The sequence below is a fragment of the Crotalus tigris genome, unplaced genomic scaffold (genome assembly GCF_016545835.1).
Source record: "Crotalus tigris isolate CLP2741 ecotype Arizona unplaced genomic scaffold, ASM1654583v1 scf7180000018172.2679963, whole genome shotgun sequence".
In the NCBI taxonomy this organism is placed as follows: domain Eukaryota; kingdom Metazoa; phylum Chordata; class Lepidosauria; order Squamata; family Viperidae; genus Crotalus; species Crotalus tigris.
In genome coordinates, this window is record NW_024096864.1 from 2,552,284 (window position 1) to 2,624,178 (window position 71,895).

At 41.4% G+C, this 71,895-nt stretch overlaps 3 protein-coding genes and 1 long non-coding RNA gene across 4 annotated transcripts in view; 2 read left to right on the forward strand and 2 right to left on the reverse strand.

Moving 5' to 3' along the window:
* Positions 1 to 5,845, forward strand: part of LOC120310394 (putative P2Y purinoceptor 10) — a 10,578-nt gene extending 4,733 nt beyond the window's left edge. The window contains exon 2 of the mRNA XM_039348763.1: positions 1,518 to 5,845. Within this exon, the coding sequence (XP_039204697.1) occupies positions 1,568 to 2,662 (1,095 nt within the window). The 5' untranslated portion in view covers positions 1,518 to 1,567 and the 3' untranslated portion in view covers positions 2,663 to 5,845. The remainder of the gene's footprint in view (positions 1 to 1,517) is intronic.
* Positions 5,846 to 7,680: 1,835 nt separating this feature from the next.
* On the reverse strand, positions 7,681 to 30,158 carry LOC120310397. Its single transcript, XR_005557341.1, has 3 exons — positions 28,565 to 30,158; positions 28,342 to 28,468; positions 7,681 to 8,897 (listed from the first exon to the last, which is right to left on the reverse strand). It is a non-coding gene; the product is annotated as an uncharacterized LOC120310397 (long non-coding RNA).
* On the forward strand, positions 12,849 to 23,898 carry GPR174 (G protein-coupled receptor 174). The gene is made up of 2 exons (XM_039348765.1): positions 12,849 to 12,992; positions 21,383 to 23,898. The coding sequence occupies exon 2, from the start codon at positions 21,992 to 21,994 to the stop codon at positions 22,976 to 22,978; it is 987 nt and encodes a 328-aa protein (XP_039204699.1). The 5' UTR covers positions 12,849 to 12,992; positions 21,383 to 21,991; the 3' UTR covers positions 22,979 to 23,898.
* Positions 30,159 to 32,001: 1,843 nt separating the features above from the next.
* Positions 32,002 to 45,182, reverse strand: ITM2A (integral membrane protein 2A). Its single transcript, XM_039348766.1, has 6 exons — positions 44,973 to 45,182; positions 38,555 to 38,686; positions 37,471 to 37,659; positions 35,725 to 35,835; positions 35,190 to 35,340; positions 32,002 to 33,076 (listed from the first exon to the last, which is right to left on the reverse strand). Exons 1-6 carry the CDS (start codon positions 45,054 to 45,056, stop codon positions 32,988 to 32,990), a joined length of 756 nt encoding a protein of 251 aa, XP_039204700.1. The 5' UTR covers positions 45,057 to 45,182; the 3' UTR covers positions 32,002 to 32,987.
* Positions 45,183 to 71,895: the final 26,713 nt, after the last annotated feature.

The following is a 71,895-nucleotide window of genomic DNA, read 5'->3' on the forward strand; positions in this document are numbered from 1 at the left end:
CTCAGTGGCAAATGAGGGTTTGAGAGGTTTTTGCTGGCTTGTGACTTCTGCTACATTACTCACAGCAGAGTATCCTCAGGAGGAACAATCATTAAGCAGCTTAGAATCAGCAGACAGGAAGGAAAGAGAACTCATTTAAAGCTGGCTCATCTTGAAATGAATGGCCTTGCCTTCCATTCATGTCCATCCACCCCTTGACGTAGAGCAGGATTTTAACTCCCTGGTTAAAAATAATTATAACTTAGGTTCCTTTTCCTACGTTGGTCATTCTTTTCCTTCCTCCGTGTGATTTAATCCATGGAGCTTGCAGAAGCAAAGAAGCCAGAAAACCGTGCCTTCAGAACTAAATTGGGTAAGAATAGCAGCTTTCTCGATTTCCAGATATCTTGGAGTTCAAATTGCAGCATAATGTGGAGTTTCCAGCTAGTTTGGGAAATTGTGGTAAGGTACATCTAGCTGATGGTATAAGGATAATGTCGGCGGCCACCTTAGGCTTCCTTGTGCTTCGCTGCTATGTAGTGACAGACTGCCATGAACAGTGGGGAGGGGGAATGAAGGGGGGAAGGCTTGGGGAAAACAAAAGTAAGTGCTGTATCTCCTTGAGAAGCTACCTCAAGGTCACCTCGTTGGAAGCCCCATACCAAACCACACCTGGACTGACTGGTATGAAAACATCTCGCCTGAACCTGATTGGTTACAATGGGGTGGACAATGAGAGATAGTTAAGGGAGGGAAAAATTGAACATAGGGATTTTGGCGCACGATTCTCAGTTCTGGTTTTGCAACACTGCAATGCACTTGACCTCTAATAAACTATACCAGTGATAGCGAACCTTTTAGAGTGCCCAAAAACTGCCCCTGCCCCACCCCTGCTCCACCCCCTGCCCCACCCTCACTCCACCCCACCCTGCCTGCCTGCAGGGCCACTCACTGCCTCCAGGGCCCACCGCAGATCACCCAGGCAGCCCAGCAGCACCATGGTGGCCACTCCCTCTGCCCACGCCCCGCAGCATCAACTGTGCCCGTTGGGGCGTGAGGGCAGAGTCTTGTCTACGCTAGCTGGCTGCCATGTCCTTGGCTGTACTGCTCCGCATGGGTCACACTCAGGGGCGACTCTCCTCCAGGGAGGCTGCTGGTGAGGAGGGGGTTGCGGGTGGAGGCAAAGCTGGAGCAACAGCACGTGTGCCCACAGAGAGGGCTCCGAATGCCACCTCTGGCACCCGTGCCATAGGTTTGCCACCCCTGAACTATACCTTTCTCAACAAATGGAGCCAAGGATCATTTCTATCTAGAGATTTAAGTTGTGGCAGATCTGATAGATTCTTTGTTTGGCAGAGGTTTTGACTAGAAGACCTTCAAAATCCCTTCCAGCCTAGGATTTTATGGTTCTTCTGAAGTGACCATATGATTTGACCAACGAACGTGGCCTGTGTGTTCCAGGTTGCAGCCTTCCTTTCTCACCTGTCTCTCTGTAGAAGGAAATAAGTGTCTGCTCCTGCTTTTTCTGTCCTTCACAGGGATTTGCTCAGCCACCACTGTGCTCAGGAACTTCACTGACCAGACCGAGATGCCGGCTGACAATTCTTCTGAAAATTGTTCTGATCCTTCCATGGGTTTCCAGGCCTCCTTATATGCAGCGACGTACGTGATTATTTTCATCCCTGGTCTGGTGGGCAACAGCCTTGCTCTGTGGGTTTTGTGTTGCTTCATCAAGAAGGAAAGCAAAGCAGCCATTTTCATGATGAATTTGGCCGCAGCTGATCTGGCTCATGTCCTCTCCTTGCCTTTGAGGATGTACTACTATATCAACCACAGCTGGCCCTTTGGGAGCTTCCTCTGTCAATTCTGCTTCTACCTGAAATACCTCAACATGTACGCCAGCATCTGCTTCCTCACTTGCATCAGCATCCAAAGGTATCTCTTTCTACTTCATCCCTTCCGAACCAAAAGTTGGAATTACAAACATGATGTTGCCGTAAGTGCTATTGTCTGGATCGTGGTGGGGGCTGCTTGCTTGCCCCTCCCAATCCTGAGAAGTCCTAGCTTAACCAACAATGCCAATAGCTGCTTTGCTGATCTTGGAGTCAAACAGTTAACAAGGGGAGCCTCCGTAACACTGATGGTGGTAGCTGAGCTCTCTGGATTTCTGCTCCCTCTTGTAATAATCCTTTACTGCACGTGGAAGATGAGGCAGTCCCTGCAGGATCCTGAAGCTCCATTGCAACAGGCTGATGAGAGGCGGAAAGCTTGGCGTCTGATCTTGGGCTGTGCGGCCGTCTTCTTCATCTGCTTCACCCCCTACCATGTGAACCTCCCGATCTTTATGATGGTCAAACAAGGTGTCTTTGGAAGCTGCTTGGTCCGTCACCAAGTTCTGAATTTCCACTCCATTTCTTTGTGCCTTGCAAGCCTGAATTGCTGCTTGGATCCAATTCTCTACTATTTCATGACATCAGAATTTCAGCAAAGGCTATTCCGACACAGCGGGGCTGCCTTCCTGCACCGGTTCATCCGTTTAGACAACATCAGGACTGCCGTTTCCACTGCCAAAGAGCAGGAGGAGGTTGGGAAGAGAAGCGAAAATGTTTTAATGGCCTATTTCCGATCCTTTCGGCCTCAAAGACTTGAAAATGACTCCTCTATCTTCTTAGCTAATCAATGATACGTAGAGGTCCATATCGGAAGATCTCCCATTGTTTGATTCCTCAAGTCTTGATGATTCTCGGCTGGATTTATGGACTTGGATCTGCTGAAAATGATTGTGTTGGGTTGGTGATGGGTGAGATGTAAGTTCTACTCAGGATGATTCACAACAGATGTTCCATACGGCCACTGCTTGATGGAACAACTAATGAATTAAGTTCTGGAACCAACCTGTTTCTTGAAGTAGGAACCAAACCGTTTATGATGCGTGTCCTACCGCCACAGATAATATGAGACCCCAGAGCTTTTGTTTTGCAACAAATCTTAAAAATGAATCAGGTGAGGGCCAGAGAAGCTATGAGGTCCTCAAGGGGAAAGCCATGAGCACATTGGAGCCACAGACATCTGAAGAGCAATGTTAATTTCTTTGAACCTCAAGAAAACATTATCAGATTAGATATGTGGTTTATTTGTTTTTTTACTGGGCAAAATGCTTTAGGGACGGAAAAGAACATCATCCTATATAACAGACAGAGTTTAAGAAATAGGCTCTGTCAAATTGCTTACATGAATTTAATGGTTTCAGATCTATCAGACAGATAAGAGAGATCAAAGTAGAAAGGAGATTATTTCCATTGCTTTTTGAAATTTGTGGTGCAGTTTGTAACTTGAAAAAAAAAAATAATCTGGGGAAAGGCATACAGATATAAAAGGCATATAGAAAAAAGCTTATGAAGGAGAAAAACATATCACCACCCCCAGAGCCACTATATGCTTTCAGGGAAATAGGCACAGAACGCATAAAACTGGGCAAACATTTTCTGAACATCTGTAAATGGTCACCACGATGAGGAATTTAGGGGAAATGAAATGGGCCATTTCTGGTTTTTTTTTTGTCACCATTGTTAGCAAATAAAAAAAATCTCATTATAATGTCCTGAGGGATCAGTGGTAAGAAATTAATCAGTGGAACAGCCTGCCTCCAGAAGCAGTAAATGCTCCAACACTGGAAGTTTTTAAGAAGAGACTGGACAGCCATTTGTCCGAAATGGTGTAGGGTTTCCTGCCTGAGCAGGGGTTGGACTCGATGACCTCCAAGGTCCCTTCCAACTTTACTACTACTACTACTATTATTATTATTATTAAATACAGAACCCAAACTAAGTATCTGTGGAGATCCTCAGTCATCCAGATCATAGTTGTCTTTTTTTCTTCAAAAGGCAACTGGACTGGTTTTTTTTCCCCTTGAGGAAGAAGAGAAAGTCCACATTTTGGATAGAGAGGATCGTTGGTTTGAAAGAGGGGTAACAGAATCCATCGGTGTTAGAATTGAATGCCACCCATCTCCAGTCTACAATGCAGAACTTACAGTAGTTCCAAGAAGATTTCACAACTAATTTCATCTAGTTCAGGTGACCCTGAGGGCACAGATAAACCCCCCAAGTGTCCTCAAAAGCTCTCAGGGAGAGTATTAACAACCAGATGACTGCGAAGAAATATAATTCTTCCATCCCTCACCATCCTATCAGAACCTATTCTTATATCCCCCCACCATCCAATCTTAACTCTCAGTACCTATCCTTCCACCCTCTCTCTCTCACACACACACACACACACACACACACACACACACACACCTCCATCAGAACTGATGAAGCTTCTTGGATGAGAAGCAAAATATTTTCTCTTCTTCCTCAAGGAAAAAAAAACAATTCAATTGCCTTTTGAAGGAAAAAGCACCTTTGAGACCACCCAAACTAAACCGTTTGTTTCATTCATTAATCAGGAATTCACCATCCCTTTAAAGGGTGATCCTATATGAAACGGGACTATTTTAATACACTGTATTTTGCCCCTTTGCCAGGAGGTTGAAAAGGTTAACGTGTAAAAACTGGAAATGCTGGGTGGAGAGGAAGGTAAATTGTCTTGGGAGAAACAGAACCCTTATCAAAATTCTGCTCTCCTCTTGATTAAGATGTTTTCTTTTCTTTTCGTATGTACAAAGGCAAGTGGAAAGCTATAGTGGGTTTGGATTGCGTTCTTGGAAAAAGAAATCAGAAAATCAGAAAGGAGTTTACAGGCAAACCAGATGCCAGAAAAAGAAGGAGAGACTAAGTCAAACTTGCCAGTGGATAAATTCAGTCATTCCAGTCTGCTACACCACAAATCTATGAGGACAGGGGTCCCTAACCTCTGGGCCCTGGACAGCCCACAATCTGCCAGGAACCCCAGTGTGCAATAAAGTGAACCTCATCCATGCATGTGGAGGATGCAGGCAGCACACAAACACACACACACACACAGTCTGTGGAAAAACCACCCTCCGTGGAACCAGTCCCTGGCACCCAAAAGGTTGAAGACTGCTGTGTTAGGACTACATTTTCTCCCAATTTGGAGAAAGGTGGCCACTAAGTCTGGATTGACATCAAAATAGGTGGTACTGGTGAGATTATTTAACATAACTTATTGTTACAACTGAACGTGAGCCAGTTTGGTGTAATGGTTAAGGCACCAGGCTAGAAAACCAGGAGACCATGAGTTCTAGTCCTGCCTTGGGCACAAAGCCAGCTGGGGTGACTCTGGGCCAGCCACTTTCTTTCAACCCTAGGAAGGAGGCAATGGAAAGCCACTTCTGAAAAACCTTGCTAAGAAAACTGCAGGGACTTGTCCAAATATTTTTAAAGTTGTAAGCCGCCCAGTTACCCTGAAGTAAGATAGGTGACCAATACATTTTACAAACAAACACAAAAATAAATAGTCTCAGAGAATTGGGCGTGGTTGAATGGAAAGGGAAAAAAAAGAGTAGATTCAAGCTTCTCAAAGCAACATAGCCTCCAATGCCCACACACCTCACAATTTGGCAATGCAGTTTATACCTAAACATGTACATTAGGAAAAAGATAAGAGAGATGGTCAAAACATATTTACAGACATGCATGTGTTAAGCAAACTCGCACTCATACAGTTGCAAAAATGTATATGAATGTACAGGGGGTCTTTTAGGGGAAAAAAATTACAGTGGAAACATTTGCCCCGGGAACCTAAATTTAGACGAGTGGTTCTTCTTGAATCATTTCAAAACTGCTTTTATGGTTTACTGCTAAACGGAAGAAGGAGTGAAAAGGGGAATCTGAATTCTTAAAAGACAGGAAATGTATCTTTAATGACCATTTTACAAAACATGTAATAAAACAGAAATTCAGGGCTGAAGGAAACGGTGGTCTTTGGCCTTCATTTTTCCATCTTGTGCAATAGGTTGGCAACTTCAATAAGTCAACTACTGGGGAGGCAAGTCTGGTCTTAAAGGATGTGGTGAGAAAATGAACATTTCCACAGGATGGCAGTGGTGTGTACATGTGGAGTTAAGTGAATTTGATGATCTTCTGTCCTAACAATGCAGTTCATCACCACCAAAAGAAATAGAAAGGACTGCAGACAATCAAGCATTTTCAACAGGAGCACCTTAAACATTAACATGCTAATCAATGTACTGTACTGTCATATACATTCTGCCAGATTATGATGTTTGCACATCTCTACTGAAATTCTTTTAGTAAATGAAAAAATATATATCACTGATTGACAGGGCTTTTTCAGGTTAAGGTAAGGGAGGCGAAAGAGAAGATTTGGGGTGTAGAAATGAAAGAGGTCCCAAGACCACTGTATAATCATGGTGTTTATATCTGTATGCATTATAACTGGAACAGCTTGTGGAGACAGAGATGGAGAGATAAAGTTGGAGATAATGACATCTAGATAGATAGATAGATAGATAGATAGATAGATAGATAGATAGATAGATAGATAGATAGATAGATAGATAGATAGATAGATATAAATGATAGAGGATTGAGAGAGATGTAGAGATGTCCTAATTTCCTAACAATTAACCAGTGGAACGGCTTGCCTTCAGAAGCTGTGGGTGCTCCATCACTGGAGGTTTTTAAGAAGGGACTGGACAACCCCTTGTCTGAAACGGTATAGGGTCTCCTGCTTAACAGGGGGTTGGACTAGAAGACCTCCAAGGTCCCCCCCAACTCTGTTATTCTGTTAATCCATGGTTTATGGCTGAGCATGAGGACCAGTTAGCGATATGCAACTTAACAAGTAAATGAACTCACAGCTTAGTTTGTTGTGTGCATTCCACCTTGTCCTCTTGTTTGTGTGGGATGGTGTAAAGTATGCAGCTCTGGAACCAAGGTAGCATTTCCAGTAATGTACAGGCAAACCTCAACTTACAATCATTTATTTAGGAACTGAAAAAAGTGACTTAGGACCCGGTCCTCACCCTTACAACCGTTGCAGTATTCCCAGGGTCAGCTAATCAAAATCTGGGCGCTTGGCAATCAACATGTGTTTACAAGAGTTGCGGCATCCTGGGATCAGGGGGTCACCATTTGTCACTTTCCCAGCTGACTTCCAACACACAAAGTCAATGGGGGAAGCCAGATAATCTGGCCTAACAATTGCAATGATTCACTTAACAGTGGCAGAAAAAAAGCTTGTAAAATCAGATGTGGCTCCCTTAACAACCACCTTGCTTACAGGAATCCTGATCTCAGTTGTGCTCATAACTCAAGGACTGCAGTACCTGTAATAAACTTATATCTTCAGGACAGCCACTCACTTCATCTACCCAAGGAACTCTTGAGGAGTTGGCTGTAAATCCCCAACTATGTCTGAATTCAGATAGGTCCCTTTGCCATCACAACAGCTCTGAAGTTAAGCTGATGAAATGAAGAAATTGTGGGGAGAACTCCAGAGTGAATTTTTCACGAAGGGAAGGAATTGGATCATATCCATCTCCTGTTTCACACGTCACATCAGTGAGAACATCTGTAGGGTTGAAATGTGGGGTCCTTGGTGCTCTCTGAGCTTGGTAGTTTTCTTGCAGATGTTTCATGACCCAACTAGGTAACATCATCATTGCTAGAAGAGAGGGGGATTTGCAGAGTGGAGAAAAAGGAAAGGAGAAAGAGGAGGAGGAGGAGGTGCTGGTGGTGGTGGTGGAGGAGGAGGACTGTAGGATCCTTGGTGCTCTCTGAGCTTGATGATTTTCTTGCTGATGTTTCATGACCCAACTAAGTAACATCATCAGTGCTAGTAAGGAGTGGAGTTTGTTCTCAGTTTATATTCGAGTGGCTTGCCCTGCTAATGTTGGTGGGAGTGATCTTGGCTGTTCATTAGTTGGGCTGTTTACTTGCTCAAGAGTCAAGATGGATTGATCAAGAGTCAAGATAGTGACAACCACAAATGAAGCCTTGCACCTTCCCTTGTTCTGCAGGTATATGGAATCTATCTACCAGTCAGCTACGTATCGATTTTTCATTGATGATAGTTAAAGGCAAGCAGAAGTATTTATAAATTTCTTCAGACCAAAATCTGTTAAATTTATCATTTCATATAGGATACGTCTACACACTGCATAAAACTCTTCCAACATATCAATAAGCTTAATTCAAGATTCACCCCTAAGTCTCAAATTCATACCATTCCAGGTAATTTTTCTTATAACAACTTCTTTTTGCTAGTTTTTAACCCTCTATGCCTGACGGGATGTTAGGGAGAGAAGAATATGTTTGGATTAGTCCCACCAATCAACCAAATACAATTGTTTTGGGAGGTTCCGTGAAGGTCTCCATCTAAGAGAAACCACGTAAAGCAAAACAGAATGACAAAGGCATTTGTCCTTTTTTAAAACCATATACTGCCATCGACCATTTCCACAGTAAAATCCATTAAAAACATTATCATTATTCTTTGATCAGAACTGGGCCATCTTTGCAAATTCTTTCATGAATGAGAGCAAAAAAGCTCAAGATTCCAATCTGTGGGAGAGAGTGAAACTAGCAGATTCATCAGCCAATGACAGGACTCCTTGGGTATTCAGCCATGTTTCTGGTGCTAAAGCAGGACATGCCTAATTCTTTTTTTTATGCCTAATTCTTTTTTTTTTCCTAAGAGACTCCTCTCTGTGCATTGCATCATTAACAGGTGGGCATATTCTGCCACCCTAATACCAAGATTTAAGCCACACCCACATATACTGCATAGAGTGAACGAGATTTTTTTTTTTTTAATTCACCTGAATTTTGTAGATTTGGTGCCTTTTAGAGATGTTGGAACTACAACCCACAAAATTATCACTTACTTGAGAAACAGAAGGACACCAGGTTGAAGGAGAGGAAGTTGGACTGGGATTACAGGATTCTTGTACATTAGGCCTTCACAGCAATTGCCAGATTGCAAGGGGTCTGTTTGAGAGAAAGAGAGAGAGATGCCTTACTGAAACTGCCTAGAGCTGCCACATCACACAATGCCTGCACACATGCACATGCATACATTTATTGGAGCAAAAATATAACACTTTGAAGGCGGCTTAGAGTAGAGAATCCATAATCTCAATGATTAAACAAGAGTTGAGCGAGGCTAATTCTTCTCGGGTGTGGCTTTGCAAGGACTGTGTAACGTGGTGACATCATTTTCCACTCTTTTAGATGTTTAATGTTTGCAAGACTTCAGAGACGGCTCTTTTATTGCTTAAGTTGCTAGTAAGAATCCTTGGTGCTCTCTGAGCTTGGTTGTTTCCTTGTAGATGTTTCATCATCTCAGTCAAGCAGCAAACAATATTCTAATCAGGGAATTACCAAGAAGATAAACAATCGAGCAGACAAACAATCAGCAACCAGGAAATTATATCATGATTAAGGAATCACCAAGAATACTCCTACCAACACTGACAGGGCTAGCACTGATGTTGTTACCTAGATGGGTCATGGAATATCTGCAAGACAACAAATATGTTCGAAGAGTTGCAAGGATCCCATAAAATGTTTTATAGATGGCAGTGGCCACCAGCAAGACTAGCAAAAATGTTCAAAAATATGTCAGATAGATGCTGGAAATGTAAACATAATGTAGGCACGTACTACCACATCTGGTGGCCATGTGGCAAAGCTAAGGCTTATTGGAGAAAGATACATACGTGGCTAGAAAAAATATTAGGTGAACATGTTGATTTTAAACCTGAACTTTTTTTTACTAGGTATAATGCCTGAAAAGATTAATAAGCAAAGTTTATATTTAATTCTACACATCACTACAGTGGCGAGAATAACCTTCGCACAATACTGGAAGAATGAAGAATTGCCATCAGAAGAAGAAATAATCAGAAAAATATTGGAATGTGCAGAGATGGACAGATTAACTATGAGACTGAAAGACAAAGACTACTACCAAATTTGGGATTTATTTTATCGCTGGTTAGAAGAAAGAATGAAGGATTAGGAATTGAATATGTATTAGCATAGCTCAGTGGTGGCGAACCTATGGCACGGGTGCCAGAGGTGGCACTAAGAGCCCTCTCTGTGGGCATGTGCGCCATCTCCCCAGTCCTAGGCCTTCAGCTGGGTTTTATAAAACCTCTTCGCTTTAGGCCTCCACCACCATGTACAAAAAAAAAAAGTTCAATCAATCAGTCAATTTCAACTTCTCGTGGGGAAAAAAAAAGATCTCGCAGAGTTGGAATTGATTGATTGAACATTTCAGTCCCACCCAGTCTGCCGTTACCACCGCAGCCACACCCACCCAATGGGCCACACCCACCCAATGGGCCACACCCACCCAGCACCCGACAATGTGTAAGTGGGTTTTGGGTTGCAATTTGGGCACTCGGTCTCTAAAAGGTTCGCCATCACTGGAATAGCTAATTCCAGACAACTTGTTGATTGGAAAAATTAACATACGGATACAAAAAAAACCCCAATAAAATCTATCTATCTATCCATCCATCCATCCATCCATCTATCTATCTATCTATCTATCTATCTATCTATCTATCTATCTATCTATCTATCTATCTATCTATCTATAAGAGTAGCAAGGATCCCATAGTCATCGTCCTCCCCGTTTTACAACAACAACAACAAAAACCAAGCTCAGAGATCACCAAGGTTCAACCCTGCATTACAAATATGTTCTTCTTCTGTAAATTGTTAGCGTGGTTGGTTTTGCCCCTGGATTTTTGCAGAGTTAAATCCAAGGTCCCCGTTGGCCTACGGCTGGGGAATTGCCCCTCCTCTGAGGTGAGCCAGTTTAGAGAGAAGGAACAAAACCAGCCTTTGAGTATTTTATTGCTGCAAGATATCAGCATTTCCAAGCTGATTGGAAGAAAGGTCCGCATGCCAACAAGTTAAAAGCCCAAGCTGCTTTCTGTCTCAGGATTCTCATTAAGGAGCATTAAGGGGTCACCAGGCGCCAACTGGCAAGAAGGAAAGAAAAGCTTTTACAGGCTCAGTTAACACTCAGGCCCTCCCGTTTCACCTCAAAGCATTATAAAGTCTTGACCTTGCCCTGGAATTGATTTTTAAAAATAGATTTAGAAAGTGTTAAGTTGCAATGAAAGAATTGCAGCACAGGGGGGGGTCCTCGACTTACGGCCACAACGGAGCCCCCAAATTCCACTGCTAAGCAAGGCGGTTAAGTGAGTTTTGCTCCATTTTACGACCTGACCTGCCACGGTTGTTAAGAGAATCACTGCAATGACTCAGTTGTTAACTGGGTTCCCTGATGACTTTGCTTATCAGAAGCTTGTTAAAAGGGGGTCACATGATCCCCGGGGATGCTGCAACCGTCATAGAGACGAGTCAGTTGTCAAACACCTGGATTTTGATCACGTGGCCCTGGGGATGCTGCAACGGTCGTAAGTGTGAAAAATGGTCATAAATCACTTTTTTCAGCATCGTAACTTCGGACAGTTAGTAAACAACCAGGTGTAAGTCGAGGATTAACTGTAAGCAGTGCCCAAACAAGTGATGGCGAACCTTTTAGAGACCGAGTGCCCAAACTGCAACCCAAAACCCACTTATGCATCACCAAGTGCCGGGTGGGTGTGGCCTATTGGGTGGGTGTGGCCTATTGGCTGGGTATGGCCAATTGGGGGTATGCACCATTGGGTGGGCGTGGCTGTGGTGGTAACGGCAGACTGGGTGGGACTAAAAAGTTCAATCAATCAATTCCAACTTTGCAAGATCTTTTTTTTCCCGCGAGAAGTTGAAATTGACTGATTGGTTGAACCTTTTTTTTTTTTTTTGGTACACGGCGGCGGAGGCCTAAAGCGAAAAGGTTTTATAAAACCCAGCTGAAGGTGTAGGACTGGGGCGATGGCGCGCGTGCCCACAGAGAGGGCTCTGAGTGCCCCCACTGGCACCCATGCCATAGGTTCGCCACCACTGGCCCAAACAATAAGCCATATTGTACTGTAGCTGAGCCAGAGATAATGTAATCCTGTTATAACATTGCCTGCCATTCTATGCAAATCTAGGCATTAAGGAAGACTTTTCAATCACTCAGCTGTGTCCCGGTACGGCAGAGGTTTCCTGGTTCCTATTTTTTCCCCTCAAACCCATTAAAATGAGATGAATATGTTTCCTATACTGTTTATTCTAGTGCAGGTGAGAAAAAGTCAGCTTTTGGTTAAAAGGTTACATCGAACAACTTCCTTAAATGGTCTCTGGAGGTGATTCTAAAAAGGTACCCAATACCTTGATTTATAACAGTTCATTTAGTGACCGTTCGACACTGGAAAAAGTGACTTATGACCTTTTTTCACAGTTACGGCCTTTGCAGCATCCCCACGGTCATGTGATCAAGATTCTGATGCTTGGCCAATGACTCATCTTTATGACAGTCGCAGTGTCCTGGGGTCATGCGATCCCCTTTTGCTACTTTCTGACAAGCAAAGCTAATGGAGAAGCCGGAGTCACTTAACAACCCTGTTACTGACTTAACAACCGCAGTGATTCACTTAACAACTGTGGCAAGAGAGCTCGTAAAACTCACTTAACAAATGTCTTGCTTGGCAAATGGAAATTGTGGACTCAGCTGTGGCCATAAGGCGAGGACTACCTGTAAGATTGACACGAGTCTGCCCTTCTCCGTGGCCTACGTGCCACGTCACTCCAGGACCCACTGCCCTCTTCCTATTGTGAGATCGCTCGCAAAGAGGGGAATGGTGGTCTATATATAGACCCCCACCACTATAGCAGAACTGTAACCCTGGGGTGCGTTCTGCTGGATGCTACTTTCTGAAATTGCTCATCACTCAGTATTCATCACAAGGCGCACGCTGGAAAAAATATATCTGCTGCAGAGGTTTATGAGTGCCTCGCTCTGACACTTTGAACATCCGCGCTTCTTCATCTCCTCGTTCGGCCGGGCGTGAAAGGAGGAGTTGCAGTTTTGCTTTCTATAATAAGCAGAGGAGGAAAAACCCACCGAAGCATCAACTTTTGTTCTTACATTGAGACTGTGAAGGGTGTGATTGAAGGCACCGGCGAGAAATGGCGAAGGTAGGACTTTCATTTTATGCAGTGGGTTATCTAGCAGGCAGGTGTTTCTTGTAAGCAGTTGGGAAGCCTATTTGCTTAAACTCCGTTGGGTTTCCCTCAAAGCGTTTACCTTGGCGAGCGGAATTCAAATAAAATAAAAGAGAGGAACAGTTCATCAGGGAAGTTTTGGGGGGACTCACGGCGGGAAAGTCTAAGATTTCACAACTGCAAAAAATCCACAAGACTATGATACATTTAAACACCTCAGATAGTTACAAGTGCACCTCCACTTGTGGAAAAAAAGGAAGTTAAATCTACTTGTAAGTACAGGTATACAAGCATCTGTCTTATACAGTGTTCTCTTTCTGAAATTGCAGACAAAGGAATTGGATTCTTTCTTTCTTTCTTTCTGGAGAGATCAAAAACTGAATTTATGACGGAGGGCAAGAAATGATTGAAGTAATATTGTTGAATAGTTGCTATTTGCTTCCTGGCTTTCTGTATATGTATATACACGTGCATATATTACTTTAAAAATATTGGTAAGGAGCTACCTGCCAACTGAGCCCTGCTTAGAGTAAATCTGAAAGTCAGTTTAATGTAGCAATTAAGGCACAAGACTACAATTCAGAAGAATGTTGAGCTTTCAGTCGTGTCTTAGGCACAAAGACAGCTAGGAGACCTTGAGCCAGTCACTCTCTCTCAGCCCTAAGAAGGAGACAATGGCAAACTACTTCTGAAAAACTTTGCCAAGAAAATTGCAAGGATTCAGGCAGGCAGTTTGTCAGAAGCAGGCATGATTGAACAGAAGAAGAAGAAAAAAGAAGAGATCTATTTAAGTCCAAATGACAATTGAGATCTTCTGAAATTAATGAATTCTGCTCTAAGCCGCGATTAACTCTGGCTTAAACGCAGGGCTTTCCCTACTTGATAAAGGAACTTAACTTTTGGACAAGAAATCATGTACTTGGAAAAAGATTGACACACAGAGAGATTCTTTTTGTTAAACTTGTCTGCAATTTTGCCATAGAATTATAGCAGAAAAAAAACCCCATCTCTCCATTCTGAAGAACTGGTTGCACAGCTAACTTTTTTAAAATATTATAGTAGCACAATCCCAGTTTGGTTGGGAGCCACACATTGGAAAAAAATGGGACAGCTTTAAGTTTAAGCAAGAATTTCAGATGCATTTAATCAGTCTAGTTGTCGAAAGCGAAAAAAGATGCATCCATAATGTTTAAAATGGCTTCTTGTACAGTAGTCCACGTCTTAACCCTATGTTCTTAACTGCATTTATAATCTGTTTTCCACTAAAGAAACAACATATATAACTTTCTAGAACTTCAGGCCACCTTTTATCCCCATAACAATTTAGTGATGTAAGTTAGCTTGAGAAGCAGGATCTGACCTTTGATGTTCCAGTAACCAAAGGTGCTTTTCTCACCAGAGTTTCTCTACATAAGTTTGCAAAATAATGTACTGGCATAACTGGGGGTTATTTCCACTGTCTACTGCCAGAATCACCAGGCAGGTGTTTCTTTAACTGTAGGTAGTGCTCAACTAAAGACGACAACTGAGTCCAAAATTTCAGCTGCTAAGTGAGATAGCTGTTAAGTGAATTTTGCCCCACCTTTTTTGCCACAGTTCCTAAGCCCATCACTGCAGTTATTAACATGGTTGCTAAGCGAGTCTGCCATCCCCGTTGACTTTCCTTGTAAGTGAGTTGCAAAAGGGGCTATATGACCCTGGGACACTGCCACGGTCGTAAATATGAGCCAGTTGCCAAGCGTCTGAATTTTGATCATGTGACCCAGGGGATGGTGCGGCGGTCCTAGGTGTGAAAAAAAAGTCGTACGTTATTATTTTAAGTGCCATTGTAACTTCAAATGGTGAGTAAACGAACGATTGTAACCCCAGGACTATCTGCATGGTGGATTGGGTAAAGGCAGTGTTTATCAATCTTGGTCACCTTAAGATGGGAGGACTTAATGGAAACTAACCAAAGAGAGAAGCAACCTACAACTAAAGAGAAACTTCCTGACTGTGAGAACAATTAACCAGTGGAACTACTTGCCTCCAGAAGCTGTGAATGCTCCAATACTGGAAGTTTTTAAGACGAGATTGGACAGCCATTTGTCTGAAATGGTGTAGGGGGTTGGACTAGATGACCCCCTGAGCAGGGGGTTGGACTAGATGACCTCCAAGGTCCCTTCCATCATCATCATCATGACTTAAAACTCATACATGCTTCCAGAAATTCCCAACCAGCCATAAAGTGCTAGTTTAAACCTGTAAAGACCTTCATAAATTGGGTCACAGTTATCTCCATGGGTCTCCTTCAGGTACGGTTGATGCATACAGCTGTTCCTTCATCCCAGAAAAGAGAACTTAAGGTCCTCTCCATTCAAGACATGGGGGAGAGATAGAGAAATCTTTCTCTACAGCAGTGGTTCTCAACCTGTGGGTCGGGACCCCATTTGGGGTCGAACGACCATTTCACGGGGGTCGCCAAACAACGCAGTCCGCCATTTTTTCCCCCTTTTCCTTAGCTGTGCTACTCCCTTTTATTCTATTGGCTTTTGAAAGCCAATAGAATAGACTCTCTTGAATAGAGTCTAATTCTATTGGCTTTCAAAAGCCAATAGGAATTGTCCAGGCTGTCTCTGCCCTGCTGAGCCTGCCAAAAGTCCCATTCTGCAAACGGTGCTGCACCAGTTGAGTAGTCCTCGACTTACGACCGGTTGAGTAGTCCTCGACCTATGACCGGTGGGGGTCGTGGCATTAAAAAGGTTGAGAACCACTGCTCTACAGTAACCTTTTGCTTCTGGAATCGTCTCTCCCAAGAGATTTAACTTGTTTCTGTCCTCTTGTCTTTAAGAAAAAAGATCAAAATAATTCTGCCTCATAGAGTCTTTGGAACAAGATGAGGTGATAGAATGGTTACCCGTGGGAAGTGTGTCATTGTCTGGTTTTTCAGTTGTATTTGTGGAAACCTGTGGGAGTTCTGCTGCTGGGATGAGACACCATGAAGTGAATAAATACACTTCTGCTGCTTAGAAAGACATTTTATAAACGAATCAATCCCAGCCAACGCAACCTGCAGCCTGTTTACAATATTCACAGTATGTCTATCAGCCCCAAAAGACAAACTAGGGTCAGATTATTGAGTCTTTTATCTAACATTTGCCAACGTTCTTGGCCCAGTCAAGCGAAGACACTTTTCTTTAATTTGGAACTGTTGTGTATCTATGAAAGGCAACATGAGTTTGCCCACAATATCCTTGGATTAAACTTGATCTCTCTTAAAACTGTAACAAGGTCATGATGAAACTACCATTGTATAATTATAGATGAACGTTCTGAGGGCTCCTTGGTGCTCTCTGAGCTTGCTTGTTTTCTTGCAGACATTTCATTACCAAAGTAGGTAACATCATCAGTACGGAATGCAGTTTGCAATCAGTTTATATTCTAGTGGCTTGCCTATCAGTGTTGGTGTGGGTGGTCTTAGAGATTCTTTGGTTGGGCTATTTGCTGTTGGCTTCATTGGCAGTTTCTTGATTGGGGCATTGTTGGTCTGATGTTAACCTTTGAGTTAGTCTATGCCAGGGATAGGCAATCTTGGCTCTTTTATGACTCGTGGACTTCAACTTCCAGAATTCCTGAACCAGCATGGCTCAACTTGGAAACCTCTCCCTTTCTCTTCAGTGTAGCTGGCTCAGGAATTCTGGGAGCTGAAGTCCACGAGTCATAAAAGAGCCCAGGTTGCCTATCCCTGGCCTATGCTGATCTGGGTGCTGATTACTGGTGGGGAGGTGCTGCGGTCTTTTTGTTCCTTTATGGGCAGCACCCAGATCAGCCTAGATTAACTCCAAGGTTAACATCAGACCAGCAATCAATTAAACAATACCCCAATCAAGAAATTGCCAAAAAATCAACAGCAGAAGCCTAGACAAAGAATCTCAAAAACCACCCCCACCAGCACAGACAGGCAAGCCACTTGAATATCAAATGACAGCAAGCCCTCCTCCTCCTCCTCCTCCTCCTCCTTGCCACAATTCCCACTCCCATCTAGCACTGATGATGTTACCTAGTTGGGTCATGAAACATCTGCAAGAAAACAGCCAAGCTCATAGAGCACCAAATACCCCACAGTTCTCCTCCTCCACCTCCTCCTCCCTCCTCTTCTCCATAAACACCACCCTCTTCTAGCACTGATGATATTACCTAGTTGGGTCATGAAACATCTGCAAGAAAACAACCAAGCTTAGAGAGCACCAAATACCCTACAGTCTTCCTCCACCTCCTCCTCCTCCTCTCCATAAACACCACCCGCTTCTAGCACTGATGATGTTACCTAGTTTGGGTAATGAAACGTCTGCAAGAAAACCACCAAGCTCAGAGAGCACCAAGGAGCCCTCATGTCAACCCTGAGTTACAAATATTCCCCTTTATTAGCTGAAGGTTCTTTTGGTTTTTTTCCCCCTCCCTTTCTTTTCTCTCTTTTCTTGCCAAACTCTTCCAGTCTCTCCGTTTTTATTCTAATGAGCAAAATATCAATATCTATTTGGCAACAAGGCTTAGACAACATGTGGCAGAATATTAAGAGCTTCTACAGTAAAAGGTCTGTAATGCCCAATGGCAAGCAAGTGAAAGATTAATTGGTACCCTTTAAATAGGAGGAAAATGGAAGAGGGATTGGAAGAGTAATAAGATAGGCATTGGAGGAAAGCTGTGTAACATGCGTAATATAAAATAAATAAAAATGATGTTTTTTGTAATTGCTCCTGGATTTTCCATTCTTTTGGATCTAAAATAAGCACATCTTTCTTTTTAACTTGAGGCAATACTGGTAGGTTAACTACACCAGTTTGTTTGCATTTAGTTACTTCTGAGGGTCAGGAGGTCATCAGCTAGAAGCTTAAATTATCCAATACAAGATCATCTTTATAGCTCAGGGTTGAACTATGGAGTCTTTGATGCTCATTGAGTTGGGTTGTGGGCCTGCAGATGTTTCACTACATGACTAGATGATCAGATGTTCCACAAGATTACATTCTTTCTATCCAACAACTCTTGCCAGTGTTCTAGAGAGAAGGGGGATTAAAATAAAGAGGTGGTGGCCATCCCTAATCTATTGTTAAGGATATCAAAAGAATCAAAGGAGCTGGGCTCACACAAACACCAAATCACGAAAAAGTAACCAAGTTCAGACCCACCCCACTGAACATGCTGTGGAAATGCAGCTGATGTCTTTGAAATTTCCCTGTCACATTCAAATCTATAATGAAATCATGAAGCTTACTTGATGTTAGCCTTCAAGGTAGATCATGTCAGGAAACCACCACCACAAGGGTTACAAGAGAGTTACCTTATTGTTGTAGGGTAGAAGAACATAACCTTGGAAGCCTGCCGAATTTTCTATGCCAAACAGAATAGAGTCTAGATGACTGTGATTTTCTTGCTCATGCTCCTTTTAAACTAAGTTGTCATTTTCCCCTTATCAGCTCATCCATTTGCATTTTTTTTTTTACACTTGGTTATATTGGTCCAGTCACTAGCAGGCTTGTTATGAGGATATAATGATGAAATGAGTGCCCAATAATTGTGATCTATATGCTGCTAAAACTCTCATTGACATCACCTTCAACTGGGAAAACAGTGCATCATAAGGTAACAATTTTTGAACCAAGGTACCTCAAATGAGCTAATTTACAGAATATGTCCAAAGTCCAGGACCCATGACTCTCTAAGGAATAATATTTGGCTGTTTCAGTGCTACTGGCTACTGCTACGTTGCTGCTACAGTCATGTAATCTCTAGTTCAACATTCTATGACAGTTTCCCAGCCAATCTTGCAATCCCTTGCTCCATCCCCTGCCCAGCACCAGTTGCTTATGATTATTGTTTGGCTTTATGTATGGCATAAAAGCAGTAACTATATTTTCTTAACCTATGTTTAGTGCTTTGCAAATGATGTGAATATAGCTGATTTGTACAACATTGTGTGCCTGGGGGTGGTGATGTGACAAATTAGCAGAAAGATTATACCCCATTTCTTTACACTTAAAATTATAGACTTGTATAATGCAATGGGGTGTAACCTTTCTGCTGCTTTATATCGTTCCTACCAATTGAGATCGAGGAGACACTCCTTATGCCAGTTTTCTTCATGTTGAGTCTCTCCAACGGTGTGAAACTATGTTTTCAGACCTGTCAACTAGCGGTTAACAGCATGTTTGAAAGGCACGCTATTAGGGGAAATGATTTAGTAGGATACTATGAGATATAGCATCTTGCATTTTAATTCATCACTGAACAATCTTCAGAGGGGGAATCAAATCTTAACTATTTATATTAGAGGATTATACTATGGCTCAGCTAACTGTGACAGAAGGCTTGGAAAGGCCATCGACTTAATGTTTTTCCTCAAACCACTGAACATTAAGTAATGGTCTTCATCTATCACAATCAAAGCCACCTGAAAAGTAGACATTTAAAAGCTTTTGTTAATAATGACACTAGAATACGCTATGAAACACTTGACAGAGTATGTATTCTGACTCCCACGATAAAGCAGAGTAAGAAATACAGCAAGATTATGTTCACCTTGTACACGATCGATTGATGAGATAGATGGAGACGCTTCCCTGCAGTTCTATCACAATCTCAGAAGTTATGTTTCTGTAATGGAAGTCATACTTTCATTCAACTTTCAGAGGAAACAGACTGCTCCTAATCAAATATAATGATGTCTAATAACATCATTGGGGAGGGAAGGAATTCTAAAATAACGCAGTGAAATGATTCTACTTCTCAACAAATCTACTATGTATTAAAGTAGATTCCAACGAATAGAGGAATAGGCAGCACAAAACAATTAAGAAATAGTGATTTTTACTATTAATCCTACTGTAAGATACCTAATGAAAATAAGAGGAGTGCATCTGTTACAAATTTGCTAAATCAATTTTTTTCATGTACCATCAGGGACTTAAAGAAATAGACTCAAGAAATTACCGGCTTTTAGAACAGACAACTCTCAAAATATAGCTGGACTGGCTTAGCAGTCTTGAAAAAGTGAAATAAGACCTATTTGTCTATAAAACATTTTTGTTTATGAAGTATTTTTTTATACTACTAGATGTTGTTGTTGTTGTTGATGATAATGCATTTTGACCAAGAGGAATAGAAACTGCAAAATAGTTTTGAGAATGGGACATATTTATTTCTGGGGGGGGGCCAAGAACCTCATGTGTCATCATTCAAATGGCAAGTATTATATGATCTGTGCCAGCCATGATGCACTTGCTATTGTATTGGATGCTTTTAGAACAGTGGTTCTCAACCTTTTTAATGCCGCGACCCCCAACCGGTCGCAAGTCGAGGACTACTCAACTGGTGCAGCACCGTTTGCAGAATAGGACTTTTGGCGGGCTCAGCAGGGCAGAGACAGCCTGGACAATTCCTATTGGCTTTTGAAAACCAATAGAATTAGATTCTATTCGAGAGAGTCTATTCTATTGGCTTTCAAAAGCCAATAGAATAAAAGGAAGTAGCACAGCTAAGGAAAGGGGGGGAAAAATGGTGGACTGTGTTGTTTGGCGACCCCCGTGAAACAGTCATTCGACCCCAAATGGGGTCCCAACCCACAGGTTGAGAACCACTGTTTTAGAATCATAGGACTGGAAGGGACCATGGAGGTCTTCTCCGTCCAACTCCCTACCCAAGGCAGGAGTCCTTATACCATCTCGGACAAATGGTTGTCCAATCTTTTCTTTAAAACCTCCAGCGATGGAATACCCAGAACTCTGGAAGGCAAGCTCTTCCATTGATTAATCAAGAAATTCCTTCTCTTTCCAAGTGGGTTCTCTCTTTAACAAGCTTCCACCCATCGCTTCCTGTCCTGCCTTCAGGTGCTTTGGAGAGCAGATCTTTTTTGTGTCGTGGTGACCAGAACTGTAGGCAGTGTTCCAAATGTGGTTTCACTAGTGTAGTATAGAGTGGCACTATCATTTCTTGTAATCTTCATGCTACCCTTGTTAATGCAGCCTAAGAGTGTGTTGGCCACTGCTGGCTCATACTTAAGTGGTTGTCCATTAAGACATCTAGATTCCTCTCTACAATGACTTCCAAAGCAATCCCAACCTCAATAGAAGCAGCTTTATTTTCTCATCTTTCTTTCTGAACCAGGCAGGTAGAATATCTGCTGATGAAGGCAAGGCTAGAATGGGAGATCAAGTAGCCATTGGTGTAAGCTCTGCCAATGGGAAGGACCTTGAGGTTCCAACTCTTTCTCTAATGTATCCAACAGAGGAGAGATGAGTTGGTTGATGGAACCTATAATCAAATCAACTTTGAGACATTCTTGCCTTGCATAAGACCACACAAAATCTTATTTGTATTTCCTTTAGTTGCAGGTGATCAGCTCTGCTGTATTGCAGAATAACAGCTATAAAAGTCCTTCTTTTTGGTATGGAAGTTGAAAAGGAACAGAAGCTCCTCGCACAGGTGGTGGCTGTGATGTCTCGGATGACACTTGATTCTCCTTGCCTCTTATCGACATCGTACCTTTGGGATTTATTTTTCTTTCCTTTACTCAAGACTTGAGAAAGAGGACTCAAGAGAGTGTGATAAAGTTGCTTCAAAAATCAAACGCATGCCATAATCAAAAACAAGCTTATTTTAGGCAAAACTCAACAACACAATGAAGAAAGCTGAAGGAGGATCCGAAGATAAGCATAGAAGAATTAGAGAAGCAAAAAGATCCTAAAGATTCTGGGTTTTTCTTTTTTAAAAAAATTGATCCTCCTACAAAGAAACTGCAGCAACAACATCTGTTTTTGCAAGTTTGAGAAAGAAAAAATGATGCAACAAAACCAAAATATTCAGATTTTACATACGTAGTGCCTCAGCTCATGTTATAGCCTTTTCACGTCCTTCCCTGAGAATTCAAGATAGCAACAATTTCTGTTAATTCCTTTACATAACTCCAAGCCACTCCATATTCCACAAGGAAAACCATGGCAACCAATGACTCAAACTACAATGAAGATGAGTTTTTGAAACATTTCTATGCCATCATGTACACAATCATCCTGGTTCCTGGGTTGATTGGGAATGTTTTGGCTCTCTGGGTCTTTTATGGATACATGAAAGAAACTAAACGGGCCGTGATTTTCATGATTAATCTTGCAATTGCAGATTTGGCTCAAGTGTTATCGTTGCCACTAAGGATTTTTTATTACCTGTCTAAAAGTTGGCACCTGGGGAAGGAACTTTGCATGTTCTGCTTCTACCTCAAGTACGTCAACATGTATGCAAGTATTTACTTTTTGGTTTGCATCAGTGTGCGGAGATTTCAGTTCCTCATGCACCCTTTGAAGTTCAGTGACTGCAAACGCATCTACGACATGTACATCTGCATCGTTGGATGGGTTGTGGTTTGTGTGGGCTGCTTACCTTTTCCCCTTCTACGACTCACCTCCAACGAGACTTGTGCCGACGATAAATGTTTTGTGGACCTGCCCTTGAAGACTGCAGATGAACCTATCTCAATAGCAATGATGTCCCTAGGTGAGCTGGTTGGCTTTGTAACCCCACTGTTGATCATCTTGTATTGTTCCTGGAAGACCATCTTATCTCTCCAAGAAAAGAATTCTGTTTCCCAAGACCTTGGGGAGAAGCAGAAAGCCTTAAAGATGATCCTGACTTGTGCCATTGTCTTTTTAATTTGCTTTGGTCCTTATCACATCAGCTTCCCTTTGAATTACTTGGTCAAGTCCCAAACGATAGAAGATTCCTATGCCCGAAAGGTTATTTTGGTCTTCCACGCAATTGCCTTGTGCCTTGCCAGTTTAAATTCATGTCTCGACCCTATAATTTATTACTTTACTACAGATGAGTTTCGAAGGAGGCTTTCAAGGCAAGATTTACAGGACAGTATTCAATTTCATAACATGCACTGTGGACGTGCAAAGGAGCCATCCGAAATAAGTATAGTTGGGTGATTGATAGGAAACTCATATTATGGGGTTGTTGTTTTTTTGATGCCATGATCACTTTGGAAAAGATTTACTGTAGCTTGTCTTCAATATAGATATTGACCATTACTATGTCAAGTAGTCTAGAGAAACTGTGAAAGGAAGAATGGAAGAAGTGAACCACTGAGAAGGAAATTCACAATCCATGCATAGAAGATATTTTGGGGATAAAACTCAAAATAATGCTGTCTTATTTAGTTTAACATGGAATAGAGAGACACTTTGGATAGACTTTCAACATTCTGTTATGATACCCTATAACAATAAACTAGGATTCTAGGAATCCTTGCTAGATCTATTCCTCAATCTAGATTAGTTATCTCAAAGGGTTCTCATCAATCTTGAAAGACTGTCCAAGTTTCTCTCTGTCCCATTTGTTACTAAAGAAAGTCAAGAGTTTACTTTGAATTTGTTTCTCATTCTTTTTTCTATTTCTGGCTTGTGTAATCTCTAGTCCAAAACTCTTGGTAACAGCTCACTCCTGCCTTCCTCCTTTGACAGCATTCTCATAGTTTATACCTCATTGACATTAAATCACTCACATTATTATAAGGCTAAATCTTCTTGAGGGATAGTTGCATGTGAGATAGAAAAGAGACAGAGATGAAAAGAGAGAAAATATATGTTTCTTGATCTCTCTCTTCATCAGAGGTATGAAGTAACGCACACTGTTTTTCTAGAGCTTTAATTTTATTTTATTAATGCCCATAGTACTGTGAGCTGTTAATTTAAATGTCTCCGAAATAATTTATAAAATCCATTTTTGTACTTTAATAAATTTGATGTATATGATAACGTGTGTGTATGTAAAGTATTAAAGAATTAAATTGGGAGACTAAGATGGCCATTTCGAGCTCATTCTGCTCTCTTCAGTTAGCCACACCCTTTATGAGATTCAAACCTGGGCAGTTTACATGGTAGGCAGTGATTTAATCAATTAGTAATCAATTAGACATCTGTCTGAAAAACTTCCTGCATACACACACACACACACACACACACACACACACACACGTTCTGAGCACGGTTTCCTTTCCTTTCACAGGCACAGTTTAGCAATATTTAAATGTCAGATGGGCAACTTAAAATACTACTCAAACCTGGATGCTCCCTAGATGCTCTCTTCATTCTCCCAGAATTCTCAGCAACAACAAAACCGACTGGGAAATTCATGCAACTTTCTACAAAGCACTTAACTTGTGGAAAGCAGGATAAAATAGTTGTACTCTTTAAAATGTTGAAAGTAACTCAAGGTTTTTTTTTAGGGTGCTCTAATCCCTTTCAGCAAGCAAAAGTCAACTTACAACTAGATTTTACTTCCATGTCGAGGAGAGTAAGGGTCTGTCTTGCAACCCCTTTGCTGATTCCACACTTGTCATTTTTTTTTTTTATTGGACACAGTTGTTTTACTAAGGGCTGCAGTTGTTTTATTAAAGGCTGCATTTGAAAGAAATAATATTGTTGAATCGTTATAAAATTAATTCAGAACCAACAAAGCTCTATTCACCTTTACTCCACACCCACTTTCAATTTTATTTCCAGATGGAACAAACTTTTAAAAAAACACCCAAAAACCCACCTCCCACCAGTTCTAGATGTGACCGATAATTCTCATCTCGTTCTGCTGACAACTAACCTGTCTTTCTCACCATCGTGTCAGGTGCATGGAAACCACAACTCAAAGGAACAGTGACAAGAAATAACTGCAATAGGAAACAGAGAGATCAAATGTGCCAAGGCTGATGCTGTGAAGGCAGGAAACCAAACTGAGACGGCACATGTTGCTACCAGGCACTCGTGTGAGATATGCTGTGTCTGAAAAAGAGGCCATTTCTTCTACGAGACACCTATGAAGGTGTCCTTACTTGTGGTTTCTGTGTTCCTTGGTCATTTGGCAAGAGGAAGAGAGAATATCAAAGATCTCAATGTTATTCATCTTTGTGAGAATCTCGTTTTATTTGCCCAAGCAACATGGCAAGCCACTTATTAATTGTTCTGTCAGGAAATTCCTCCTTAGCTCCAGGTTGCTTCTCTCTTTGGTTAGTTTCCATCTGTTGCTTCTTGTCCTGCCTTCAGGTGCTTTGGAGAATAGCTTGACCCCCTCTTCTTTGGGGCAGCCCCTCAAATATTGAAAGCCATCTAAGTTCTTGCTTGTAACAATCTTTTCATTCTAATTGGTTGAGTTTGTCTAGCATCTTCAATTATATTGGATCAGGTAGCATGGGATATCCTTGTGTTGGGGAACGTGGCCACTGGTTTAATATTGTGTGTGAAGTAAGGCATCATTAATTTTAAGCTGTTACTGACACATCCCCGACCTGTGTAACCAGTTTGTTCCAGAAAGCTTTGCATAATTTGAGATTTGTCTCAGAAAGTTATTCATTTGTATGTCATAGTCGTTTGCACAGCATGCACAGCACAGCATTTAACGTGTGATGGAAATTTTAAATGTGGCTTAGGTAATTGTATTCTGTTAACTGGGTATGCAAATTAATGTGAATTCAGCTATGATTCTCTCCTCTAGAAGTATCTCATTGTGAGCCACTTTGTTGTTGTCAATGACTCTATTTAATAGTTGTTTTCCAGTGTAATTTAAATGCCCACCCACAACCATGTTAAAATTGTACCACTTGTGAGGAGCGTGCAACCATTTTGAATGTACTTCGGTGGTGCCAGACACACGGCACGTGTAATACCACTTCTGCATGCGTTGCATTGGTTACTGGTGTGCTTCCGGGTGCAATTCAAGGTATTGGTGGTTACATTTAACCATGGATTATGGTTAATAATACACGGCTTGTGACCGGAGTACCTGAGGGATCATCACTCCCTAAAGATCTCCCATCCAGGTAGCCCTCTACTTACCACTATTCATTTAGACACCATTTCAAGTTACAACAGCACTGAAATAAAAGTGGCTTACAAGCAACCCTCACATTTAGAACCACTGCAATAACCCAGGATCATATGATGAAAATTCTGGCACTTGGCCACCATCACGTATACAACAGTTGCAAGTGTCCCCCAACGTCAAGTAATTGTCATTTTCAACTTTCCCAGCGGGCTTTCCAACAAGCCAATGCGGGAAATTGGATTTGCTTAATGGCCACAAGATTCACTTAACCAGTGTTAAGTGCATGTTAAGCTTAACTGCAGTGTTAAGCTTAACAACGGATCACTTAACAACAGGGCAAAAAAGATCATAAAATCGGGGTTGGCTCGCTGTCTTGTGTACATGTAACCAAGGTTAAGCTTGCTTAGCTTCCCAGATCTATCAATGCTGACTAGATCAGAGGTCCCCAACCTTTTGGGCACCAGGGACCGCTTCCGTGGAAAAAGGTTTTTCCACAGACCGGAGAGTGTGCGGTCTGCATCCCACGGATGGTGCTTTGCTTGTTTGTGCGGACCAGTTGCTGGCATGCAGCGGCCCATTACCGGTCCACGGACTAAACGCTCTTTCCTCAGGTTTAACCGGAAACCTGTGCTTTTTTTCAGTCCATTATCCGCCATTATCCAATTTCAGGCAGGGACGTGTGTTTAATTCATTTTCAGTCCAGCGGCTCAATTGAGAACACGGGACGTTTCCCACTGTCTTGGCATGGGAAGCTGACCCCGATTCAGCTCTGTTGAGAAGGCTCAGCCACCATCTGTACCACTACACACACTAAAATGACTTCTCTTTGTTGGGTTGGCAGGGGCTAGTGATCACTGTTTGTGGATTAGGGTTTGCAACTTCAACTGGATCTCAGATGGGATAATTCATTGGGGAGGGGGGTTGTTTCCCCTTGGTCTGAAGGTTAAAAGGGAGGGAATTGCAGTGTTTTGTCTACGAGGATTTACACGTCTGTTCCTGTCCTTAAAAAGACGCCCCCCCCCCCAAGTCAAGCAAAAGTACAGATGATCCTCAGCTTATGATTGCAATTCAGCCTGGAATCACGGCCGTGAAGTTGTTGCAGTTGTTAAGCAGGACATGTCATTTTATTACTATTTGGGTGTCAATTGTTAAGCAAATCCATTTTATCCAAGGGGTGTTTTTGTTTTTTGCCAGAAAGCAAAAGTAAAGGCAGAAAAATACAAAAAAAAAATGTTGAAAATTATGATCATCTGATTGTGGGAAACATAAATGGTCCGGAGAGCAGCCCTGGTGAAGCAGTGGTTGGAATGCAGCATTGCAGGCTGACTCTGCCCACAGCCAGCAGTTCGATTCTAACCGGCTCAAGGTTGACTCAGCTTTTCATCCTTCCGAGGTCGCTAAAGTGAAGACCCAGATTGTTGAGGGCAAGAGGCTGATTTTGTAACCCGCTTACAGAGGGCTGTAAAGCTCTGTGAAGCAGCGTAGAAGTCTAAGTGGTACTGCTACTAACAAGATTTATTAACCGGACGCTAGTTTGTTTTTGCTTCTTACAACTTCCCTCTTTGCCTCTGCGGTGCCATTGCTAAGGTGAACTGCTTGCCAAGTGCCCAGAATATGATTATATGCTCATGGGTTGTGTGTGAGACCAGCATAAGGTCGAGAATGGACTGTAAGTACCTTGAGAGGGCAGGAGGGCGTCTCTGTCATACCTTTGAATGAATTTTGGTGATTAAGCAAGGACTGCCCATAATGTGGCTAAAAAGTGGCCACTCGGCTGAAGAAATCCAGTACTTCAAGCTGGGCGTACAGGCAGTCCTCAACTTACAACAGTTCATTTTGTGACCGTTCAAAGTTACAACGGCACTGGAAAAAAAGTTGACCTATGACTATTTTTCACGCTTATAACCATTGCAGCATCCCCCTGGTCATGTGATCAAAATTCCAGACGCTTGGCAACCGATTCATATTTATGACGGTTGCAGTGCCCTGGGATCACGTGATCCCCTTTGGCGACCTTCAATGGGGAAGCAAACTCAATGGGGAAGCCAGATTCACTTAACAGCTGTGTCTCTAACTGAACAACTGCACTGATTCACTTAACAAGTGTGGCAGGAAAGGTCGTCAACCGGGACAAAATTCACTTAACAAATGTCTCACGTAGCAACGGAAATAAGTGATTTTAAGCTGTCGTGCCAGCCAATTGGTTGGCAGTATAACAGAAACCACCTGGACTGTGCAACCCATTTCTCCCTGCAATGCCCATGAACTCAGTCATTGACCTGCTGAGGGATGCAGTTAACAAGAGATCGTCAAGGCAACGTCTCCCCTCAAAATATCTCCTAACACCCCCAACGTGTCAAAAAGGTATCTTTGAGTGGGTAACGAAGATGTGAATGTTCAATCTGCACTTCTCGGAGGAAGTAGAACAGAAGCGTATTCTTGTTGAAACTAAATACGCAAAATCAAAATGACTTACCGTAAAGTGTCAGATGATCCTGGGCTGTTTTGACAGGATGTTTAATCCTCACTCGTCTCCAAATTTTTTTGCAAAGCTGTAGAAATTTCATTCACAGACACCAGGCGTTCATGTGCAAAAATTTTGGCTGTACCAGAAGATACAAGTTATTTTCATTTCAGCTTTTTAAGTGAGCCTGGAGCCATTTTGGGGGGTGTAAACCACTGAGCAGGCTATTGCTTACCATTCAGATATACTTGACTGCCACTGCAGAATCTTTTGTGCACCTTTGGAAGGTTTAGTACAGATTTCCCCTTTTTTGTTCTTGCAAACATCTCAATCAGAAAAAGAAAAACAAGGCTTGTTTGTGTAGCTTTCGTGGTGAAAAAGCAGCTGCACGAGAACAGAAAGCAACTTTGTACCTTATTTTGTAAAGAAACCGGTCAATTCAGCTAGGTAAAATGCAGAGGACCATTGATGATCAACGTTGTTTATTTTGAATTATTATTCAGCCCAGTAATAGTGTTGTTTGACCTTTGTTTACTGTTACAATAGTCAAGGCGCTAGTTACTGCATAAATTTAGGGTTTTTAAAAGTACTTGGGGCAGGGTTCCTCAAACTCTTCAACTCAAACCCCTTTATGAATTTATCAGATTGCTCATTGACCCTCAAAACAATTGCATAAAAATGATTTCATACTTGAACTAATGGTACTACTACTAATATCAACCCCATGGCATCCATATTAAGGAAACTAGATAGGGGAATATCTAACAATGACAACGTATCAATGGGGCAACGTATTTCAAGATTTAATTAACCCCCGGATTTGACACTTCTTAAATCAAGGATGTGCTTTTTCCTAGAAAGAAACCTGTTAAGACAGCTTGCCTTTTGAAAGATATTGGGATGGTCCATGAGCGGTGCCCTCTAGCTATGCAGAACTACGTCTCCTGTTCTTGCCAACTGGCTGATCTAAAATGGGTGCAAAAATGAGAAAGCAGACCAGAAGGGAATCACTTTATTTTTACATGACTGACATGCATCAATAACCAACATGCAAGTCAGGATTGCTAACTGCAGGTTTGAGCTTTGGCTCTGAGGGATTCTCTTTTAACCTATTAAAGAAGCCACAGAGTTTTGGAGCTGGTGAACCAACTATTTTTTTTGCACTGGGCGAATGGCTGAAGGGTCAGGGAAGAAAGGACTCCTCTTTCGTTCTAGCAACAGCTGCTTTGGGACTCTGATGAAGAAGCTACAGAGATCTGTTTCTCTTAGTCCAGGGGTAGGCAACCTTGGCTCTTTTATGACTCGTGGACTTCAATTCCCAGAATTCCTGAACCAGCATGGCTCACCTTGGAAACCTCTCCCTTTCCCCTCAGCACGGCTGGCTCAGGAATTCTGGGAGTTGACGTCCACGAGTCATAAAAGAGCCAAGGTTGCCTACCCCCGTCTTAGTCCCTCACTTCTTTTTAGATCAAACCAAGTGTGGTTATTTGAACTGATCCTCTGATGGAGCTGCAATTCTGCTTCCCACACTTTCAACGGCCTTCCGTTGAATTACATCACCAAAAGGTCTAGCCAGATTTTTGGACCATTTGAGAAGTTTGTTTTTTTAAAAAATCCTTTTTCATAAATAACTCAGGGCAATGAACATATCTAATACAACTTCCGCCTCCTATTTTCTTCACAGCTGGGCTGTGCAGAGGGAGGAACTGACTCACAGTCACCCAGCCAGCCGTCATGCCAAAAACAGGACTAGGATCGTTTTACTGGTCTCTGGCCCGATGCCTTAACCACTAGACCAGGGGTAGGCAACCTTGGCTCTTTTATGACTCAGCCACCATAGCTGACTCAGGAATTCTGGAAGTTGAAGTCCACGAGTCATAAAAGAGCCAAGGTTGCCTACCCCTGGACTAGACCAAACCAGCTCTTTTATCTCAGCGCACTAGCTCTATTAAAGAGTTGAATTTATTTTTTGTTATGTTATCGTCTCAAGGATAGGCAGTGGTGGTGGGGTGGGCCCACCAGGTCCAACTTACGACCAGTTGAGTTCAAAATTTTTGTTGCTAAGCAAGATAGTCATTTTGCCCCATTTGTTACATGAGTTTTGCCAGCTTTCTTGCCAGAGTTGTTAACTGAATCCTTTGCAATTCTCAAATTAGTAACACGATTGTAAAGTGAATCTGCCTTCCCCATCGACTTTGTCAGAAGGCGGCAAAAGGTGATCACATGACCCCAGGACACTGCAACAGTCATAAATGCATGCCAGTTGCCAGGCATCTGAATTTTAGGCATGTGACAAGGAAGGTTGCTATAGTTTTAAGTGTGAAAAGCAGTTATGTCACTTTTTTTTAATGCTGTTATAGCTTCAGTCACTAAGTGAAAGGTTGTTGAGGACCACCTGTATTATGTGGAGATGGACATCTGCTACTCCTGCCTTCTCAAGATTGCTTGCCTTTATGCAAACTGTTTTTTTGCATTTACACCCTGCCACACTTACTGGACCCCCCCCCCCCCAGTGAACACAACTCAACTATGTTCATTGAACACAGAACTGATTTCCTTTTGATTTGCCAACACTGCCACCTAGTGGGAAGACGGGATTTTTTTCCCTACTTGAATGTTGGGCCAGGAGGAAAATTATACTTAAATGATAAAAGCATGTGAATGACATGCTGAGCAGGCAAATTCCAGCAAGAGCACTGCCCAGATTACTCCTCTGCAGTTGTAAGTCCTAGAAAAAAAAATGACAATGTAATTGATTCAGAAACCATTTACCTGCAGCAGCACAAGGTCACCGTGGTCTCCCATCCATGGACTGAAAAAATCCCCTGGAATGGTGGAGGCAAACCCCAAATTTAATTCCACCCCACCTGAATTATTGCTTGCAGAAAAAGTTACAGGCAGCAGTTCATAACCCACAATTACTTCTTGGGAGGCCCTGGCTGCTCCCCTTCAAAAGTGGCCTCAAATTATGATTACTACAACAAAAAGCTGTGCACTTGCATGGGGGAAAGTACATGAACTATTAAGCAAATTAATACTAAATCAAACTGAACTGCTTTATCCTCTTTCCTGGAACCAGATCAGAAAAGGTCCCAACTGGTGAACAGTTGTTTATCGGTTCTACACAACAAAACAGGCACTATGGAACAAAAATACGACATTTAACTCCCTCACTACCAAGAAGTGCCATCTGGAGTTGCATTAACATCTTTTTAAAGGGCCAAATGAAAGCTTAAAGCTTAGCGAACTCGCACGCTCCGTTGTGACTAAGCTGGCCTGGAGGATTTTGCATTGGTATTCAAGAAAGGAGATGATGACGCAAATCCACTGGAGAGGGTTTACGGCTAACCAAATCATAGCAACAGAAAACTGAATTCTGCAACATATATTGTACAAATCACAAAGGCACGCTTTTCTTCTTGAACTATACACTGGTAGCTTAATTTTTTTAACCAACCGAAAAGGCAAGGAAATCTAATACTTAATGACGAGAGGTTTTACTCCTCTGCACCAGCTCATCCATTCGGGGGCTTCTGGACTCCCACCGAAGTTGAAATGGACATGAAAAAAATCTGAGACCTGCGGCAAGGCTATGCAGTTCATAAACCTCGTTAAGTCTGCCCTTTCCCCAATTTCTTTCGCAGTCAGAACAAAATGGAAGCCACCACCATCATCTTAAGAGAAACATTTATTAGAGGATTGCCACAATCTGTGTGAAATATAAAGTCCCTTATAAAATACTCGGTTTGCAGCTCTCTAGAAATCCCTTTACCAACTCAGACCACAATCCCAAACAAGGATAAGCTCTCTGCAGTAATAGTGGTAACTTGCTCGTTAAGGCCTGCTCTAGAAATTTCACAAGATAGGAATTTTATAGCTATGGAAACACTGAAAACTGGACCTAATACAAATATTAATCACATATATTTGGATCTAGGATGTTAAGAAGTAGGTCCAGTAACCCAAAATACCAATGTAAAAGCTTTTAAGAATAAATGTGCTTAGCTATACAACTAAATATCACAACGAACAGAAGGGAGGAATTAAAAGTAGTAAAGTCAGTTCAAGATAGGCTCCAAATATACATACATATTTAATACAGTAATTGCACAAAATGAAAAAAAAAGCAATGTTAGCTGCTTATGATTATCAAGGTTAAAGTTACATGCTTCACAAATGAAGTTTAAATAAAACCCTTAAAATGTTGATGTGTCTTTTTTTTTTTGTTTCCTTAGTGGAAAACCAAGTGCAGAACATTTTTATGAAGCTAGAAACTAATGTGCAAACTAGAGATTAATGTATTAAGTTTTTGTGAGAGAGTCAAGTAATGATTCGATTACATGTTTATGGAGGAACTGGTATTTGGATTTCAACTTGTTTCTTCAGTCTAAAACAGACATATAGATGTCTTTAAGAGAATAATCCATTTTGAAATGTTACTATTCAAAATTGAAGGAGCTGGAAAAATTAGCAGCACCACAAGTTTCAAAAAGCCTATTGTGGATTTAAAGGGTTTTTTTTTTCTTTTCATCTAAGCAATTCACAGAAAAGGAAACATAAGGCTTTTGATTATCACTGCACATTTAATTCTGAAACTGAAGGTGTAAAGCTTGGAGTTTTAATGGAGATGCGTGATTGTCATTTTCCACCCAACCTATTCATTGCTGACAGAACTTGGTTTCAACAATAAACACGTTTTCAAAGTGTCGGATTATGTGGCACTTTTCAGCAGAGCGCTTTTGAAGGCCTAGAAAGACAGGAGGGAAAAAAAAACACACAATGCCAATTATCCAGGGAACAGGAGCAGGTCAGATAGAACAGATTTTTCTTTCCACAGACTACAGATGTTCCAAGTTCAGTCATCCAGCATGAAAGACTTCCCAAAGCATGCGGGCTGTGGAATTCTGGGAGTTGAAGTCATTTTAAAAGTTAAGTTTGAAAAACCGTGTTATAATGACTGGCTGTAACTGCTTAGGTACACCTACTGGAGCTTTAGGTAAATGAAAGGGGGGGGGGAAAACCCAGGAAAACCATGTTCAGTTGTTATTAAAAGGGTCATCACCATGAATCTCATTCTTTGGACATTGGGGGGGGGGCTAAGACTGCAATATGGAATTCAAAGTGTGCTCTTCAAGCTGGCATTGCCTTTTTATTGTTTCCACCTTAATGGAATGCTAGAAACCACATGAAGGGGCTAAAGATGCCATCTGTAGGATAACTCTCCAAAAACAGAACAGAATGGGAGCAAATTTGAGGTAAAGGAAGAAGCCCAGCAAAAGAAAAGCTGAGTTTAAAAAGAGGACTGTTCTGATCAGGAATTGCAAAGAAAAACATCCCTCCCATGCAACTCTACGGAAGTTAGGCAGTTGACTCAGAATTTGGTGATTCACAAAATAAGGTCACCATTATGTGTTTGAGAGCAAATCCTATGCAGCTTGCCCCTTGTTTCCCAGTGCACAAAGACAAACGCAATGTAGAAGGGAAAGCAGAAACACCACAGAGAACACATTAATTTACCGTGCATAAGGAAAAAGAATTAAGCATCCCCTTCACTGCTGGTAAAAGGGCTAGAAAGAATTCTAGATGTTTTGCAGATTTTCTGTACTTTGTTTTACTACACCACTGGTGGTCACAAGCAAAATCTTGCAAGAAATGCTCATCTATTTATGAGATCCTTAAATGGCACCTGAAAATGTCCTGGACAACATGTGCCAAAATATCATTCATTGCTATCCTTGTAATAAGAGAATGAACATGAACTTGTAAATATGGCCATGGTTTTTATATATTATTTCCTATGCTGCAAGTATGGTGCTATTAGTCAGTACTCACGATAACTTGGACTGTGACCTGCTAATTCTATCTGACAGGAGTGACTCTACAGCGAGCCCAAGTCCACTCTCAAATATTAGCTTTCAAGAGGCAAGTGCCAATTTTCAAAAGGGGATGGATTAAAATACTCAGCAAAGATGCTGAAAGGACTTAGGGAAGCCATCTGGGGCATGAATACAAGTGCTAACACTGGTAAAGTGGGCTGTAAGCCACCTCAGCTGTTTGGAATGCACGTGATCACATAAAAATTCTTAAAATAGGAGCAGTAGGAGTACAGAGGTAATAAAAAAACCCTCCTACTTCCATGTATATAAAGCACAACCAAACACTTTGCTCTTAGTTTAAAAGTTTTTTTTATAAGCTGAGGGTGTATAAAATGGTATAAAAGTAATACTCTCCGGTGTCCTTCACTACTCAGGGTTACTGAATATCAGCCGTATACTCAGCAAAAGACACGAGCGACGGTATAAAATTGGGTGCTCCAATATTATGTAACAGGCCCTACCTTTCACTTTGTTAGCTAATACTAAGGAAACCAACTCAAGTTACACATTCCTTCTCACCACACCCTATCCCATACACAAAAAAAGGATCAGCTAGGAAATGACTGCTAATCTATCTGGCACCACTACTTAAATCTTAGAGCAGCCTCACATCCTGGAGAACATTGGCTCTCTTCTGTCTAAGTGAAGATAATAGAAATGGTTCCTGATTCGCTAAGGCTTGACTGCAGCTAAAGAACAGAATCTGGGGTTAGCTGGAATTGAATTCAAAGTTTAGGGCTCTCGATATACCCATCAGGAATAACAGCTGGATCCTAGTAAGGTAATTCCTGGTGGAAAATCCCTCCATTTAACAAACTCACTTGTTTACTGAACTTTTATTATTCCCATGGCAGCTTTCCCCCTTAAGATTAGAAAAAGCACACAAACGCCCACTCTAAAACGCTCAGCAATTTTCCCTTTCTCGTCCCTTGGTTTCTTTTTCATATCCTGAAATGCAGTAACAATTCAAAACAGAATACTCACCAATGATCTTCTCTCTGCGCTGAAGTCTGAAGGTTTCCTTCCCTACACAGAGCTGGTAAATGAAGACACCCAGATCTGATACGTTATCAATCTCTTCAGTCACAACCATTTCCTCACGAACAAGGTAAGTCTGAGGCAAGTAGGAACCCGTCTACGTGTGGGAAAAATAACATTCTTAATACAGACATTTGGGATTATTCAACCAAGACCAAAGTTACACCTGAAGGCAATTAAGCATGTTACAGAGGGTGGGGGATAGATGATACTCTAAAGCAGTGTTTCTCAACCTTGACAATTTTAAGGCATGTGGACTTCAACTCCCAGAATTCCACAGCCAGCATTGTTTTTGTGATTTAAAAATGCAACTCATCAGTTTGCACAGGATCTTAAAGGTCACAAGTTCACCAACTAATTCATTGCAGCAATTCTAGAAATGACACAAGACGGTTGTTCTAATCTAAACTTTCTCTGTGCAGATGTGCACTGCAGCAAGAATACACAAATATCTTCCATGCTCCATTTAATTGTTACCTACCGCTAATTTTGCAAAAAGATCGATCAGGTTCCTTGGTGGCATAACGATAGAGGTGTTCAGAGGAATCACGTAGCAGTTACCAAGCTGGAGATCAAGGTAGGCTGTCAGGAGCTACAAGAATATAAGGGAAAAAACATCTAGTGATGGATTTTCAATTCTGCCACTTGTTTCAAATCAGCCCTTTGCAAGAATGATGTTTTACTGCAACACAATTGATTTGAAAACAAAAGTAACAAACGTTGATTATGCTACATCCCCAAATTGTTATTTTTCAATGCAACAACGTTATCAATAGGAAGCTGTTCTCACAGCAGCAATCTGTAAACACATTTCATTTTTGCAACCCAACACATGGTAAAACTCCCAAGATAAATGTTGAAGACTTGCTTTCTATCAATCACATTAACTTGTGACTTAAAATTCATGTTTAAGAGGGAGAAAATTAAGATGCCATATCAGTAGCACTTTTATGTAAAACAGTCAGATGGGTACTACAGATACAACATATCAAAGTGCCAGGAGGGAAAAGCTGCATTAAGTATGGGATTATCACCAAGAGCCAATTGTTGCACGACAGCCTGCACAGTACGAAAATCTGAGTGGATCGAGTGATCAAGAAAAAAAATCAGGTTAAAAATAAGAGGGTAAAATGGAGGACAATACTGAATTTCCGCTTGTAATATTCTCAGATAATGAAAAACACTGAAACTAACCCACTTTCCTATGTTCCCAAACTGGTAATGTGGCGTTGCAGTTATCTTAACACTGACTGGAAATGACTATAAATATTTCACAGGATTAGACATAATAAGGGAGCAGCCCTATATAAGGCCTGCTGGTTAATTGGCCGTGCTAAGCATGTCTAAGCCTGTGCAGTCCCAATGTATTTTTGTGAACTGCAACTATGCTTTCAGAAATATTCCCAGCCAACTGTATGTAGAAGAAACAAGATTCCACAAGACTAAAATTACGTTTTATTGAGACAGGCCAAAATAAGTCTTGAAAATCTCCACATCTTGCCTTCTCTCCCTTATACTCCAGGGAGGTCTCTTTGTAAGACTCTCCACCCCCTCCTCTGGCCTTACTGCATGCCTTTTCTGCACCTGGTGTTTTCCTAGCAGCATCTAGGTCAGGGGTGTCAAACTGCGGCTGCATCATACAGAGGCTGCACCCACCCCAGCTCTGGCAATACAAAAAAAAGTTGCAATATGTCGCGATGTGTCATGTGACGAGTTTGACACCCAAGCTCTAGGTTCTTTCTCACGGTCATTTCCCTGCCTTGGTACCAGTGGGTCATGCTATAGCACAGGCAGCTATCCCAACTTGGCGCGTTCTCAACTCTACACCCACCACTTTCAGCCATGATTAGGCATGATGGGAGTTACAGGCCAAACTCGTGGAGGGACATCAGTTTAACGAATGCCTCCCTTAAGATATAGGAAATCTCTACTCTGAAGAATGAATCGTTCCTCCTACGTTTGGCAATACAATTTTTCCTGGAATTTGTGTAATTAGGGTTCCTATTTTGAAATTTTCTCCCAGAAAGCACTAATAAATATTATTTTACATTTAGTATACGTGTTGCTGGCACTTGAAAACTGAGGAGTGGGGGAGGGGGAAAAATATTGAAAAGGGGGGAAAGCATCCCCTTATTAAAGAGATTTCATCCATCAAAATTATTTACCGAAAGAAAGAATAAAAAGAACCCACACTAAGTTTCCCCCCCGCCCCCCCCCAAAGACTCACTCTGTCAAAATCATGCACAATAGCAGCCGGATCACTGTCAGAGAATTTTGGAACAGGTACATCAATGATGGCAATGTTATCTGCTTCTCTGATATCAGCTTCTTCAGCAATGGGCAGGAAATATGGCTCGGCGGCCTGGATCCGATCGTCTTCTCCCACGTAACACATTTGACCACGGAACATTTTGTTCTTTAAAAAAAAAAAGGAATTGCCAGCTATCATATTCATTTAAAGGCATAGTAATTCATTTTATAGTTCAACTATCTCAGAATTGCTTAAGTAGTTTCCCCTGAATGGGCCAAGAAAATGGCGTTGATTCCATTTTTCCCAAACCTCTGCAAATATTACTGGATCCTGGAAGACCACAAGGAGAGATCAGCCGTGATATGCGCTGACCGCTGTTTGGAAAAGGACTGGAGTATGTTAACCTGCCTTTTGAAGCAAAGGAAGGAAGACAAAGAGAACTTCCTCTTCTCAAGTCATTTGTTTATGCAGAGAACACAAAATGGGGGAAGTGACTACAGTCACACAAAACCTTTGTCACTTCTCGATTCAATTACTGTTAATTTGCTTTATAGGGAGCTATCCTTAAAGATGAAATCCAGAAATTTCAAATAGCGTGGAATACAGCTGACCACTGGATAACACTGCACGCAGCGAGACACTTGTTATAGTATAGCAGATTCTTTGATTGCTGCCATTTAAGCTACCTATAAAGCCTTGTAAGACTGAGAACTGGCCACTTTTGGAATTACCTACCTGAGTAGAATCTGCTACCCAATATACAGTATAGGAACACTAAGGATCTCTTTTTATCAAGGCATGATCATCCCAAAGGAGGCATTTTTATGGGTGTCCCGCTCCTAAGAAATAGTTTATTCTCTGTGATCATAGTGGCTCCTTCCTTCATTTCCTTCAAGGAGATTGTTAAAAACTGGATTGTTTTGGAAGACCTTCAAAGACTAGCTGGCCATCATTACTGTGCCTATTACTGAATGTATGCTGCCTAGAGTTAGATTGAAGCAATTAAAAATCGGGGAGATAAACTCAGAAATAAGTGGGATAATAATCAACTCTCCAATACCTTTGGCATGAAATATTTGTAGATGCAGGCTCCCCCAACCACTACTCCAGCTAAAATGAACGCAAGTCCCAAAAGAGTCAGCAGACATCTTCCAGAGGAACCTTCGCGGTTGTGTGTTGCGACTTCTGGGTCCTTGAAAACAGAGAAAAAGCTGTTTTAAATTTTCTATTGTCTTAGAGATGAAATTATCTTTAATTACTATTGTCCTTGAATCAATAGGGTGGCATTACCCTCGCAAGTGAAAGATAATGTTGAGACACAACAGGGTTTTGGCCCAAGGTTACAGTGTTTGCCCTAAATATAAAGATAAGATTCAACTGGCATTCCACCAAAAGGTCATCTTGGCAGGGGACAAGATAAAGCAAAACGAAAGAAAAAAAACGTATTTCTCATGGCTTCACAAATCCAGCCGCCAAGTCACATAACGTAAATGTTCCTCCTCTAATTTTGCCATCAGATTATAGATTTTTCACCATGGCACTGAGAATTAGGATTACTCAGGCATTAAAAAAATGTAAGTGTCATTAGAATGCTCTGTTACAATTTGAGGCAAGAAATATTAAAAGCCATTTCTAGTTCTAGTACTCCATTTCCTACAATTACTGTCTGGTTTCCACCTATCAATTGTGGTCTTTTAACTATCCATCCTACAGCACAAGTTCATAATGGCTGTGAAGAGGAAGCACTTTTAGATAGGCTCAGAATTCTTTGGAATGATGTGAGGGCTTTTTGCAAAAACTCTGGTTAAAAGAGGAACTGCAAAAAAACAAACAAAAATCACAATTCTATGGGAGGGGGAATAGAGTTCTCCAGAACCCAATATATGCAACTGTCACAGATTTGTTTCAATGAACAATGCTAACCATTGCAATTATTTGAGCCTCTTCAACAAATTAAAGGCCTAGATTTTACTTGAATTTACCGTATTAAAACGATTATACATGTTTTCCACAACTATGAACAACTCATGAAGAGTCTATATGAGTAAAATACAAACTATGAAGGTGATTTTGTTCAGATAATGGATTCTATCTTGAAAAAAAAGCTTTTTTTTTTAATGCTGCTTTAAATGTGACACTGGCTAACAACAAGTACTCCAGTCAAAAGTCAGCCATAAAAAAAATCATGCTGCAACTTGTCTGGAGCCATTACGCTGACCTAGAATGAAACAAAATGAAAGCTAACTATCTGTGTAAGCAAGAAACACAGATTTCTTTATACTTCACTGGAAATCCCCAACAAACCTTTGGTATCAGCAACTGACACAAATGCTAATACAGCATTTCACAGTTCAAGGTAGTTAAGTATCCCTGCCTACAGAAATATTCTATGTACTTGGATCATTCAGTCTTAAACTCCCTTACCTATGTATCTAAGGATTTATAAAATAGAACAAAGGCTCCAGAAAGTATATTTGAAGTTCTGTAACAAAATTCCCTCAATAAACATTTGAAAATGAACCTTTATTGTTATGCCTTTTTAACTTCCACTCTCTGCAAGGCTTTTTTTTTTTTTGATGAAGTTAAAAAAATATCCAGTATTATAAACATTCTTCTAGACATTCTCAGAACAAGACTGGCGTGGTGGTTAATGCATCAGACCAAAAGCAGGTCGGGGCAGGCAACTAGGAGAGAAGGCAGTTGAACAAATGCCCAAAATGTTAAATGCAGGTACCCATTTAAACCCACAATTCTCTGTTATCTAGGCAGTGTAGGGATTACCATTGTTAAGTCCTGTGATATAATGCTTTAAAATTACATTGTTTTGTGATGGAAATTCCAGTCCCAATTATGGTCAGATGTTGAGGACTACTTTGTACTCCCATAACCTGTATTTCAAATTAAATGTCTTTAAATATTTATTTACTAGCTTTTGCATCTTATTCTTTGTTCAGAAACTCATAAATGCACAGCATTTTCTCATCCCCCACCCCCAACAACAACATAGCTGCGAGGTAGGTTCAATTAAGAGAAGCCGACTGGTGAGAGAAACAGAAATTTATTCAACACAATGTTATGTTACTACAGTTCTGATTATTTGGATGCCTGTTCTATTGCCACCACTGGCTGATTGGTGTGCAAATTCACAACTGCTAAATTGCAAAGATAATTCAGAGCAATGCTTTTGTGCTTGCAGAAGCTTCAGATGAATTGCAACATACTGGAAAAGCAAGCCACCCAATTGTTACTGGAGATTTGGGGGTGGGGAGGGAGAAGAGAGATATACTACGTGCACATTTTGGCTCAGCAAGTTATCATCTGACTTAATACAAAAGTAGATTAAGCGCACAGGAAACATCTGTGACAACAAATAAAGCAACTTTCCTATCAGAAGTTTGACAGGGCTCCCTAAAAGCCATGTTGTCTGGCCACCAGACAGGAAACTAAGACTGTCTAATCAAACTACCACTGGGTTAGGTAACATTTGATCTTTATCATGTTCTGCTAAGGGAAATCCTGGGTGTGTACAGAGTTGGCCTTCATATACAACATGTTTAGGTACACAGCTTAAGACTGGTATTGCCAACATAAAGCATAAAGGCATTACTCTGCTTGCAGACAGCTCTCTAGGCACTGCCAATATGCCTACCCCTGGCCTAGCCCATCCCACTTTACATGCAGCAATTTATGACTTTAAGGTGGGAAGTCTGCCTACTGCAAAACAGGGATCCAATTTCCAGTTTCATCTTCATATCCAAGACTCCCACATATCCTACTTTTAGGAAACAAAAATAAACAGTGAGAGGATTCTACCATTGTTTTGTTCAGAAAACACACATCTACCCAGAAAAAGAGCAAAAGAAAACCACTAGAAAAGAGTGTTCAATAGTTGCATTTTGACAAATCGTGCTTTGAAATTGAGATTTGGCAGGGATTCTGTAAATAGGCAAGTTAATCAAGATTTTTTTAAAAAAAAAAAAATCCCAACATGCCCATCAGTTGAAAAAAGTTGGATATCCCTATTTTAAAAATATGGATCCATCTATATTTTAGAAATATGGATCCATCTATAACACTGAAACCACTGCATATTTAAAGAGGTTAGAACTAATTCCGTATAAATCTGATCTTAAAGCAGGATTTTCTTTTTTCATTAAAACTGTTATAGGACAATAATCAATGGTGGGACTCTTTCAAAAATGATGCTACATCTAATGGGGTTTAGGAAGACTGAGACTCAAAAACCCTCCCCTTTATTGTGAATTTTATGCATATTATGTTTGGATTTAAAATATCCTGTAATCCACTATGAAATTGGCCCAGTTTCTTGGGTGTAGAGATTTTACTTTGCATAAGCTGAAGTATTATACTGAAAATAAAATCAGTTCATTAAAATCCATATCTATTAGACAGTGATACATGTAACTATTCCCTGTGCAGTTCTTTAGCCCACTAGCTTATATTTTGGTATCCAGTTGCGACTGCTAAATTGCTATCCTAGACTTTTCCCTTTAAGCAATTAAAAATTGATGTTAGACAACCTTTACAATTTCTGGAACTTAAACAGAACTTTACTAGTGGAATTTTGAAACATGGATCAATAATAAAACTATTTCATATTTACGCTTCTTACATAGGTTTAGGCATGTATTTTGCATAAGATTGAGGAATTTAAGCATCCATTTCTGTGCATTTCACAGTAGAAGCATTTTACATGCCCTTTTAAAGAGAACTCATGTAATATCATTCAAGTATATGATCTCGGCTATTAGGGACAAACCATCAACGCTTGTCACAAATTAGGAACTTTTAACTGCCTCAAATTGTCCTGTATATACAAGCAGCATGAAAAGAATGTTTTCAGTAACTTCCAAACATAATCAGGCACAAACATGTACACTGTCAACAAAGCTTTTATTTTTTATAAACTGGAATGACTCAGAGTTGTTCTGAAAGTGAAAGCAGGCACAGGAAATCAGATAATTTTGCAGATTTCATATATATACTAGCATACCTACTGAAAATAAGCACAGCTTAGACTCCTTAAACTGTTCAAACCAAATGCATGATTAGACAGTTGTGAACTTTGCATGTGCATGCATAATTGCCTAATCTGTCGTTTGCCTAATATTCTTTCCCGTCAAAAAGCAAAATACAGATTAGGCATTATTTGTGCTGTTAGTTATGTGCCTTTGTAAAATCTTTCAAACTTCCTTCCAATTTTAGTCAAAAATCCCCATCAGCATGCATTCCAAAACCATTCAACATGTGGGATCAGTTCTGAAGGAAAATTTGTTTTTAACACTACCAAGTTTTCAAAGCAAATTGCAAGTTTTAATATAGGCCTCCAAATTTATTTAAACATGCTAAGGCCAAGATAGAAATCACTAATTTCAGTAGTTCCCACCTCATTAATTAAGTATATGAGATTATATCCTAACCCAGCCTTGACATCACCTACTTTTTAATAGGTTTAAAAAAGAGGATTTTTTTTTGTTTATAGGTCAAATAGTTCCTAAAATATCTTTTGAAGCAAATATAATCACATGGTATTCTCATGTAAGGGCAGCTAAAAAAAGTAATTGATTGTAAAATATATTTTTCATGCAAAACTAGTATTTTGCAAAATAGTAGGAGCAAGGATAATCTGGAAGCATTTGAAGTGGTCAAGGCTGTCATAATGAAGGGTTCATTAATAGAATTGCTAGGATCTTAAAAAGCTGTTAAGGAAATGCTACAAACCAGGAAGAAAGATGAAAATCCATAGTATCCTCATTATTCTCTTCTCAGACCCAGGAACTTACTTCTATATAAGCATGCAAAAGATTAAGCTTCTTAAAAAAAAACTACACTTTGAAAGAAAAAATAATACCTGATCCCCATGCTAACATGTTAGGTTATTTTAGATTTATATCTTTATTTTCAACTTGAAGGCAATTTGTTTCCCGTCTCCCATTTCCTACCTTCCTTCCATGGCTAACTTTTTTAAAAAAAGAATTTCAATTTAGAAGGGAATGGGAAGCTGTTATGGTGCAAAATAATACACCACTTGCAAGTCTAAATTTGTATCTCCAAAAATATCTCTAGGCCCCACTCCTAGACAAGGCAGAACTGCTACTGCTCAGCATAAACAAAAACAGAACTAATTAAGAAAAAACCTGCAACTCCTGTCTCTACTTGATTTTATTTATTAAACTTGTATGCCACCCATCTAGCCAAAGGCCCTTTTGTGCCTTCTTCCTTAGTCTTGAAGGATCAAGCCATCAACCAGGACAGGTTTCACTGGTGGATTAAGATCCTCTATTTAGGCAGAAGGAAGTATATTCTATATCTATTTATATAGCTCTGTGACTCTACTCACACCAATAGAGGATTAGTCATACTCACACACACAAAAAGAGCAGACTTTAGTATTATAAACACTAACTACATACAATCACGATCAACCTTCCCCTCTCCCCCACTAAATCCTGCACACAGAACACAAACACACCAAGTCAATAATAGGCACAGAATCCTATGAAGTGAGGGGGAAAGGATGCCCAATCAAAGAAGGCACTGTGGTGGTGGTTAAATACCAGTTAAGCCGACATGATGGTCCACGAATCCCAAATAAGGGGAGAATCGTCTGGAGGCGTACAATGCTGGCCTATATATTCTACTTACCTCAAAAGGAAGCCCACGTTATATGCACAAACCCGACTATAGACGTCATGGCGTGTTGACCCTCCAGTCCCACACAGTTACGTTCCAGAATTGCACGGATGTTGGTGCAAGGCGTGTGTGCACGCAAGCACGCGCTCACATGGTTGCCTTCCCAGCCAGCAAGGGAGGCGTTGCCTACCTGCAGCGTGGTGTGTGTGTGTGTGTGTGTAGCTGAGGAACGTTAATTTATTGCATTTCTTTCTCCAATTTATTGAATTTACTTATTCAATTTATTGCATTTACTTATTCAATTTATTGCATTTCTTTCTCCAATTTATTGCATTTCCCCAATTTATTGCGTTTTTCTCCAATGTATTGCATTTCCCCAATTTATTGCATTTATTTCCCCAATTTATTGCATTTCTTTCCCCAATGTATTGCATTCATTTCCCCAATGTATTGCATTCATTTCCCCAATTTATTGCATTTATTTCTCCAATTTCCACACCGCCCAAGTGGGAATTTAACGAATAGATGCATTTACTCCCTTCCCCCCCCCCGCCCCATGCATAGTCACGATAAACAAACTCGGGTGAACCAGTCAGGAGAGCCCCGTCGGGGGTGGGGGGGGAGGTCAAGGGGCCGCAATTCCTCTTTCGGCTCCCTCTCGCTCCGCCGAAGGACTACAAAGCCCATCCCCTCCCTGCCTCCCTCCCTCCCCCCTGAGGCGGTTGAGGGACGCCGCCATTTTGCCCGGGGGAGGGGGGGCAAGGCGCACGGGGCCCGCCGCTGGCCCCCCGACACAAAATGGCGGCGCGTCGTCTTCTCCTCACCTGCTCGGCCACCAGGGCCTCGGCCGCCTCCTTCTTGGGCTCGTCCTTGTGGGCGAAGGGCGACTGGAACGCGATCTTCACCATGGCGGCGGCGGGGGGGGCCGCTTGTGAGGGGAAAGGCTCCTTCGCAGCGAGGCCGCTTCTGCCTCCGCCAAGTGCAGCCGCCGAACTCAAAGCCTCTCCGGGAACTGCGCAGCGGCCTCTCCCTCGCTGGGTGGGCGGAGCCTGCGGCGGAAGCAAGGAGGGGGGAGAGAGGGAGGGGCCAGGGAGAGCTTTATGCGCACGCGCGGCGGGGCCTGTTCCCTAGGAACGCGCTCGGTGTGTGTGGGGGGGGGAAACAGGGAGTTAGTGGCGGAGGGCGGGCCTTCGCCTTGTCTTTCTCTGCCCGGGCTGGAGGCTCGAAGTGCGCACGCGCCCGGTCTCCCTGCGAGCCAGGGAGGAGAGGTGGAGGTGGAGGTGGAGGGAAGGGGGAAAAAAAAAAAAAAGGAGACCGGACGCGTGCGCACTTTGAGCCTCCAGCCCATTTAAAGGCGAAAGGGCAAGAGGAGGCTCCGCAGCGCCCCCTTCAGGCGGGAGAGTTTTATTTAGTTTTATTTTCAAGAGTGAAAAACAACAAAATAACAGCTGGAAGAGTGGCTTGGGCTGAGCTGCAAACTAACCACGGGTTTGAGGATGTGGTGTAGTCTCAACAAAACCTGGTTCGCCAGAGCTAGGAAATGGGGTCAGTTTGGGAAGCTGCGGTTGGTTTGGTGGCTGGGAAGCAAACCATCCGCCATTCAAACTGCAGATTCAGAAGAAGAGAAGTGGGGTTGTAGAAGGTCCTTAAAGTGCAAACATGAAAAGGGGCAGAAGTATCTTTCTACATCGGCCACAGATTCTACGATACATTAGAGCAGGGATCTCCAAACCTGGGCGCTTTTGAGACTTGTGCACTTTGACTCTCAGAATTCCTCAGTCAGACAGGACCTAAATTCTCATTTATTCAATAAACCAAGATTAAACAAATGGGTGAAGCTGCTCCGGAGAGCCACTTCAGTTGTGGATGTCAGGGCTAAAAAGGTCCTCATCTTCTAACTTCCCAAGACTTACTTGTAAAGGAGATAGACAGGATCGGTTGGTAGCCAGCATGAACAAATGGCTGTTGTGAAATGGATTAAACAGAAAGCAAATGTGGCTGGCTGTGTTTCATTACTATAACCGTTTTGCGCCCTTAGCAGATCTTTAAAATTATGATGAAATATTGGAAAGTTGGTGGTAGGGTTAGGCAAGAATAGCACATTGCAACACTTTGCGGGACGAATCAAGATCCAACAGCAATTCTATTTCATCTACAGCTACTGAAAAGCCATATTTCACCCTTTTCTCCCCCTCCCAACCCCCCCCTGCAAAATCTAACAATGAACCCCCCAAGTAATCTGATTTACTTGCTCTTTATTCGTTCCCTGGATGCGCTCCCAGGCTGTATTAAGATATGTTTTACTTCAACACGGTCTTCAGTGAACCAAAATTGGATAGGTGGATGTAAACCATAGTAGAAGCCAGAGCGTTTACAAAAAAATGGCTGAGTTTGTGACACACAGCGTGCAAAAGTAACTAACCTTTGTCTGTGAACACAACCAGTTTTCTTCTGTTGATTTTGGCTTAGCGCACCAGGTGACTCAGTGGCTTATCCCTATCATATGTGAACTCTGCCAAATGTAGCTTATTCAAAAACATGGAACGTATCTTGGAATAAAGATATTGTTATAAAGCTGGAATTTGTTCCTAAACCCTGTCTGGGAAAAAGAACCTATTGTTTTTACAGAAACTGCAGAAGACATGTGAAGAAAATGCATTGTTTATATTGCTATAAGCTTGGTGTAGGACCAGGCCCCTGTTGTGCTCAAAGCTAGTTTTAACCAGAATTTGCTGATAATGATAGTTACTTCAGAGATAACCCCTAGGAAATAATAGCCATAAAAGGCAATTGGTAAATAAGGGCAGAGGGGCCATAGAATTTGAGGAATGTGAGATGTAATCAGGGGCGGGGAAATAATGTATTCACTTTAGACGCTTCAGATAGGTTGTGATGGCCTCAGCCAATGAGGAAAATTGGGAGGTAAATTTGTGACTGTATTAGGGAATATAATGAAAGCATATTGATGATTTAAGGTGTCTCTACTATACCTGCGTGTTTGTGACACACCCTCTTTGCAAAGTAGTAAAAATAAGGGGTCGCGATGGGTCGGACACGACTTCGCAACTAGCAACAACAACAAAAAATAAAAATACCATTGTTTTCTCTTGGAAGTTTTGGCTGGTGATTGTTTATCCCTAACTAGACAATGAATCCCACAGCTGTTGTGAGTGGCATCATTGGAAGAAGACTGACATCAGCGGAAAGCCTTCCTTCCTTCCTTCCTTCCTTCCTTCCTTCCTTCCTTCCTTCCTTCCTTCCTTCCTTTCTTCCTTGCCTTTCCTGTTTTGCAAAGTAGGAAAGGGAAAATTTCTGCTTTAATTTCCACCCTTAAGCATCTTCCATCCTGAACAAACGAAAATTATATGGCTGAAATTTGTTAACCGAGTGGCCAAAATTTAGCCATGTGATTTTAGGTTATATTTCAGGTTGAAAAGAAAAGAATTATGTAATAAAGATGGGGAAAATTTACTTCATAGAGGATTCTATTTCTGTCTATCAGGACAGGAGGAAACAATCATTTTGCAAAAAAAAAAAAAAATCAGCCATTTTGGACATCCAAACTAAAGATGCTGTGAGGTATTGTGTTTAGATCAAGGCTTAGAGCCAAGTCTCAGTTAGATCACAGTTTAGATCTAACTGTTATTTCCTTACATTATATTAACCTGCCTAGATAAAATGATAAAAAAAGCTCTGAGTGCATGCAGAAAGCCCGGTTTTTCTTTTAATTAATTTAGCAGTTATGATGGGTGAATTATTCTCAGCTGCTCTGTATTGTAAGTTTTAATATTTTAAGTATTCTTGTAATTGTGTTTATTTTTAAAATGTTTACTGCCTAGAATCACATGGTGAGATGGGTGGCCATACAAACTGAATGAATAAATAAAAACTGCCCAGAGACAGAAAGAGCTGAAGGCTAAGATCTTTTCAACATGCTCTTCTATTTGCTTTTACTCTAACCACCCTTTTGACTTTCAAATAAGATATATCTATTTTTGAGTCACTTGCATTTGCAGCCCAGGAAATGGAAAATTACTTTTGAACTGCTGAGAAACAAAACAATTCACCAGTTGCAAATAGGTTATCACTAAGGAAACTGCAGATCAAGTGTGATCGGCAAGGAAAGGCACGTTATATTTATGTATGATTTCTGAAGATAGTATAGCAGAGTACGAGGCGTGTTATATTTTTATCCCTAAAGATCTCTGATACCTTCAAAACCTACTTTTCAGTCTGAAATAAGAAAGTAATAGAAAAGAGGAATCCTGCTGAAAAAAAGTGTGAAGTTCAACAACCTCTTAAAATGGCATCTGAAGAGCAGTCGGGTTGCGTTCAGATATCATGCTAAGCCTCAACGGAAGTCTTGGTTCAGCCATTATAGCCTTATAAACCAAAGGTAGGCTTACCACAGTGGTTTGTTCAAGAATTCATGGTTAACAAGGCTAAAACATATAAGGAACGGTTGCTGGAATTGGGAATGTCTAGTTTAACGAAGAGAAGGACGAGGGGGAACATGATAGCAGTGTTCCAATATCTCAGGGGCTGCCCCAGAGAAGAGGGAGTCAAGCTATTCTCCAAGGTGCCTGAAGGCAGGACAAGAAGCAACGGATGGAAACTAACCAAAGAGAGAAGCAACCTAGAACTAAGGAGAAACTTCCTGATAGAACAATTAACCAGTGGAACAACCTGCCTCCAGAAACTGTGAATGCTCCAGCACTGAAAGTTTTTAAGAAGAGACTGGACATCCATTTGTCCGAAATGGTGTAGGGTTTCTTGCCTGAGCAGGGGGTTGGACTCAATGACCTCCAAGGTCCCTTCCAACTTTATTATTATTATTATTATATCGATTATTATTATTATTATTATTATTATTATTATTATTATTATTATTATTATTATTAAGTCTGAAACATCCCACCGAAGGGATTGAATCTCAATTTAAACTGTATTCACATCACACACACACACGGAGTCCTTGATTTTACAACCACATTTGGGATCAGAATTTATGTTACTAAGCAGAGTAGCTGTTAAGTCAGTCATGCCTGAATTTTACTTGTTTTGCCATGGATAAACAAATTGTTGCCATTAAGCGAATCATGCAGTTGCTAAGTGAATCCAGCTTTCCCCATTGACTTTGCTATCAAAGCTGGCTGGGAAACTCACAAATGGCAATCACGCGACTCAGGTACTCTTCAACTGTCATAAATACATCCAAGCCAAATTTTGATCGTGGGACCAGAAGGATGTTGTGATGGTCGAAAGTACGAGGACCTGTTGCAAATCACTTTATTCAGTGCCATTGTAACTTCAAACAGGCACTAAACTAATGGTTGTAAGTTGAGAACCACCTGTACTGAATCATAAACAAACTGCTCACATTTACCCACTTATTTTTTTATGAGTGTAGCTTGTGTGATTATTATTCTGTCTGGCAAACCTAGAATCATGAATAAGCCATGATTAAGATAACTGAGTAGGTGTATACTGCAACACAGTCCAAATCTCTCTTTAAAGCAGCAGTCCCCCACCTTTGCGGCTTGGCCCAGCTGGGGGGGAGGGGAATCAGTCGTAGAAGCAGTGGGCCAGCACGCACATGAATGTGTGCGCAGCTTGACTTGTGCAAATGGAGCTGTGTGAATGTGTGCATGCGCGCCGGCCCACCACTTGTGCAGCCGATTTATGAATAGGCCATGGCAATAGTGGGCTGAGGCCCAGGGGCTGGGGACCCCTGCTTTAAAGGATTTGGACTTAAACATGAAACCAACCAGTGTTACTTCCAATGTGGCTTCAATCAATTCACCTATTTTAAATATTCTAGTGTACGTTTCAGTTGAACTATTGTTCCCCAAAACATAGAATAAATATGTCCTCATATACTGAAGGAAACATGACTTGGCTGTTTTTCTCCAGTCACAAGGGAGGCACCGGAAGTCATAATGTCAGATTTAACTGAACTTCTGCAAACTTTGTTCTTTGTCCTCAAATATTTTGTGGCATCAAGCTCCCAACCTTATCCTTTATTCCTCCCTGACTTGTTTTGAGCAAACATCATGATAATCAAACAAGCTCTGCTTCCTTCAGATTCACTTTTGGATTACAATCTTTCTCTGCAAGATATTTTAAACTTTAACCACCTTTTACCCCAAGTCTACATATTTCAGAATAAGCTCTGAGCTCAGTTGGAATTATTTCTAAAGAAATTAGCATGATTGTGTTAATAATATGTGGTTTGCCTTTGGTGTGTTACGTTGAAGGAACTTTACTGTTGCAGTTTGTACATCATGGTTTGTGTGCAGTAGAGCCTCGGATAAGCCATGTTACTATGAGCTGTTGCTTACATAGATGGGACATTTAGCAATCGTTTTCAAGAAAATCGTGCCTTGCAATAATTATGAAGAGGCTGTTGTTATGTTGCTTTGTTACTTGAAAATATTCTATTATCTTTTTTTAAAAAAAAACCTGTGTCTTATTTACATTACATCTCATCCCAGAGGGGAAGAAAATCCACATAATATGGAAAGCAAGCTATATAATATCCCTAGTTCTTTTGAAATCATAGGAATGCAATTTTTTAAATAAGAAACAAGAATGGAAATCTGAAGTGAGTGCCACTATAATACATGGAACAGTAAGAAAAATGCCGCATACAAAACATATATTTGACGGTTAAGCTCTGATCTGCAACTTGGTGCTCTCTAAATGTATTGCACTACAATTGAATCTTGAATCAGGATGATGGGTACTGTTTGTCCAAAACATCTATGGAGCACCAGATAAAGCTTTGAAGAATTTTGTGAGAAGGCAGAAAGAAAAAAAAAAGAAATCAAGTTCCAGGAGATTATTTGAAGGGACAAAAGATCAAATTCGTTAATAGTAAAGGAAAAAATACAAGGTCTTTCTCTGATCTGAATTAAATAAGTTGTTATCTCTAATAATCCTTTTGCTCATCAGGGCTGAAATGATGATGTTCTAAATATTTGTTTATAAATAAGAGATGAAATATAGGAAAAAGAGATCATTTTGTTTTAAGGGAATATGATCAGTTATTAAAATTGTTTATACTTGTTTATGATAAAGAGGAAGTCATTTCTTTATATATTTTATATAATGCATATTGTATATTTTCTTTTTCTTTACTATATAGCTATTCTTTTCTATTTATCTTCTATTTTTTTAGTTGGTATTAATTTTTTGCGTGTTTTTTTAATAATAAAATTACTATTAAAAATATGTTACACACCATTTCTGTGTATGATATCTATCTGTCTATTGGACTGATTTAATGGTAAACTGTTCCCAGAGTTGACATGGGAAGCAGTATCCAAACCTTTTAAATAAAGAAGTAAAACCGAACTCACCATCTTTTTGTTGTCATTGGTGTGAAGTAGCCCAAAGGTTGAGTTGAGGCTTGCGAAGTACTTAGGCTGCTCATTTTCTCCGTGGATATCAGATGTCCACAGGAATCGGATGTCAGAGATGCAAACTTTTGCTGGCTGTAAATAAAGACCCAACATTGCAAAATGTGAATAACCATCCAGAGTCTTTCTTCCAGAATTCCTGAAACATTTCACTGCTTAGAGAAAAGGGGCAAACTGGCTACATATGGGTGTCCTTGATTTGTCTACATTTGCAATTTCACCTTTCAAGATTTCTCCTTCTCGAAACAGGGTTGATTCTCTCCTTTTGCACCCCAGTCTCATAATCGCCTTCCCAGACATCCTTTAACCCTTTAACTGATTCCTGAATTCATCCATTTTCTAGATGTGTAATAATACCTTGAAACATAACCAACTAAGCAGGTTTTGCCCAACCTGCTATGCCAGCGAAAACACAAACAAATAGAAAAAACAAAAACAGTCCCTCAAAAAACAAAATAACAAAGCTCAAAACTAACCCAGTTTAGCATGTTGTGCAAATAGAATGGCTAGATATGCATTGCCTCTCTTAGGTGTGGTGAGCTAATCTTGCAAGATGTAAATGCTCACACGGGTTTAAATGCTATGTGGGATACGGTGGCCCTTTCCTTTTTAACCGAATTATTAAACCTGGAAGGATTTTGCCCTGCCAAGTGGCTGAGATTAAGTAAATAAATAAATGAAACATTTTGTTTGCTGTTAAACCTGCAAAGGGCAGATTAGAATAGGAGGTTGTTGGTCAATCAGTCGGTCAACCTTAGTCTAGCTCAGGGGTCTTCAAACTTGGCCCTTTTACGACTTGTGAAGGTCAACTCCCATAATTCCTCAGCCAGTGAGGAATTCTGGGAGTTGAAGTTCACAAGTCATAAAAGGGCCAGGTTTGAAGACCCCTGGTCTAGCTGCTGGTCTCCTTACTCATTCTCCTGCCCCAAACCATGCGACCTTCCAGAGTGGGCAAGGCAGACCAAGGCTCCCGTTCTTCATCTCCCTTCTTCTCATCGAGAGCAAGTGTGGAGCACCACTGATGAAATAACTAGGAGATATCTAGGAGTCTTCACATATGAATGGATACCTCTGGACTGAGATACAGCATTGACAGTGTCCAACAACATCCAATGACAGATTTGATCCAGATCTTCATTTGAAGAATTTTCAAGATTTCTCCCACTTGGAAGAAATAGCTATGAACAAGTCAAATTTCTTACAGCTGCCTTGAACCTAGTCCTACTTCGGTGCTTGAGAGGAATTACTCCAAACACTTACTTTTCACATGTCTTCAGCAATCTAATGGTGGAAGAACATGAGGAGTGAGCTTATCTTTTCCACCCACACCACCTACAACTGAAAATTAGGTTCTTGGAAATTGATAGGAGAATGTGGTGGCAAACAGCTAAAGCTATGTCAGAAGACGAGTATTTTCTGCTAAGCCACATGATCATAGTAGCGACTCACCTGCTTTCCTTTAGTATTCACAAGTGCTGGGTGTGGAATTCTCAATTTCTTCCTTTCAGCCACATTTCTTGCTGGAACCACCTTCAAAGGCTCCATACCTGGAAAAATGGTTTCCTCAAGCAGAGAACATTGGGGAGAAACCACTTATTCCATGGTGGTTCTGAAGAGGAATATCAAATGATTCTTCTGCTCCTCATATGCTAAGTAATGTTTTTAGCTAAGGAAATACCCCCAACACATCTTTATCCTTAGGTTGACTGCGCTCAATTGTTCAACTCCCACTTGGTCAGGAGCCTCCTTGCTATGTCTAACCTTTTGCCCAGAATGAAAAATAACTTCTTGACCAGTTTGTTGAGTGCTCAGGCACAAAATTGCCTGGAATGTGGAGTTGCAAAGAGTCATGAGCACTGTCCAACCATGACCAAATCTGGGGGTTCTTTTTCCTTTATCAGATTCTTCTAGATTTCTCTACACTTGGAAATGTATCTTTTGCTGATGGTGCATATTAAACCAGGAAGAGATAAATAAATAAAATGAAAATTCTGGAAACTTCTCATAGATGTATTGCATTTATTTGCTGATCAGGTTTCCTTGAACATGGGTGCATGTTCTATCTTTTATTGGTCAATTCATTGACTGGACAAGTCCTTGGCATCCTCTCTTTACCTTCTTGATATGTGGAAAGCAGAGATCTCCCTGTATGAATGTCAAGCTTTGGCTGATGGCAGGTACAAAAAGAGATGAAATTCCTGTCCATTTTTGATGTGCATGAGGGATCCTTGGTACTCTCAGAGCTTTGTTATTTGATTGTAGACATTTCATTATCCAAACCAGGTAACATCAGCAGTGCAACATCAAAGTTCAGAGAGCACCAAGGATCCCTCATTTCAATGCTGAGCTACAAATATTCTCCTTTGTTGTATGTGAGTATCAGGCACAAAGAATCAAGACTATCTATATAGGTTGCAGCTTAGATTTATTTAAGCCTATATAGAAGAACAGAACAGAATATCAGAGTTGGAAGGGACCTTGGAGGTCTTCTAGTCCAACCCCCTGCTCGAGCAGGAGACCCTATACCAGGGAGAGGCAACCTTGGCTCTTTTATGACTCGTGGATTTCAACTCCCAGAATTCCTGAGCCAGCCACTCTGAGGGGAAAGGGAGAAGTTTCCAAGCTGAGCCATGCTGGCTGAGGAATTCTGGGAGTTGAAGTCCATGAGTCATAAAAGAGCCAAGGTTGCCTACCCCTGTCCTAAGTCTTCCTGTTCTAAGCGGTGAGCCTCCTAGACCAGGAACAACAGAAAAAGGAGGTTAAAGAAGTTTTACAAGAATTTGTTTCTGAGTCTGTGGGAGAAGCAAGACCTAAGAGTTCTTTGGTGCAATCTTCAATGGCAGATCTTCAAGCAGCTTTCTCGAGGTTATTGGATAAGAGAGATGGGTAAAGAATGTAAAAATTCTTCCAAGGTTATTGACAGATTATAGCCCATTGCTGATGGAACTGGTTATTGGAAAAGAGGAGAGAAGATTATGGAGACTGAATGAAAACTTTAGATAAGAAGTGCATGCTTAGAAACTTAAGGAGCATTTAAAGGAATATTTTGTTTTAAATATGTATAAGGGAATTTCAATGGTACAAGTTAACACTTATATGTATGGATTGTGATGACAAAGAAAGATGGATAAACTTTATATAAGTATGATATTAGAAAATATTGTTTAGCTTTTTGAATAATTTATACTTTAAGTTTATAATATCTTAATGGTGGACTAGACTCCAATTAATTTACTTTATATGAAATATGATATTTTGTAATGTTATTAAGTTAGGGAGATGATTGGTTTATTAATTGTGAAAGACATAGAAGTTGTGAATTACAGATAAAATAAATTATAATGGTAAATTGGTAGGATTGTAATGACAAAGAAATTATTTTAATGTTAAATTTAATTACAGCGGTATGGTTGTTAATAGGATAGTATTGGAAGAAGGTTTTTTTTTCTTCTTTTTTCTTTTTCTTTCTTCTTTTTCTCTTTCTGTTTTTCATACATAATGGAGTTAAAGTACTTAATAATTTGTTTATTGAATGTAATTATATTTGTTTGAGGTTTATTTGAGTTTAAAAGTTTTTCTTTTTAAGTTCTAGCTAACCCTGTATTCAGCTCTGGGAAGAAGGGGGGAGGGTTTTGGGGAGGGTTGGGAGGGACTGAGGAAGGGGTTTTTTATTGTAAAATTGTAAAATTTTATAATAATAAAAAAAAAAAGAATTGTATTTTCAGACTTGCAAGATCCTGTTTAATGTAGGTTTACAATAAAGTAGAATTAGCTTATCTGGTCACGTTTCCCGTCTGGTCTCCATGAAAAAGCTGACAGATATGTATGCAAAAATGCTTTTCTTTGGACCGGTTTTTTGATCAAACAGGTTTGGTGGCATTTGAAATTCTGCAAAAAAACAAAAAAAACCAAAAACCCTGCTGAATCTGTTTCCTGGGAACAATTCTATCTCTCTCTCTATATAGAAACCGCTCTACAATTCTCATTCTAGTTTTCCCTTTCTTGGGTTCAGGCTATCTAAATGCGCCATCTTGTGGCAGACAGGAGAAAGTACACATGCTATAGACTATTCTTGGTTTTCTTTCTTTTCTTTTTATTTACTTAAGTGAGTCTGGGCAGCTTACAAGTTTAAATGCAAACACGCTTCCTGCTATCATGGGGCTGCTGGAGTAAGAATTCAAGTCTATTCCAACAACTTGATCTGAATGTTCTGATAGGAGAATGTCTAGCCAAATTAGGGGAAATTTATCTGTTGGCTTGAGAAAGTTGTTTATTGGAAGGACTGTGGTGCATTACCTTTATTTTTCTCTCTTTTGTAAAACAAAAGTTACCCTCTAGGGAAAGAAAAGATATCCTTCAAGTCAAGGTCAGTTGCTGGTATGTACAGGAACACACCCAGGAGTGCATGCTTTCTTTGGGGGCTCATGGAAGATTTCCACTGATGTGTGTGGCTTATCAGTGCTGCTGCTATTCCATTCCGCATTCCAGCAAAGCTTTATCAATGCAGAGGTCCAGAAGTGGAGATACCTTGTGGTCCAGAACACTTGTGACACTTGTGAGTGCTTTCACAAAGCTGGGGAAAATTGTCTGTTTAGCAAACAGGGCCCATATGACAGAATAACAGAGTAATAGAGTAACAGAATAACAGAGTAACAGAATAACAACAGAATAACAGAATAACAAACAGAATAACAGAATAATAAACAGAATAACAGAATAACAATAACATACAGAATAACAGAATAATAGAAGAAGGAGAGTGCAAAAGTTGGCTTGAAACTCAACATTAAGAAAACCAAAATCATGGCATGCAGCCCTCTCAATTCCTGGCAAATAGATGGGGAAGAAATGGAGGTAGTGACAGATTTTATTTTTCTGGGCTCCAAGATCACTGCAGACGGGGACTTCAGCCAAGAAATTAAAAGATGCTTGCTTCTGGGGAGGAAAGCTATGGCAAATCTAGACAGCATACTAAAAAGCAGAGATGTCACCCTGCCAACAAAAGTGCGTATAATCAAGGCCATGGTTTTCCCAGTTGCAATGTATGGCTGTGAAAGTTGGACCATAAGAAAGGCTGAGCGCCAAAGAATGGAGGCCTTTGAACTATGATGCTGGAGAAGACTCCTGCGAGTCCCCTGGACTGCAAGGTGATCCAACCAATCAGTCCTAGAGGAGATCAACCCCGACTGCTCTTTAGAAGGCCAGATCCTGAAGTTGAAACTCAAGTACTTTGCCACCTAATAAGAAGGAAGGACTCACTGAAGAAGAGCCTAATGCTGGGAAAGATGGAGGGCAATAGAAGAAGGGGACGACAGAGAATGAGATGGCTGGATGGAGTCACTGAAGCAGTAGGCGTGAGCTTAAATGGACTCCAGAAGATGGTAGAGGACAGGAAGGCCTGGAGGAGATCAACCCTGACTGCTCTTTAGAAGGCCAGATCCTGAAGTTGAAACTCAAGTACTTTGGCCACCTAATGAGAAGGAAGGACTCACTGGAGAAGAGCCTAATGCTGGGAAAGATGGAGGGCAAGAGAAGAAGGGGACGACAGAGAATGAGATGGCTGGATGGAGTCGCTAAAGCAGTAGGCGTGAGCTTAAATGGACTCCAGAAGATGGTAGAGGACAGGAAGTCCTGGAGGAACGTTATCCATGGGGTCGCGATGGGTCGGACATGACTTCGCAACTAACAACAAGAATAACAGAATAATAAACAAAATAACAAACAGAATAACAAAATAACAAACAGAATAACAGAATAACTATAACATACAGAATAACAGAATAATAAAATGACAGAATAATAAACAGAATAACAACAGAATAACAGAGCTGGAGGGGACCTTGGAGGTCTTCTAGCTCAACCCCCTTGCTCAAGCAGGAGACCCTATACCATTTAATCCAAGGTCAACGGTTGAGGTGGATCCATCTTCTCCATCTCCCATTTCTACCCATGTAGAATATTCCATGTTTTGTCCTTTTCTCTAAGCAGAAGGAATAATGAATAAACCTGAATGCTTGTTGGGGGTAGCCCCACTATTGTACCTACCCTAACTCTATTCCTCAACCCTACCCAACACCCATACCAACCCTATCCCTTTCTTATCTTTATAAAATCTAATAAAATGTTATATATATAAAAAATCTCTGCAGGAAGTGCTTACCTTGAAATTTTCCATATTGAATCAGTCAAACTGGACACAGAGAAAATAGCTTTTTGGAGGGGTGTATGTATGGTGTGTGTGTGTGTGTGTGTGTTTCCTATGGCTTTTCTCTGTTTATAACAGGGGTCTTCAAACTTGGCAACTTTAAGACTTGTGGACTTCAACTCCTAGAATTATAAGATCAGAGATGAAGAGCATTACGGTCAATAGACAAATTCTGGAACCAAAGAAGTCAGATGGACAAATGAAAACTTTAGAACAGGTAGGTCCAGTCTGCGGCCCATGGATCATACAAGGCCCTGGACAGCTAGTAAAGTGGCCCTACAAGATCATAATTTTTTAACTTTATTATCTGAGTTATATACATTAACTATATCACATATTTTATATGCTGCCCAAAACAGTTCTTCACTCGGTGCAGCCCTGGCAAACGAAAAGATTGAGCATTCGTGCTTTGGGACATATCCTGGTGGAGGAAAAAAGAACAAAATTGTAGGATTGTGCTGATTTATCATTTTAAGAGGACAAGAACCTAATGCTTTTAAAAGCCAGAGGGAGTTAGTGGTTAAGGAGTTAGGATTAGAAGTAGAAAGACAGACCCAGGTTCTAGTCTACTTTCCCGTATGGTGGACTTTGGGCCGGTCAGGTTTTTTTTCAGCCAACTTACCAAGGGAGAGAAGGAAAGTTTTGCTGCTTTGGGCAAATCTTCTCCAAAACCACAGTGTTCACAGTCTGCTCCGTGAAGACTATGTGCCCAAATTCACCTTTCTGCTCTGGCATAAGAGGCTTCTGTTTCTCAAATACCATTCCTATCAGAGACATTAGGTGGTATAGATTCTAGCGAGAACCGAATAATTTGCTCTAAAGTTGATAAATGGAAATTCTAGTAGGGGTCTACAAGCATCCATCTTCCAAAAATGGTCATCCTGTTATGTCTAATGCATGGCTATCTTCAAACTAGACCTTAAAGCAGGATAGTTGGATCTTTTCCTTCCTTCCTTCCTTCCTTCCTTCCTTCCTTCCTTCCTTCCTTCCTTCCTTCCTTCCTTCCTTCCTTCCTCCCTCCTTCCTTTCCTTCCTTCCCTTCCTTCCTTCTTTCCTGTTGATCTTTGCTTTCCTCCTTATCTCCTCCCTCCCTTCCTCACTTGCTTCCTGTTGTTTCCCTCCTTATCTCCTTCCTTCTTTCCTTCTTCCCTCCCTCCCTCCCTCCATTCTTGCTTGCTTCCTGTTGTTTCCCTCCTTATCTCCTTTCTTCTCTCCCTCCCTCCCTCCTTCTCTCCTTCCTTCCTTCCTTCCTTCCTTCCTTCCTTCCTTCCTTCCTTCCTTCCTTCCTTTCTCTCTCTCTCTCTCTCTCTCTCTCTCTCTCTCTCTCTCTCTCTCTCTCTCTCTTTCTTTCTTTCTTGCGCCTCCCAATAAATCAACAAATTGCATGCACACCATGACATTTCCGCCATCTTGAAAGCTCACTCGTTCCCTGCCTTGTCGGAGGGACGGCCTGTAGAAGGGGAAACACGATGCTCAAGGATGCTAAACCTTCCATCATTTTACATTTCCCAGTCCTTTTGTCCCTCCATGCTTTGTAATCACAGATGGCTGGCAAATAAACACTTGGCCTGCTTCCCCCCCCCCTCCAAAGGTTGGGCATTTCCTTGTTGAGGCTGGTCTAGCTATCAGCAGCATGTTTAAGTGCTTTTGAAGGCTTGTATACAGGTTCCTTTTACAGTGTATTTGAAGTTTGTAATCCTGCTTAAATGCACATAAATAGGAAGGATTAACAAACTGCCATGCGGAGGCCAAAGGAAGACAGAGTGAGCAGCAATCAATGGCCAGGTTATCTGAGGAAGGGAATAAAATGGAGGAAAAGTCGGAGGAGGGGGGAACTGTCAACAAAAATAAAATGTTACCGATCCTCAGCTTTTTCTGTTTATACTGGAAGAAGCTTAAAATAATCTGTGGTTTCTGATGCTTGATTTAGTTTTCCACAAGCTTAATTAGCACCAGATTAAGTTCGCTGCCACTCTCACTTAGGGCCGAGATTGACAAATCCTTACTGTTTATTTGTTTTCCAGAAAAGAGGACCAGAGAACATAACAAGATGACACATTTAATAAGGCTGAAAGCAAGGCTGGGGGAATATTTAAGGTACACAGAACTGGTGCCAATGAAACAAGATGCAGGGGGCACTTCTCGGAGCCCAGCTTCTTTGATCAGAAATAGATCCCGTTGATTGAGGGCTTTCGGGAATCCAGCCTAGATGGCACGGAGCGTTACGATATCCCAGTGAGCTCAAGATTTAAGAGGTGCCAAAGCTGGTTTTATGATAACTGCTCGTGGATCCAGATTTTTCTGGAGCGCTGTAATCCAGAACACCTTCTCTCCCTCTGTTTTCAATCTACCGTCTCTGCTGGTTTATGGAGAGCAAGAACTGGGCCATATCATCCATGCTACCTCTAGCGTCTGCTCTGTGCTGCTCTCCTGCTCTCCACTGCCTTTGAAAACCATCCAGGAAACTTCAAGGGGTCAAAAATGCTGACACCTGTCTGTCAACAAGTGTGATCCAGCAAAAACATTTTGCATCTGCTGTTTGTTAGCTTTCTTCGAACTGGCTCCCTCCAAAGGGTTTGGACCACAGCTGTCCCCTTTCCTGTCCAGAAGCCTTTGTCCTTGTTTAATGTCTGCTCTTAAGGCCTGGTATTCATGGAAGCAGCCTTCCATTCCCCAAACAGTGTGTAAAAGGACTGAAGAGCAGCCAATGAGGTTTCAGAAAAGTGCATTAGAACAACCAGTAGCTTCAAATCATAAATCAAACCTTACTCTGATGTAGGTGAGCCTGAGTGAGGGGTGAAACATGTTATCAGTCATGAGTCCTTTCATGCCCACAAGAGATCTAAGTCCATTCCTTTGACTCTTATCGGCTGCCAAATTGCTTTGACCAGAGGTAGTTCAGATTCTTATAGAGAGCTTAAGCTTGCAATAAATCTTTATTGCCATTTGAACTACCTGAATCTCCCGATTTCTCTGGTGCTTGGCACCTGTGTTAAGATGGGCAGCCAATAAATTGGATAAGTAAGGAAAGAGGGAGAGAGAGAAAGAGAGAGAGAGAGAAAGAAAAGAAGAAGAAGAAGAAGAAGAAGAAGAAGAAGAAGAAGAAGAAGAAGAAGAAGAAGAAGAAGAAGAAGAAGAAGAAGAAAGAAAGAAGGAAAGAGGGAAAGAAAGAAAGTAAGAAAGAAAGAGGGAAAGAAGGAAAGAGAGAGAGAAAGAAAGAAAGAAAAAGAAAGAAAAAGAAAAAGAAAAAGAAAGAAAGAAACAAAGAAAGACAAATTGTATTATCGTCACAAAGTCAGCCAAACTAGAACAACACACAAAGAGACAGACAATTCATACAGGGAGAACGTAGCCTTCATCTCTCTACTTCTTGAAGCATCAACCATCCACTTGTTCCCACAACAAATGTTCCTCCAAGGAAAATTGGAAAGTCAGTCTTGTGTATCCTGAAAAAAACAGGGGAAGAAGGCTTTGAAGAAACAGCAAGGCATATTTGGGCCAAGCACTGGATGGTATTAGGGGAAACAGCGAGAATAGAAAGAGCAAAAATTGGCAGGTAGGTAGTGAAACTTCTGCCAAGGTCAATCTCCACCTGGACGCCTTCCCCATGTCTTAAACTGCAGTTCTCATAATTCTCACACTGCGTGAGTAGCTTGTGGCTGCTGTGAATTATAGTGCTTAGAAGATAAAACCCTGGATGGTACCGGGTTCAGGAAGATTCAGGCTGGTAGGACAAACAATCAGAAAAAGATCTGCCAGGGACCCAGTTTAGTTGAGGAGCTGCCACAAAGTTCAGGGGCTGCCACAAAAAAGAAGGGGGTCAACCTATTCTCCAAAGCACCTGAAGGCAGGACAAGAAGCAATGGATGCAGACTAATCAAGGAGAGAAGCAACCTAGAACTAAGGAGAAACTTCCTGACAGTTAGAACAATTAACCAGTGGAACAACCTGCCTCCAGAAGCGGTGAATGCTCCAACACTAGAAGTTTTTAAGAAGAGACTGGACAGCCATTTGTCTGACATGGTGTAGAGTTCCTGCCTGAGCAGGGGGTTGGACTAGAAGACCTCTAAGGTCCCTTCCAACTCTATTATACTGTTGTCTGTTGGCTTCTTCCCAACTCCATCTGATTCCAGCTAGGAACCTGGAGCTCTTTCTTTTCCTTTTCCAAGCCTATCAACAACTGTTTTCCCACACTTCTGCTCATCTGCATCTTCCCTTTGGTGGGAGAGATGTGGCTTTTTTAAAATCCCTGATGAGTATCATTGAAAACCCAAAGAGGCAGTGGGGGAATCTAACAAACTTCTTTAAGTGAATACAGAGATTTGGTCATGTAAGAAGGGCACCATATGTTCTGCACACTCTAATGGATTTTTCAGAACACCAGTTGGTGATGTTGAGGATCTAACCATATGAAGATAGGGCCTCCCAAGTGTCTTTGAGAAAGTCATTGATGGATCCTTTGGAAATTTGCCTGGGAGGAAGGCACAGTGAATCCACTAAAACTCCTTTTATCCATCTGACCTTAATCATGTGTAAATCCCAAAGAAACAGACCTTTACAACATGGAAAATATGAATTATGCAGAGCTGTTCTCCATATTTTTTTAAAAATGCACCTAAGCAAATGGTATCTTAATCTGGATTAGGACCAGTATATTAGGGAAAGAAGAAACCAAGTGGGAGGAAGAGTAAGGGAAGTGTAGTGGAGGGAGGGTGAAGTAAGTAAACCAGTTAGTAAGTAAGTAAAGAAGGAAGGAAGTTAAGAGAAGGAAAGGGAAGGGAAGGAAAGGAAAGGAGGATGAAGGAAGGGAAAGGGAAGGGAAGGGAAGGGAAGGGAAGGAAAGGAAGATGAGGGAAGGGGGAAGGGAAGGAGGGAGGAAGGGAGGGAGGGAAGGAGGAAGAAAAAGAAGGAAGGGAGGAAGGAGGAAGAAAAAGAAGGAAGGAAGGAAGGAAGGAAGGAAGGAAGGAAGGAAGGAAGGAAGGAAGGAGAAGGGGAAAGATTCTTAACCATTACAGATGTCTGCTTGACAGAGGCAGAACCCAAGGACTTAAAAGGCTATTTTATCACTTTCATTCCACAAAACAATGCAAAACAGTGATTGAAACATTGTGGTCTGAGGTATGACATAAACAAAAAGACATTTCCTGAAATCAAGGTGCTACTTGAACTCTTCCAAATAGGGGAGAGAAAGAGAGAGAGAGAGAGAGAGAGAGAGAGAGAGAGAGAGAGAGAGAGGACTCACACATGCCCTGACGAAAAAACCTTGGCTCGTGAGGAAGCGGCGAAGGCGCTCCAGAAGGTAACGTTCTTATCTAGGGATAGAGTTCCCACTTTGGGGGAGAGAGCAGGCAAAGGTGGAACAAATGTTCCCGTCTATTCAGAGGATGTGGCTTGGGATTTATTAAGGAACTGGTGAGGGGAAGAGTGAAGTCAGCGAGACAGGATAAAAGAGTTGGAATACTGGGATCCCTCCAGGAAATACCTGATGATAGTCATCATACAGAGAAGTAGAACGTAGAAGTAGATGAGAAAGAGGATAAGCTACAGGCAGGAAAAAAGAACCGAAGTGGCATTGGCTATGTTCACACTTACTCCTAATGACACTGGAGGAATTCCAGCCGAATCTGATACGGAGATAATTAGTTCAGTTTCACATTGGGCTGTTTTTTTTTTTTTTTTTTTTGAGAGAGAGAGAGCTTTCCTGCCTTCCAGATGTGACGGGGCTCAACTCTCATCCTCCTCTGCTGCCTTCCTCGGACATATTTACGAAGGAGAGAACTTTGGAAACAAGAGGCCCAAACAGTTAGCTTTACTCGTTTAGATTCACAGAACAGGTAATCCTCCATTTACGACCACCACTGAGCCCTTCTGTTGCTAAGTGAGACATTTGCCAAGCGAGTTTTCCGCCATTTTATGACCTTTTAGCCACCGTTGTTCAGTGAATCACTGCAGTTGTTAAGAGAGGAACAAGGTTCCTCTCTTAATGGGAGAAACGCGGGAGAAACTGTGATTTAAATGCATAGGCGAACACCCACGCGCAAGCGTGCATGTGCACACAGATCTACATAGAAGCTTGAAGGGGTGGCAGACTTGATGGATGCCCAGGGAGGCAACTACATCTAGTTACCTGTGGGAAATCTTTTGCTAATTGCTACACGGGAGTGTTTGGCCTTGATTGACTGAGAAATGCACTGATTATTCTTTCTTCCTTGTATACTGGTAAGTTGGCAGGATAACCTTTATGAGCCGAGGTGGCGCAGCAGTTAGAGGGCAGTACTGCAGGCCACTTTAGCTGACTGTGTTCAGCAGGTCAGCGGTTCAAATGTCACCGGCTCAAGGTTGACTCAGCCTTCCATCCTTCTGGGGTAGGTAAAATGAGGACCCAGATTGTTGGGGGCAATGTAAAATATATATATATATATACATTGCTTACTGGTGTACACCGCTTAGAGAGTGCTCGCACTTAAAGCGGTATATAAGTCTCATAAATAAATAAATAAATATTCTGACCCTTGAAAGGGCTGTTCAGAGATGGATGGCAGCGTAGCCCAGTTTCAATTTAGTTGACTCCAACACTTCTTGAGGGAAGCCACAAAAGAGGGTTGGAACTGAAGGACAGCTGTACCGACACGATAATCCAACACACCAAGGAGCAGAACGAAAATGCTCTGGCACTGGATAGCCTTGCTTGCTTCAGAAAGATAGGCTGATCGACGCAACCACGGAGATGCTTCAGATCTGTTCTCTCTGCTGGGCCCATCATCTGGCTGTGCTTGAAACGTAGGAAGTCCTCAACTTAGGACCATAACGGAGCCCCCAATTTCTCTTGCTAAGCATGATTAAATGAGTTTACGAAGAAAGAGAACTTTGGAAACAAGAGGCCCCAAACGATTTGTTTATACTCATTTAGATACACAGTACAGGTAATCCGCGCCGTCCGAACATAACTGAGCCCCAAATTTCCATCGCTACATGAGACATTTGCCAAGTGTGTTTTGCCCCATTTTACAACCTCCCTGGCTGCGGTCGTTAAGTGGATCACCACAGTTGTTAAGTTACACAGTTGTTAAGTGAAACTGGCTTCCCCTGGTCAGGGGGTTGTAAGAGGGGATCACTGACCCCAAGAAATGCATCCATTGTGAAATATTGGCAAGTGTCTGGATTTGGTCACGTGACCTTGGGGATGCTGCAGTGGTCGCACGTATGAAAAATAGTCGTAAGTCATTTTTTTTCTCCTCCCGGCGCTGTTGTAACTTTGAACAGTCACTAAATGAACTGTTGTAAATCAAGGACTACTTGTGCAGTCATCCTGGAAGGGCAGAATATAATTTTGGGACGGACTAACCTTATTTGCTGGTGGGGTTTTTTTGCTTCCCTCTTCCTTGCTTGGTTAATTCATTGTGTTTTAGACCCCTCCCCACCATTTCACTCGGCGGCGTTTGTTTCGCCCGGTGACAAAGGGTTTTGAAACGATAGACGGGAAAGTGCTGAAGCGGTTTTGATAACTACCAATTTAGAGCAGGTTGATGTTTCAAGGGGGGGGGGCAGGAAATCTTTCCCCCCGGAATCTCTCTCCCCTGGTCCTCCAACTCAATTTCACTTGTTTCTCGTGCTGTCAGTTCTACAGGGTGATGCATACGTTCAGACTTTTTTCTCTCTCTCTCCTCCCATTTAATTGCCATGGAAATTTGATAATTTCATTCGAAAGGAAAGTGGAGGGAAAAACTCAGGAAAAGCTCCAATTACTAGAGAGGGGGGGGGGGAAAGTAATCTTGATTAAAGCACTTCCCCCACGAAAATAGGGACCTCCTGAACTCTGCGGAGAGATGACGGTTGAAAAGCTTTCTTTCTTTCTTTTTCCTTTCTTAAGGGGTGCATAAGTCCATTCTTCGCCTTTCCCTCACTTCATTCACTCCATCCTGTCCTGGGGATCCTTTGTGTAAGAATATAAGAGAAGAAGGATCCTTCACGTATTCTAAGATGAAAGAATGTTGGTATTTTTTCCACAGCGGAGGGATTCCAAAGTTGCTTGCAAGCTTTGCTTGGGATCCCATTTGGGCTTAAACCTAACTTTTCCGTCTTTTTTCTGGCATTCCATTCATCTTCCCACTGATGGAGAAAAGATAAGCGTTGGGGCTAGATCAGGCCACACAACTGTCTAAACCCAGCCCTTCTGTCATTTGAGAGCTGATCAGCTGCTTTCAAGAAGCCTACAAGCAGAGAGCCCTCATCCTCATCCATAGTTGTCTTCCTCCATGGTTGTCTCCATCCATGGTTACTTTCAAGCCACTGGTATTTTTGAGTCTTGCAGCCTTACACTGTGAGTTATCTTGTCTTGTCTTGTCTTGTCTTGTCTTATCTCTTATCACGCCTCCTGCTTCAGTGACTCCCTCCAGCCATCTCATTCTCTGTTGTCCTCTTCTTCTATTACCCTCAGTCTTTCCCATCATTAGGCTCTTCTCCAGTGAGTCCTTCCTTCTCATTAGGGGGCCAAAGTACTTGAGTTTCAATTTCAGAATCTGGCCTTCTAAAGAGCAGTCAGGGTTGATCTCCTCTAGAACTGACCGGTTGGATTGCCTTGCAGTCCAAGGGACTCGCAGGAGTCTTCTCCAGCACCATAGCTCAAAGGCCTCCATTCTTTGTCGCTCAGCCTTTCTTATGGTCCTTATCTTATCTTATCTTATCTTATCTTATCTTATCTTATCTTATCTTATCTTATCTTAATCTTATCATCTCATCTCGTCTCGTCGTCTTATCTTTTGTCTTATCGTCTCGTCTCGTCTCATCTCATTGTCTTGTCTTGTTTTATCATCTTATCTTATCTTATCGCACAGTTGTTAAGTGAATCTGGCTTCCCCATTGATTTTGTTGGTCAAAAGATTGCAAAAGCGGATTCCATAACCTTGGAACACAGCAACGGTCATAAGTTCGACTCAATTGCTAAGCATCTGAATTTGGATCCCACGGCCATGGAGATGCTACAAAGGCTGTAAGTGTGGGAAAAAATGGGCACGAGTTACTTTTTTTCAGTAACTTGTAGCTTATAACTTTGAACGGTGACTAAATGAACCATTGTAAGTCAAGGACTACCTTCAATGCAATGAAGTGCAATAGATAGATGGACAGAAACAGGCAGACACTTCCCCCTCTATGCAAGGCACATAAATGCATGGAGCAAGCAATAAGGGCGGGTGAAGGTTAGTTCCCCAAGCTTGTGGGTTGGTTTTCCAACCATTTTGTTACCAGGCTAGGATGAGTTTAGGGCAGGGGTCCCCAACACTCAGTCCGTGGACCGGTATCAGGCCACAGCATGCCAACAACCGGGCCGCACAAACAAGCAAAGCCCCATCCGTGGGATCCAGGCAGCACACAAAACCATGGCCCCTCTGGTCCACGGAAAAACCTTTCTCCACGGAAGCAGTCCCAGGTGCCCAAAAGATTGGGGACCTCTGGTTTAGGGGACATCAATGTCAGTGTTCTTCTGCTTATAAGGGCTTCAGATGTGGGTATGTCAAGTGAGGGTCTTGTAATGGGGAAGTTAGACCCGTCATAAGACTCACCGATGACTCTGATGACTCACTCCGGACCCATCCCAAGGCCCATCACAGACCCTCTTTCGTTTATACACTTGCTTGGAGAATGAACCTTCACCCTCATCCTACACCCGAGCACAAATATTCACCACTATTGGAAGCAAAAGTCCTTATGTTATGGAATTCTCCTGCCCCCCCCCCCCCGGTCCTCCTAACTAATCCAGTTTTATTCCAGTGTGTATTTAGGCCTTAGATCAGATTAGCCCTAAGGACACTATGATGTTTATGAATTGCTTTTAATGACTACTCAAAGAAATAATAAATTTAATTCAAGAAAGACTAAAGTAATAGCAGTTGCCATTAAGTTCTAATTTTGTTTTCTTTCCTTGCTCATGATTTTGTCATACCCCACCCAGAGTGAGTTAAGACTGGGGTGGATTATCCAGGACACATGCCTCTAAAAATGGTGCAACAGAAGCCCCCGAGCTGTCAAGGAATTCATTGAAACTGTTGAACATTGCCTGAGTCGGTGATTAGGAAGCAAGATTGCCACTGCTCACAACTCCGGCTGGCATGAAAATCATTTGGATCTATCAAGCTTCAAATTTTTACTGCTGGTTGATGGGTCTTCTCGCTTTTAAAGATAGTTCTTTAAACAAAATGAAAAAAAAAGAATATATATCCTCACAAACACATACATACGTGTGTGTGTGTGTGAGTGTGTGTGTGTGTGTGTGTGTGTAGTTGTATCTTGAAGCAATACCATAAAGAAGAGAAAAGATGGCAGGGAGGGAAGAAGGAAGGAAGGAAACAGTGAAAAAAGGAAAACAGGTAGGTAGGGAGAGAGAGAGAGAGAGAGAGAGAGAGAGAGAGAAAGCAGGGGAAGGAAGCAAGGAAGGAAGCAAAAAAGAAATCAGGGAAAAGAGAGAGAGAGAGAGAGAGAGAGAAAGGAAGAAAGAAAGAAAGAAAGAAAGAAAGAAAGAAAGAAAGAAAGAAAGAAAGAAAGAAAAAGAAAAGGTGCCAATGAATGGACTTGATTATTTCATTGACAGCAGTCAATATCTCCTTGCATAGGAATGCATTTACTTATGGGCGCATAAGTAATTCATTTATAAAATTGAATTATCCGACTAAGGGAGATTGTATGTTTTGATTGTGTTGCAGTCCTTCTGAAACTGACTTAAAATTGATAAAAGCCAGATGGGAAACGGAAACGGTCCATTTCATGACTCTTTAAATGTTTAAATTTCTTAACCCTTTGACTTTGAATATTCCCTCTCCCCTGAAAAAAATTAAGAGTATAGTGTGGAAGCAATTTGTTGGGAGGGTTCCTGGTATGCAAAACAGGTAATGAAGTACTTATACCAGTGTGTTGGGGAAATAGCACCAGGGATATTAGTCTGCAGCCCCTGGCTGAAATTAAATTCCTTTTTGAGGAGAGGGAGATGTCCGCCAAACAAGATGTCCTTGCAAGGAGGGATATGTGCTCCCCCCAAAAAAATAAATGCCCAGGTGCTGATGCTTTCATGGAGGTCTTCAAGCCAGGAAAATGTAATATTAGGGCTTCTTGTAAGACTGTTTGGAAAATGGATTGTCCTCATTTTTGCTTTGCTTTTTTAGCTTAGATTTTTTTTTAACTGTTTTCATAACAGGACGTGTAGTCATGAGATGAGGGACATAATTAGATCATTAATGAGACGTTGTGGAATTGTATGGCTTATTGTTTGACTTTCTGTAAACCCTGTGAGTCCCTATGGAATCAGCAGTATACAAACGTTTGGGTGGATGGATAGATGATAGATAGATAGATAGATAGATAGATAGATAGATAGATAGATAGATAGATAGATAGATAAACAGATGGGAAGGAGGAGGAGGAGGAGGAGGAGGAGGAGATGATGATGATGATGATAGACAAATAGAAGATAGGTGGTAAGAAAAAAAAAGAAAAAGGAGAAGGAGAAGGAGAAGGAGAAGGAGGAGAGGAGGAGGAGATAGATAGATAGATAGATAGATAGATAGATAGATAGATAGATAGATAGATAGATAGATAGATAGACAAATAGAAGATACATGATGAGAAGGAGGAGGAGAGGTAGATAGGTAGATAGATAGATGATTGTTTAAGGTGTTTAAGATGATAGTTATTAAAACTTGGGTTCTTCTAATAAAATTCAGAGCATTTTAGCATGGCCAAAAACACCACTTCCCAATTCATTAATGACAGTAGAATAGTGGTCTCCACTTGCATCTTCTGTAAATTTTGAAGACCTTAGAATGAATTGCTAGAAGTTGCAGGTTTTCCCTCCAGCTGCCCATAGCAGAGTAAGAACCTCACTTCCCATGTGCCTTGCCTTGTGGCAAAGGTGTTTCCACTGAAAGGAAGACTTGAAAATTCAGATCTTTATTCACTGGGCAGTTTCCCCAAAGCTTGGTGTGAACTGCTAAGGCACTATGGTGGCTTAGCAGCTGTAGGAAGAGGAGAGAACTTAGAAGCTGGTGAGAATTCCCACCAATGGGTAAGCAGCCTCCCCCTCCCAGCCCCAAGCTCTGCAGAGTTTCAGTGTCACGAATCACAAACAGAAGTTTTGTAAGTCAAACTGCATCGCAACTGAGTTGGAAGAAAGCAGACCCAGCTGCCAAGGCCAATGAAAGCATGAGATCATTGGGGCTGGGGGAGCAGTTCTGATCTGGGGATGGCACACACACACACCCACACACCCACACACACCAACGTGGACAGATTTAAAGATAGACTAGACAAATAGACAATGTTGTGGAGAAGACTACTCAAGGCTGATATTCATGATGGCTCTAAACTGTATCCGGAGACAGAATCCATAACAGTGTCTGAAAAACACAACCGATAAGCCACTGCTGAGTCCACGCTCCCCATTTTTGCCCACTATGGCATTTAAATGCTGCACTAGGTGAGCTGCTAATCTGGAATATCATGCTCTTCCTTATATTTCTAAGACACACACACACCCCAAAAAAACCCCAACATACATTTGGCTTGGTCAACTGGTCAATCTTTTTCCTTCTGTGGTAATGCAATATAAGGGGAAGAAACAGTGGTTCTCAAGATGTTATTGGACTCCAGTGACCATCAGGAGCAGCCAGTAGAGTTGGTGATGATGGCAGCAGTGGCTAAACAATATTTGGGAGATAACATAAAACTGACCTCTGCAATAAGGGGACCTTAAAGTTGTATTATACCTATCTGGAATGACATTTTGGAGATAATAATAATAATAATAATAATAATAATAATAATAGTAACAACAACAACAATAATAATAAAGTTGGAAGGGACTTTGGAGGTCACCTAGTCCAACCCCCTGCTCAGTCAGGAAACCCTATACCATTTCAGACAAATGGCTGTCCAGTCTCTTCTTAAAAACTTCCAGTGTTAGAGCATTCACTGCTTCTGGAGGCAGGTTGTTCCACTGGTTAATTGTTCTAACTGTCAGGAAATTTCTCCTTAGTTCCAGGTTGCTTCTCTCCTTGATTAGTTTCCATCCACTGCTTCTTGTCCTGCCTTCAGGGGCTTTGGAGAATAGTTTGATTCCCTCTTCTTTGTGGCAGCTCCTGAGATATTGGAGCACTGCTATCCTGTCTCCCTTCGTCCTTCTCTTCATTAAACTAGACATACTCAATTCCAGCAGCCTTTCTTCCTATGTTTTAGCCTCCAGTCCCCTAATCATCTTTGTTGTTCTTCTCTGTACTCTTTCTAGAGTCTCAGCATCTTTTTTACATTGTGGTGATCAAAACTGGCCTAAGTTACTGGCCTAAGATCGATCTCCCTCATCTATTAGAAGGATGTGGCCCACATTCCCTTTTTGTCATCTATAGATCTCCTCCACCATGTTTACTAAAAGAAAGCATAAATTAATTTTAAGAGCAAAGGGGAAACCACCCATCCATCCACCCACCCAACCAGCCAACCAACCATCCACCCACCCACCCATACCCATACCCATAAAAAACTTGCATGTCTGCTACAGCCCAATCCACTTTGTCTTCCCCAGTCTCAAAGGTTTCCCATAACTACCTAGGAAGTTCTTCCACTTTATTCCAGACACTACTAGATGGGGTTTTTTTGTGCTTGCCACTGGTGGTTGGCTTTTTCCTGTTTGGGAAATGAAATCATCTTTTTTTTTTGCAGGCGGAACAAATGAAGTTTATCAACAATGCAATTTAAGACCTTGCATTTCCCACCCCATTCATATTTTCCAAAACAGCGTTCAACTTTGTGTTTTCATCCATTGCCATTCATGCACGTGCACACACATGCACGCACACAACCACATGGCAAACAGTGAGACAAACTGCACAATCCACTCAAGGAAATCATCTATTTTGATCTGGAGGCATGTCAGAAAAGCTGATAATTTCTGATTGTCTGCAAACATTTTATGTAGATCCTGCTGACATCTGCCCTGCTCTTCGTGACGTCTCCTTGCTTTACTTAAACTTCTCTGACAATGAACTTAGATGTTTGGCATAAAAAGGAATAAATTAAAGAGGATTTATTGCTCCTGACTTGAACTGGATTGCTGAAGCCAACTGTTCAATTTGTGCAAAG

What these genes read in the sequence shown, in the direction of transcription:
- GPR174 (XM_039348765.1), top strand. Translation starts at nt 21,992, where the DNA reads ATGGCAACCAATGACTCAAACTACAATGAAGATGAGTTTTTGAAACAT.
- ITM2A (XM_039348766.1), bottom strand. Translation starts at nt 45,056, where the DNA reads ATGGTGAAGATCGCGTTCCAGTCGCCCTTCGCCCACAAGGACGAGCCC. An exon ending in ACAAATATTTCATGCCAAAG is followed by an intron (nt 37,660 to 38,554) that starts GTATTGGAGAGT and finishes TTTTTTTTAAAG; the next exon opens with AACAAAATGTTCCGTGGTCA. An exon ending in GCGCAGAGAGAAGATCATTG is followed by an intron (nt 33,077 to 35,189) that starts GTGAGTATTCTG and finishes CTGTCTTTCTAG; the next exon opens with GCCTTCAAAAGCGCTCTGCT.